The following is a 70,744-nucleotide window of genomic DNA, read 5'->3' on the forward strand; positions in this document are numbered from 1 at the left end:
CAGAAACAATCTCAGTACGTGCCCCAGACTAGTGGGACTAATTTACAGACCTGAAAGCTATCCTGACAGATCCGTGTATCGTTCATTACTAAGTTTAAAAGGTGTTGAGAGGGAGGGGGGAGAAGATGACAAGAAGCGTTGTCTGCCCACCGTGAGTTTTCAAGCACACAGTGGCCAATTAACTGCATGCCATGCTTCTGGGCTTCACAGGAGTGGCAGAGATCTGCTGTACTCTCCGTGGACAGTAAACCTTTCTGTAGATTCTGTCTCACTTTACTGCCTGCTTCCTTACTGGACTTAAAAGCCAGAAGAACTCTAAAACTTCTGCTTTACAGGGTCTGAAGGGAGATAAAGAAGCTTTGCACCTCCACTGCATGCCTCAGGAAGATGCCTCCTGTCATTAATGCAGTTTGCATTTCTACACTTGCGCAGATCAGCCATTTCCTGCTCTTGCAGGTGTGTGTTTGTTTGAAAACATGTAAGTGAACTCTACTTTTTATTAACTCACAGAAACTATTAAACACGATATTTGCAAATGGCTGAAGACAATAAATATGTCCGTGAAAAAAATCTATTATGCCAGTGGTTCTCAAACTTTTGTACTGGTGACCCCTTTCACAGAGCAAGCCTCTGATTGTAGGGTGACCAGACAGCAAATGTGAAAAATTGGGACGGGAGTGGAGGGTTATAGGAGCCTATATAAGAAAAAGACCCAAAAATCAGGACTGTCCCTATAAAATCGGGACATCTGGTCACCCTAGCTGATTGCGACCCCCTTTATAAATTGAAAACACTTGTTTATATATTTAACACCATTATAAATGCTGCAGGTGAAGCAGGGTTTGGGGTGGAGGCTGGCAGCTCGCAACCCCCCCATGTAATAACCTTACAACCCCCTGAGGGGTCCCGACCCCCAGTTTGAGAACCCCTGTATTATGCTAAACTGGAGAACAAGGGAAGTCTCCTAATGGGTAAGGCAGGAATGAGGAGTGGGGACGAGGTAAATACGCAGCAGAACGTTATTATACATCACAAAACACACACTGCCAAGTTGTGTAGGCCACATCTTGAACTTGCCTTTTAAAATGCCTTCATAACCAGGAGGAAATAAGTTTATGCCACTTGTTACTTTGCTTTTCTCTTCCTTTCTTTAAATATAAGAGAAGGTCCTCAGAATTGGTTCTTTGCTAATAAGTTGGAGAGAAAATAAGGTCAAGTAGCTAGGCACGCGATGGGGGTGTGGAGACCCAGGTTCTAGTCCAGGCTCTGACACTGACCAGCTGTGGTCCTGAGGGCAAGTTGCTTCAACTCCCTCAGCCTCCATCGCCCCTACCACTCTGAAGAGCTTATAGGCTAAACAGAAGATGCAAACAAGCTGTATCTATTTAGACTGTAAGCGCTTTAGGGCAGGGTCTGTCTCTTACTGTGTGCAGTGCAGCACCAGACACAATTGAGGTTGGGATCTCTAGGCACTACCATAATACATCATAATTATTCTCACCCAAAACAATGGTTTCATACCACTTCTCAGTTAAGGTTCAGCTGCAAAGAGAGTTATCAAGACAGGACTTTTACATGATACACTACCGTACACTTTTAACCAGGAAGTGTCCTGCATCCAGCTAGTGCATCTGGTCATTAACCTAGGCCCTGATCCTGCAATGCACTGTGCCAGGGCAGACCCCGGTATGTGCATGGAGCCTGGACACTTAGGCTGCAAGCTCTTTAGACTGTATTTTTACTGGGTTTGCACAGCAGCCACCACAATGGGGCCACTATTTCCACTTGAGCCTGAGGTCTCTAGGCACTTCTGTAATATAAATAAAATATAAATACAATCATAAATTTTGGGTCTCATCCTGCAGCCACTCCACAAAGAACCTGCCCAGTGGGTCAATGGGAATTCTGCCTACGGAGTTGGCAGGGTCACATTCCAGAACCACACAGGTCAAAAAACAAAGTACACTGCAATGCAAAAAATTTTAAATGTTTGTTTGCCGGCTGATTCGCCAAGGGCCTGATCCAACAAAGCACTCATGCACATTCCTAAGTGCTTTCCTGAATCAGGCCCCAGAGTCCTTAATACACAATGGATGTGAATTAGTGACGTTCTTTCCTATTTTTTCCAGGGATAATTTTATTAAGAACATTGTTCAAGGGAAATCCATTCCTCTTCCCTCACGTGTGTGCTTGAATCAACACAGTGAATATGAAACATCACTTAAACACACATCTCCTAATTAGCTGTGTTTACCTGAGGCGCCGTGAGTGAGGGGTTGTAAATGTTGCTTACATTTTAACACCACCACTCAGCACCAATAGCTGATTGTGTGAAACAGTTAAAGTCTGAGATTAAAAGAAATGGACCCAATCTATGTGCCTGAACCACTTTAGCAGGGTTTTGTTTTGTTTTTTGGAGGGGGGGGTCGCTGAATATGTGCCCAGATACAAATATGATGGGCACAGTCAACCTGAAATCTAGGCAATTTCAAAGAATGAATTCAAAGGAGTTTCAGTTACTGCCTCACCCTGCTGCCAATGGTTATGGTTTTACAATCACTTTTTTTTTTTTTTTTTTTTAAAAAGGGGGTGGAGGGTGGAAGCGTCTCTCTTTCCCATTGCGCTATGAAAGGTTCAGACAATAGTGAAACTGACAACACAATCAAACATACAAACTAAAACAAAAATAGCTTTGTTTCTCTGAGATTACAGAAATCTTCAGTTATAAAGGTACCAAATTTTGAGAGACGTGTCATTTTCAAGTTGGTGTACCTTTAAGAAAACGAAGGGGGGGAGGGGAACCCAATCAATTACCGAGAACATCCCATATTTCAGACCCAAATTTACCTCTATCCCACACACAGTGTTATCAGATGTCTTATAACAAGTTATTTAACAGCAGAAGTAATAAATCATAAAGCTACAGCAAATGGGACTTCTGTACCATAAAAAGAAAATTTGCACAGAATTTACACCTTCCACACTAGCATTTTTCTTGTGCTAACCTTTCAGGGGGCAACAGTTTGAGATCTCTGCTAGAACTGTGCAGTTCAACAAATTTATTGGTAGGGCACCAGCATTCTTTGCTCTCTTTCCCTAGTGAACATAGTTGTGCAAACTTCTTGAAAACAAAAACCTTAATTTTAGGCAATGTTTCCATTGCTTCTCTAAAGAAAGTGACGAAAGCCCTATTACTTATATAATTTAAAACTAAACTGGCAAATCTCCAGAGAATAATCTTGCATTAGCCAGAGTGGGAGGGGTAGACAAGGCAGCCCAACTATCTTTGGTCTCCATCACCACTCCATTCACCCTGTAATGGTTTAGTTTAAGCACCTACTCTATAATAGTTAAGTTTGTGACCAGTGAGCCACCTATACCAAAACCACCATCATTCCTTATGTATAGACACTTATCCCTACACCCCAAGTCTCCGGCTTCCAGACAAACACAAAGACCAGAGGATAGACAGGGAGGAAAAAGCTGCCATGGAAGGTCTGTTAATCCAATATCAGTAAAGTTTAGGTGCCAGTTTGGCACCTGTGTGCAGCAGTGCTATATGGAACATTTATATCACCCCTTTCGCTCCACAGCTCTTCACGAGATAGCTCTACACTGACACACCATCACTGGGGAGAAGGGAGGCAACCAGCTGGGGTACAGAGGTGTGGAGCTTTTGGCAAAGAACACTGGGATAATCCTCACCCAAGAAGTCCTATGAGATCTTTAATCTCCATGCAGAGCCAGCAGATCCACACACAGCACATGCCATGATACTCAGTTTATCTACCTCAACAAAGAGTAAAGATCAGATGAGCGTCCAGACTAGGTCAGACCAAAGGTCCATCTAGCCCAGTATCCTGTCCTCCGACAGTGCCCAATGCCAAGTGCCCCAGAGGGAGTGTACAGACCAGGGAATCATCAAGTGATCCATCCCGTGTCTCCGTCCTTGAGGTTCCATGTTTTTCAAGCCTGCTGGTTAGCCACCTGATACTCCTTGAGGTTGCTGCATAAGCGGCTTGTAGTGTCATCTGGTGCAGTGGTTCCAACCTTTTTTCATTTGTAGACCCCTAAAAAATGTCAAATGGAGGGGAAGACCTTTTGGAAATCTTAGACATAGTCTGCAGACCCCATGAGTCCGGGGACCACAGGCTGAAAACCACTGATCTGGTGTATTGTCCATGTCTGACTGTAAATTCCCTGGGACCAGGACTGTGCGTCCATTTATACAGCACTGACCATACTGTCAGCATTGAAATAGTACTAATCATGCAGAGGTATTTAAAGAGACATTTTAAAAGGATGCCCCAGAATTATCAAAGAAATTGTCCAAAGTGCATCTAAGAGAACACCAAAACCCTGGAAGTTTATGTAGGTTCAAGCACCCTTGCCCCCACTTACAAACATCCTCCACTCATATCCCCCGCAAACTTACTGAAGCTTTTTGTAGCTGTTTATTGGCCTACATTCCACTGTGTTGCACCTGCTCTGCTGTATACCTGATCCCTCCTGCAGCCGGAGCGGCACAGCACCACCTTATTCTTAATGAAAAAATACAGAACTTCATTTCCTCAGAAGACAAAATAATATATCGGAGCAGACAGACTCCAGAAGCCACAATGCACAGCTGCCCCACAGCTCTTACTCCCGCTGACTTCAAAGGGAGCATTGCCTGAGCAAAGAGTGCAGTCCTGGGCTGTGATGGCTGAGTGGGTTAGGTGTTAGACTTGAACACCAATTGGGTTTTCCTACACAGGTTTGTATCACACTCAGCGTGGCTGAGACGTTAATTCTATGGTCTGTGTTATACAGGAGGTCAGGCTAGATGACCCAACCCTATCTTCTGATCTTAAAATCTATATGTGGGAACTTCCCACAGCTCCCATTAGCCCCCTCCCACAATCTAAGCTCTTGTTTGAGCCGTTGGTGTTTGGATATATTTTCATTCGGGAACATTTTTATACAGATCAGTAGGAAACGTTTTTTAAAGAAGTTTATTATCTATCTGTTGGAGTCCCAAAAGTAATAAGGAAAGTAAATTAGAGGGACAAGGTGAGTGAGGTAATATCTTTTATTGACCAACTTCTGTTGGCGAGAGAGAGACAAGCTTTCGAGCTTATACAGAGCTCTTCTTCCGGTCTGTGTCAGCTCGAAAGCTTGTCTCTCTCTCGCCAACAGAAGTTGGTCAATAAAAGATATTGCCTCCTCCATCTTGTTTCTGTAATACCCTGGGACCAACATGGCTACAACAACACTGCATACAAGAAAAGTAAATGTCATGTGGCTGCTTAAGACAGCGTTTCATACATTGTAGAAGGAGCTTAATAGATTTTAAAGAAGCAAACAACGTTTGGATCCTCAGCAACCCAAGCTCCAATCCTGCAAGCTGTTTCATGTAGGCAGATACTTGTGTCCATGCAAAGCCACACTGAATAGGGCTCCACACAGAAACGGTTGACAAATCCTAAAATGTGCTACAAGCTTTACATCCAAGTAAGAAAATGAGGTTCCTGCCCTGAAGAGTTTATAACCCATAAACCCCAATGGGTCCTACAATACACGAGTCCCAAAGAGCCATTTCTTCTGTGATGGCCACAAGTGACTAGTTAATAATAAAAATAAAAACTCAGATCTCTCTTGTGGGTTTCTCAGTAGATCCTGTCTTCCCTATCCTTACAGGCCTTATCCAGCCAAAAATAAACCTGAGTAACTTCACGCACATGAGTAATCCTATTTACTACAAAGGAACATTTGCACAAGTAAAAGGTTAGCTAGATTGAGCCCTTACAGACAATTTGTAGGCAGACAATAGGAGAGGAGATGAAGTGAGCAGCATGCGAGACACAAAGATTTGTATGTTGTAAACAAAAGTGCCTTTACTGGCTACTAATTATATCTAGGTTATTAAAAGCAAGGGAATTCAAAAAAGTCCAATTTACTATTAATGCACTTTGGTTACTTTCTACATTTCATAGAATCATAGAATATCAGGGTTGCAAGGGACCCAGGAGGTCATCTAGTCCAACCCCCTGCTCAAAGCAGGACCAATCCCCAACTAAATCATCCCAGCCAGGGCTTTGTCAAGCCTGACCTTTCTTTCAGTTCGGACAAAAAAATTATTTTCTGCTTCATATGTAGCCAGTGTAATTTTTGCTCACATATGACGTGCTGTAATGCTGGGGTTTCAAACATTTCTTTAGAATATGTTTTTATTATTATTTATTTGTATTACAGTAGCGCTAGGGGCGCCAACCAAGACACAAGCCCCACTGTGCAAGGCACTGTACAAAGACATGGGGGGGGAGGGGGAAACAGGCCATACCTCAAAGAGCTTACAAACTGCACTCAAGAGCTATCTGCATTATTATTTTAATGCGGTCTTTGATTTGGACAAAGCTTGTTTCCACAACAGTTTGGAGCAAGTTTAACTTGACAGCATTCTGCATGGTCAATTTCACTGTCGAATGAACCGTCTTTGTTTTTAGGTGACTGTAAAACCATGAACGCTGCCGGCGTGGGACATCACCAGACATCACACAGGGAGCAAGGCTGATAGCTGGCCGACACCAGCGCGACTATTTTGGATGCAAGTCTGTGCTCACGTGTGTGTGTCAGTCGTGATAACCTACTTACCTGGGCTACGTGCGGCTTCCCCCCCCCCCCCCTTCTGGAGCAGCAAACGAAGGGTCTGTTTTTCACGCCCACCATGTTTCGGGGGAGAGGATGGGGAATTGATGACTGTGTGGATGGGTGTATATAGATGCACGCACACACACACACACACACACATGTATTTCATAGCAGGGATGGGGTCTTCATACTGGTCTGTACAGCGCCTAGCACAGGGTGGGGCTGCACTGACATGACTCCTTCCCCCCCCCATGGCTTTTTAACCTCTGTTAGCCATGGAGGGGCCCCAGTCACCCATAGGGCCACGCTCAGGCTGCACACGGGGGGGGGGGGTAAGTGGCTCCATCCCCTCCGACAGGGCAGGGGACGAGGGGCCTGGAGCCCCCTCGCCCTGGCCTCCAGATCGGGCCCTGCGGCTCGGGCCGGCGCAGCCGCGCTTCGGGAATAGCCCCCTTACGGCCGCGGAGCCCCCGCTGCGCCTTAGCGACCACGCCGGCCCCCGCGCCGGCCCCTGGCAACCAGCTAGGCCGCGGCCTCCCCGGCCTTTCCCACCCGCCGCGGCCGGCCCGGGGAGCCCGCGAGGCGGGGACGGGGAGCGCTTACAGGTCGGCGCCGAGCTGCGTGAAGCCGGAGTTGAGGCAGCCGCGGGCTATGCGCCTCCAGAGCAGGTCCCGGCCGGAGAAGGCGCGCAGCCGCCGGCAGACCTGGCCCAGCCGGCCCAGGGCCTGCGCGTCCAGGTAGGAGCAGATGAGCAGCAGCAGCTCCTCGGGCAGGGCCCACAGCAGGGAGGGGCGGGCGGGCCCGCACCCCCCCTCGGCCTGGGGGGGCCGCGGGCTGCCCTTCCTCCCCATGGAGCAGCAGCCCCTGCCCCTCCTCCCCGGGAGCCGGAGCTGCTGCTGCCTGGGGGAGGCCAAGCCATGGACGGGGGCAGCCTCTCCCCAGTCACATGGGGCAGGAGCAGCTGCCTGTCACTCCCCAGGCAGACAGGGCCTGGCCAGCTCGCTAATTAACTCAGTAATTGGGCCCAGGGCTCATAACATCCTGGGTGCCCCAGGGAGGGCACCGCACCCACCCCCCGGGCAGGGCAGCCTCGCACCGCACGGTGACCCGGGCAGCCCAATCTTCGTTAATAACGGAATAACGAGCCTCCCTGGCCAACGCCGCCAGGGCACCGGGAGCGAGGGGTCGCTTCTCGCCCACCGAGGAAACGCGGCCCCACATGCCGGGGCAGGGAAGGAACCCCTCGTGTGCGTTAACAATAATTTAACAATATCCTCCGGGCCCCCAACGCCAGCGTGACAAACACATGCACGCGCACACTGGGGCAGGAAAAGAATAATGAATCATAATTAATAACTAAGTCATTAGTGCCACCCTGCAGGAGCCTGGACTGATGGGGACAAGGATCGCTCCTGAACGAATGCGGAAACACAGCCCCACACGCACTGAAGCAGGCACATATTATATTATTTATGATTAACAATTTACTAATATGATACGTTTTCATAGCAGCTTCCACCCAGTCTGGAGCGTTTTATACAGGGAAGGCTCCTAACCCAAAACAGACATGCAGCCCCACTGGGGTAAACAAATAAGCTAACAATATCATACAAGCCCATAGCACCTTCCACCTGCTCAGAGTGCTGTATACAGGGATTGCTTACCAATCATAGAACTCCAAACCTGCCCCACAGTTAAAAAGGCAAATAATTATTAATTGATGTCATATGATCACCTCAGAATATAATAGGATGACCATAAGAGAAGGCCTTTATTCAATACTTAGGTCTTGATCCAGAAAAACACTGAAGTATGTGCTTAAACTTAAGCACTCAAGTAGTTTTCTTGACTAAATTAGCTGGTCCGGATAACTTGCATCCAATAGTTTTAAAAGAGCTGGCCGAGGAGCTCTTTGGAGCATGAATGTTGCTTCTTAATAGGTCTTGAAACACTGAGAAAGTTCCAGAGGAATGGAAGAAAGCAAATATTGTGCCAAAATTTTAAAAGGGTAGACAGGATAGCCCCATTAATATAGGCCTGTCAGCCTACCTTTGATCCCAAGCAAAATAATAGAGTGACTGATACAAGACTCACTTAATAAAGAATTAAAATAAAGTAATATAATTAATGCCCAGCAACATGCATTTATGGAAAATAGAGCTTATCAAACTAACTTGATTTTTTAATGAGGTGACAAGTTTGATTGATAAAAGTAATAAGGCTGATGTAATATTCGTAGACTTCCATAAGGAATTTGACTTGGTACTCCATGACATTTTGATTAAGAAATTAGAATGATGCAAAATCAACATGCCATATTAAATGGATTAAAAACTAGCTAACTGATATGTTTCAAAATATACGTGTAAATGAGGACTCATCATAGAGCAGGTGTATTTCTAGTAGGAGCACGGAAGGGTTGATCCTTGACCCTGTGGTGTTTAAGATTCTTATCAATGACCTGCAACAAAACATAAAATCATTACTGATAAAGTTTGCAGATGACACAAAAATTGGTAGAGTGGTAAGTAACGAAGAGGACAGGTCATTGATACAGAGCGATCTGGATCTCTCTGTAAGCTGGGCACAAGCAAACAATATATGTTTCAATACAGCCAAATGTAAAGACATATCTAGGAACAAAGAATCGAGGCCATATTTACAGCATGGGAGTCTATCCTGGGAAGCAGTAACTCTGAAAAAGACTATGGGGTCCTAGTTGAAAATCAGCTGAACATGAGCTCACAGTGCAATGCTGTAGCTAAAAGGGTTAATGCGATCCTTGGATGCATAAACAGGGGGATATTGAATAGAAGTAAAGAGATTATATGACCTCTGTATTAGGCACTGGTGTGACTGCTGCTGGAACACTTGTCCAGTTCTGGTATCCACACTTCAAGAGGGATGTTGATAAATTGGAGAGGATTCAGAGAAGAGCCTTGAGAATGATTAAAGGATTGGAAAACCTGCCTTATAGTGACAGACTCACGGAGCTATATTTATTTAGCTTATCAAAGAGAAGGTTAAATAGTCTATCAATATCTACATAGGAAACAGAAATTTGCTAACAGAGAGCTCTTCTGTTTAGCAGACAAAGGTTTAACACGGGTCAAGTGGCTGGAAGTTGAAGTTAGACAAATTCAGATATAAGGCACAATGTTTTAACAATGATAGTAATTAGCCATTGGAACAATTTACCAAGGGCTGCACTAGATTCACCATCACTGTTTTAAATCAAAATTGGATGTTTTTCTAAAAGATATGCTCTAGCTATTGGACATGAAGCAGGAATTAATTCAAGAAAGGTCTATGGCCCATGCATGCAGGAGGTCAGACTAGATGATCACAATGGTCCCTTCTGGCTTTGGAATCTATGAAGTTAAACATGTATGTAAGTCCAATAAAGAGGTACAGAACTAAGAAGTATTTGGATCAGCTAAAAGGTCTATTTGCAAGCAGTAATTATGCAAAGGATCGGATATAGGACAAGCACAGTACTATGAATAAAACATTGTGGGGTTATGCACCTTAAAAATAAGTAGGGCTATCAAGCGATTAAAAAAATTAATCACGACTAATCATGTGATTAAAAAAATTAATCACAATTAATTGCACTGTTAAACAATAATAGAAAACCGTTATTTAAATATTTTCGATGTTTGCTACATTTTCAAATGTACTGATTTCAATTACAACACATTGCACTGTAAAAAGACAAAAGAAATAGTATTTTTCAATTCACCTAATACAAGTACTGTAGTGCAATCTCTTTCATGAAAGTTGAACTTACAAACGTAGAATTATGTACAAAAAAAACTGCATTCAAAAATAAAACAATGTAAAATTTTAGAGCCCGCAAGTCCATTCAGTCCTACTTCTTGGTCAGCCAATCACTCAGACAAACAAGTTTGTTTACATTTTCAGGAGATTATGCTGCCCGCTTCTTGTTTACAACGTCTCCTGAAAGTGAGAACAGGTTTTCTCATGGCACTGTTGTAGCTGGCATTGCAAGATATTTACATGCCAGATATGCTAAAGATTCATATGTTCCTTCATTTTAAACCACCATTCCAGGGGACATGTGTCCATGCTGATGACAGGTTCTGCTCCATAACAGTCCAAAGCAGTGCAGACCGACGCATGTTCATTTTCATGAACTGAGTCAGATGCCACCAGCAGAAGGTTGATTTTCTTTTTTGGTGGTTCAGGTTCTGTAATTTCCACATCGGAATGTTGCTCTTTTAAGACTTCTGAAAGCATGCTCCACACCTTGTCTCTCTGAGATTTTGGATCACTTCAGATTCTTAAACCTTGGGTCGAGTGCTGTAGCTATCTTTAGAAATCTCACATTGGTACCTTATTTGCGTTTTGTCAAATCTGCAGTGAAAGTGTTCTTAAAACGAACAACATGTGCTGGGTCATCATCCGAGCCTGCTATAACATGAACTATATGGCAGAATGCGGGTAAAACAGAGAAGGGGACATACAATTCTCCCCCAAGGAGTTCAGTCACAAATTTAGGTTTGTTTGTTTTTTAAAAAATGAGCGTCATCAGCATGGAAGTATGTCCTCTGGATTGGTAGCCGAAGCATGAAGGGGCATACGAAATTTTAGCATATCTGGCATGTAAATACCTTGCAATGCTGGCTTCAAAAGTGCCATGCAAATGCCTGTTCTCACTTTCTGGTGACATTGTAAATAAGAAGGGGGCAGCATTATCATCTGGAAATGTAAACAAACTCAGCAATTGACTGAACAAGAAGTAGGACTGAGTGAACTTTTAGGCTCTGAAGTTTTACATTGTTTTGTTTTTGAGTGCAGTTATGTAACAAAAAAAATCTACATTTGTAAATTGCACTTTCAGGACAAAGAGATTGCACTACAGTACTTATATGAGGTGAATTGAAAAATACTATTTCTTTTGTTTATCATTTTTACAGTGCAAATATTTGTAATAAAAAATAATACACACTTTAATTTCAATTACAACATAGAATACAATATATATGAAAATGTAGAAAAACATACAAAATATTTAATAAATTTCAATTGGTATTCTATTGTTTAACAGTGCGATTAAAACTGTGATTAATCACGGTTAATTTTTTTAATCATGATTCATTTTTCTGAGTTAATCGCATGTGTTAACTGCACTTAATCAACAGCTGTAAAAATAAGCTTTGTGTACTAGTATAGATTTTTACCCTTCAACATAATCGCAAAGACTAAGGGCTTGTCTACACATACAGTGCTTCAGCGTCTGGTGAAGACGCTCTATGCCGATGAGAGAGAGCTCTCCCATTGACATAATAAAACCACCTCCGTGAGAGGTGGTAGCTCTGTCGGCGGAACATAGCACTGTCCACACCAGTGCTTATGTCAGTGTAACTTACATTGCTCAGGGGGGTGATTTATTCACTCCCCTGAGTGACATAAATTATGCTGACATAAGCCATAGTATAGGCATTGCCTAAATCTTTTCAGAAAGATGATAGCACCATTCTATTATTTTAGAAAGAAAGAAACAAACAAACAAACTGAATGGTTCCAGTGCTGTAAGCATGTATTCCCAGGCATAGTTCATACTACTGTGACTTCAGTGAGACTGTCTATGTTATCTCCCCACATGACATACAACCACAAAGTATCGAAATGCTTATTACCTACAGACTGCTCACAGTAGTAGGGACTACAGGTAAGTGAGTGTTTGCAGCATCAGACCCTAAGAACCCACTGGAACTACTCTACTCTTGTGAAAAAGCAAGCATGTAAAAATGTTTGGAGGATCAGGACATAAGGAAGCACTTGGGGATCTTGCCTGTTACTAATAAACATACATCTATCATTATCACTTTCGTTTTATTGTTTATATTGCACTCACCTGAGGCCCCATTGTGCTAGGCACTGAATAAACATATAGCAAATTACATTTCCCGCCTCAAAAAGCTAACAAGCTAAGGCCCCAATCCTGTCATGGGCAATGACTGCACAGAGCCTCATTGAAGTTAGCAGGGCTCTGGGCTGGCACAACCAGAGCAGGGCCTAAATGAGCAGTTATAATCTGAAAGCTTCTAAGGTAATGGTAAAAGTCAGTCAACTGCAGCATGTAAGAAATACCATGTCAATACCTGCCCATCATTTGCTTGCTATCTCCTTTCCACGGGCTTTTATTCATCTCTGTACTGCCCTCCAATATACCTTTCCAGCTAAAGACACAGTCAAGTGGACAGGGTTTGGTTTTGTTTTTCTTTTCACCCAACGCTTTTGTATATTTCTGAAACTTAAGCCACCGCATATACTACTACAGTACTTATCTGTAACACCATCGCTTTGAGGGATTAAAGTAGGTTACTTGTTACACACTTAGATCAAGCGTTATCTGAGTAGAGAGTCTACTCCGTTAGGGATGGCGGAATCTGTTTTTGATCTTGAGTTGTTTTGATTTTCTTTGAGAGCGGTAACATGTTATTTTAACTTCTGAATAAGGTGTGCTACCTGACTGAGTCTCTTCTCTTCTTTGGCAGAAAGGATTAGAAACCTCCACCGAACTTGCAGTCTATTAAAGCTGAGTGCTCTCCATTGAGCAGCAAGGAACTGAATTGTTTTCAGATTACATGTGTGTGTGTGTCTTTCCCACATCAAAGACTTCGATGGAAGCTGTTCACACTATTGTCAGGAATGCAGGGATTGGCACAAAGGTGATTAGCAAAATTGCTTTTCTGCAGGAGAAGCACAAAAAATTATTGAGGGATTAAAGAGGATAAAAAGAAGGTTATGTTGAATATGAGGTAAAATCTTCTGCTGTTTTTTTTCCAAATCATGCTTCATGGATTTGGTTTAGTCTCCATAAAAATAAGGCAGAACAAATCAGAATTAAAAGCTGCTTTGTACAAAGTGCCATTAAAGGGACAAAAATCTCATATAAAACTATATACATCTCTCCCCCGATATAACATGGTAAAGCAGCGCTCCAGGGAGGCGGGGCTGCGCATTCCGGCGGATCAAAGCAAGTTCGATATAACGCGATTTCACCTATAACTCAGTAAGATTTTTTGGCTCCCAAGGACAGCGTTATATAGGGGTAGAGGTGTATATCTTTTGGTCCCTATCCTGTGAGGTACTCAACATCTTCTGCAAGAAGCTGAGAGCCCTCAGTGGGAACTGAGGGGATTTATCACATCTCACAAGCTATTATACATTTCCAGGATGGGGCCCTTTATTACTAATATATTATCAAAAGAGAAAGAATTTTACAAATCAAACTTTTCTGTCATCCTGGATGTTGTTTGGTTGCTTTTTGCGCTATACTCAGCTCATAGTGATGTTAGGCTGATGGTCAATTTCGTTTTCCACTTGCCATACCTGGACAATACTTATACATTGGCCTCAGCAGCAGAGCTGGTTGAATAGGTTTTTTTAAAAATTTAAAAACCCAAATATTTTGGTCAATGAAACCTAACAGCAAAGCTTCCGAAAGCTCTGTCTCGGCAAAGCTGCAGTGTAATAAAAGTATATCTTCAGCTACAGTCAGTAAAACTGCATCGTCTCCTTTTTTTCAGATTTGGCCTTGACAGTTCATTTATTACTAATTTATTTGAATGATTATTATTCATTAAGTGCCAAAACTGCAGGCGTTCCTTTACTTTGGATTCTGATTTTGTTATTGGTTTGTTTTGTTAATTTGCTACTTTCTTGAAGTCAATCAACTGATTTTATTTATTTATTAACCTTGTTTTTCGAAGAATTATCTGAAGAATCTATTTAGAAAAAAGTTTAAATTAACTGTTTTCGCAACAGTAACTCACTCCCCCCACCCGACCCCCCTCAGCCGCATAAGGTTGTCACTCACCAGACAGCTGTGGGATTCTGAATGATTCAATTTAAAACGCTTTTCAATTCCAAATGCTAGATTTCTACTGGTGCAGTATGATTGCCGCACACAGATTGAGAAACTCCCCAACCCTCCAGGCTTCAAAGGCTGGTCACCCTTGATCTCCAAAAGGAATGTTTTTGAGTCTTGTGTCTTCTCGGGGCTACCTACAAACATATTTTAGGGTTTTTTCTTTCTCACTTGGAGCCTGTTGGAGCCAATGATAAAACTCCCATTGGCTTCTTTGGGAGCATGCTCAGGACCCCGTTCAGTGAGATGTTGTTTCGAGGGGTCGTCACCCCACTCTTCACGTATTTCATAGGTACACTCCACAGCTTTAGTCTTCAGCAATTAGAAATTCACAGAACCAGGGTTGCTCGAGTTTCTAGGCTTGCCACTCCTCATTGTAGAAGATGGTCAGAGTCAAAGGAGCACTTCCGAGACATTCCCGTCTTGTAGACTGGACTTTTTTCACCAGAAGGCTGCAGCTCTTTTGCTGCTACTTATTTTGGTTAGTTCTGGTGTTTCTTATTATGCGGACCTAGAATCAGCAGTGCTTTGGTTTGTAGGGTGAATGTGACACCGATATCTATATAAAGCAATAGGAGCTTATTCAGTGCTGGAAACCAACATTTCGGTGCAATTCTCAATTTATCCCATGCTGATCTCTAAGGGCACTATCCTCTCCTCCAAAACTCTCCTAAAGACCAACCTCTTCCATGAAAACCATTTGAAAGGATCATTTGAGAGGCAGCTAGGGAGAACTGTGTTGTCTTGTATTTCTAAGTAAACACAAATGTCTCTAATGCATATATAAAAATAGTACAGAATGAATTGTATCCCTCCCCCTGACAATTGTTTTGTTAGGCCCCAGTCCTGCATGAGTGCCTTGAGCCATGCTAGCAGATCCAGTTGCAAGATTGTAAGAGTCTTGGAGCAGGGACAATGTCTTTCAATGTGTCTCTGCAGTGTCTAGTACAATGGGACCCCTATTCTGTTCAGGGCCCTTCGGTGTTACTGTAATGCACATAAATACTAACGAGTGCTCAATCGTTATAATAAATATATGTAGATACAAATCTAAAGTCAATGCGCTAACCTAGCCTCCAGATTTGTAATAACAATAAGCTGTAGGCACAAATAATTGCAAACATAGTTTATGGGCCAGAGGAGGGGACTCAAATCCTCACTTACATGGGATTCTTAGGATCATGCAAGTCCCACCTCTCCTTTGGAAAGACTACTTTTGGTTTATTTGTTTAGATCAGTAAAAAAAATCCCACATCCCAAAATAAAGAATGTTTTCCTTTGGCACTGCAAACATCCTTGATAGCTTTAACATCTGCTGGACAATGTATGGATGAGAGGCAGGCAGGTCACACAGTTCTGTGACAAACATGTGTGTACAGCGTGTCGGATTATAAATCCAGGAATAAAGAGCTATTAAACCCCCTTTTCCAGCCCACCTGCCACGAAAAAAGGCCTTTCACTTTGAATTGATCTATTTAAATAGAAACAAGAATTGGGAAGGAAAACGCCAACATCCCGAAGTCTCAAGTCAAAACCTCTCCATCTGATAAGGTCTGTCAGCTGCAAGCAAACTGATTCACTGTCTATCTTTCTCCAGGATGTGTGGACTACCCTGTGTGAGTATGCTTGTGGTTCAGACAAAACAAGGTTATATGGCTCAGGAATCTTTCAAGTAACATTTGTATCTGTCACTAAGTTGATCTTAAGCCCCACCTGACCCTTAGATATGTTTTCTCTTTTGCCCACGTGTTAGAGTGCTTGATGCAATATTTGGATGAGAACTCCAGCGAGATCAGCTGTGCCACCCAGCAGACCTAGAGCTCTCAGAGCTCCACCTTGAGTGCAAAAGTCTTTCTGTTCTTTGGAATGCAGAATGAGAGGAAAAAACTTTAGGCCAATTTCCCCCCTGGAACAACTCTAATGAAATCAGTCAGGTTACATCAGCAATAAATTTGGCCCTGTGCTTTTAGCTTTGCTCTGTGATTGCAATGGACTCACTGTTGATAGTTTCTCTGAATTATTTGAATTACATAAAAATACAGTTAGAAATTCAGAACAAACATCCAGTGCAGAATGCCTCATAATCCAGAGCACACGTTGCCTAATGGTTACTGCAGGAGAACGGGAGTCTAGTCTCCCAGATTCTGTTCTGAACCCTGACATTGGTGTGAGTATTGCATGACACGGGCAAGTCACATTGCCTTTCACTGTCTCACTTTCCCCATCTACAGAATATAACAAGATTTACCACTTCACAGAGTGGTTGAGAGTCTTGAGGTTGTTTTAGTACCATTGGGATGAAAGTTCTTTTAAAAGGCAAAAATAACCCAACTTTTCAATAGGGCCAAAACCCAGCCTCTGCTGGTGCACATGTGATTGCAACCAGGACTTGCCAGTACTGACACCTACGCATGTTTATTCAAATACCTGGGCATGCAAGTCATAGAATCCTAATGTGCGAGACCCATTGGTCCAATGGATTTGCCCACAGGTGTTCGCACATGTCAAGTGTGCATGCAGGTGTGTGCAAAGGCGGACTTGCATGAGCACAAGCAGAGCCAGGGTTCAAACAGCAGGGCCTTTGAGCCTTAACCTGACACTCCCCCTTTAAAATCAGAGACACTGACATCAAAGTTTGCCCCTCACCAGAAGAAACCGGCTATTTTGCACCCTTCCAAGCTATGTTTCTCATCTCCCCGCCATTCCTACTGCCTTGTCTCTCTTGCTTTTTCTGACACTATCCCTCCCGCTCCACTTCAAACCCTGGGAAAAACCTAGGAAAAGCAGCTTGCTGACTAAGGGGCCATTTCGTTGCATTGTGTTTTCCAGCTAGACCTGAACAGACTGAAATCAATTCAGCTCTCTCGCGCTCTCCCTCCCTCATGTCTTTTTTTGTTTCTCTTAGATTGTGCCCTCTGCCTTAAGAAAGCCCAGTTTAGTTACAGCCCCATAGCAATCAAGTGACCAGTAGTTTCTGTTTTTTGTAAAAACAGTGTCCTTTTCATGGGATTCAGGTTCCTCCTCACTTTGAAATGCCCATTGAGCAGGGGTAACAATCTGCAGAATCTTTGATCAATTCTTGTGTATTCATTTTAGATATTTCTAATGGTCACATCACCCGGAGAAATATGTGCTTTTGTACTAATATTAAAACATTGTATCAGCCATCCATTATATTACTGTTACTGAGACCAGATTGAACAGAAGTACCCACAAACATCTGTGTCTGATCTGTGTAGCTATATATCCTGAGAAATACGCTTATTATTGTTGAAGTCCAAGGGTTTCCATTCTAAGATCCTTTTTGCAATTCCTTCTAACTTTCTAAAGTTTTCAATATGAAATTTTTCAGTCTTGATCCCATACCACAGTTATGAATGCAATATAGAAACAAGAAGAGAATAAAATAAGGTTTTTGGACGTTTGAACAAGCATGGTTAAGCACAGTTCCCTTGGAAAACAGCTTCTAGTTCCTTCTGTTCAGGAAACTTCTGCTCTCTCCACCATGGGAACAGTCTCTCTCTCTCTGGAGCCCTCCCAGTTCGTTCCTGTGGAACACTCTCCCCCTGGGGTTGCCGTCCCCCTCCAAGCATCTTCTCCTTAGAGGCACCTTCCTCCTGGCAGTACCGAGCCCAGGCAGCCGTTTTATAGGGTGCAGTTGTCTTCTACAGAACAAGCACCTGGGGCAACCAGTTACTGCCAGGTGGGTCTTCAGAGAGCTGTCATGGGCAGGCGAGGTTCTGACTCCCCTTAATGGGACAATTGTCCTGTGACAGCACAGCAGTGCAGACTTCCAGGTGGAAGGAAAAGGCTACGGGCTTTAACTACGAAGATAATTTAGCAGCAATTTTAGATGGCTTATATATGCCAGCAATTATTTTTTCCTGTTGTTTGTATTTAATATACAGTGTATTCTGTCAACAGTTTGCTGTGTACTTTTCTTATAAATGAGTTGATGAGGCTGTACTGTGTGTATACAGAGTAGTGCAGAATACTGCAAGATGTTATCTAAGGCTGTATAATAACGGTATGAGAATATATTGTATAGAAGGAGAAATAGCATGTGATCATAGAAATCTATCCTAATGCATACACACAAGAGAGCAGAGTGCATTTCTTGATTGCAGGGCTTACCCGAACATACTTAATGAACTTTTAACACAGCATTTATGTGGAATTTCCTAGGTTGTTTTTAAAGATGGCAGAAAATAGAAAAAAACATAAAAAGAGAGCTGGGACCAAGTTTTAAACTGACCTGGGGCCAATTTTTCAAGTGCGCAGCACGTACAATTGGAGCCAGATTTCCCCAGCTGACATGCTATCATAACTGCGCTGAGCTGATCTGAAAGTCTGACCCTGACTGAGGGTGCTGAGCCCAACTGGAAATTCCAGCCCCTCTCTTCAGGCCTTCAAAGCTCTGCTAGCTTGCAAAATATTGTCCATAATGCATGTAAATGCCATAGTGTGGGACCGTTGTGCTAAACACCACGGGAATGCTCTGCCTTACGAGGTCTGTGAGGAGCTCCTTTCCTGTATGTCTTGGGAGATTGTCAGGGGAGAAGACCTCTCTCCTGCAAAACATCTAGATCATGCCCGCAGATGCTGGTGACAGAAGGTTGAAACCGGGAGACACAATCTAAGAAATAAAACATGAAAGATAAAAAGGGATTTGGGCGGGAAGGATTCATTCTCAAAGTCATAACAAGCAGATGGGCAAGAATGGCCACACCGGCACACAGAACTATGTACATAACATAAAGGCAGCAGCTAGACATTGTTAGGAAGACAGAGGAGAGAGGGATACAGTGGGAAAGCCGGGAGATGGTGTTGAGACACTTTGGGGAGGGGGGTAGGTTCGTTGGGCCAAGTGACCTTTTCCCATCCAGCAATTTCTTCTGTCCCAGTGCAGATTGACAATGGAAGCCCAATGGCAGCACAATCTGACATCCCCGTTAATACCGAAAGAGATTCAATGAGATCGTGCTGTGCTGCTGTGAAACAAACCAGACCCGGGTTTCCAACTCACCGCCTTTTCTGTTGTTGTTGTTATTGCTGTTTGTTTCCATTCACCCCCTGGATTCTCCATTTTCCCCTTTCTTGACTCTGATGGGGGCTCTTTTTGTGCACAAGAAGCCCTTCTGATCTCTTTGAAAGGCAAGCTCATGTCATTCTTCCAGATCATCATTGTATGACATGTTTTTATATCAGGCTGACAAAGGAGCTATTTGATCAGGGGGTATGGTGTGTGATTGTAAGAAATTCAGCTAGCCGGTGGCAACCATTGTTCCCCAAAGCGGCTCCCTGACCCCATTCTATTCAAGGAAAAACTCCCTTGGAGTGGCCTCTATTCATTGAGTAACACCAGTCTGCGGTCTCACTCCAGGAGCATGCTCAATTCAGAGGTATGTCACCGATATCGCCCATCAGCCAGCCTTTAACTCTTTCATCAGCATTAGGTTTCCAACACAACAGCTGTTATCATGGGGACGAGCTTGGGAGGTGTGTGTGGGGGGGGTGCATTCCAGCTCACTCTAGCTCTCCTTATCTTGGAGAAATTTAACCTTCCCTTCAAAAGTTCGTTTGGAAATTACCCGTCTGCTGCTTTGCACAGACCATGGCCTGAGTTTCACGTCCTTGATTCCTAGCTGCCCATTTTGTTATGCAAATTCTTAAATGAGTAGGCTCTGTATGGGCCTGAGCCAAAGCCCATTCGAGTCACTGGGCACCTCTCAGTTGACTTCATTGGTCTTTGAATCAGGCCCTAAGTAAACCATTAAACACCCAATTGCCCAATCCTACAACCCTGCTTTGCACAAGTAGTCCTTATTCATGTGAGTAGCCCTTGGTTGCAATGGGACTACTTGCAAGGTGAAAGCTTCCAGGACTGAGCCTCCAGTTTGGCCTTCAGAGAAGTTTCTGCCATGCTTCCTGTCTTGTTGTTAGCAGAAAAAGCTTAATGACGATGACCTGCTCCTCCATTCTAGCTGAGTGCCCCATGCATCAAGATACGACCTGATCTAAAGCCCATTGAAGTCAGTAGAAGACCCCCATTGGCTTTAGGGGGCTTTGGATCAGACCCACAATGCTCCATCTATAGCGACTACAAAGCATTGCCTTCTGACCACTGTCCTGTGGTCCATGTGAGGTGAGATAGGGGGCGGAGTCCAATTTCAACGGTCATCTATGCTTCAAAGCGAGGGGCTAGTGCAAACGGGAAAAGGGCAAAGATTTGGCATCCAGGTAATTTTTTTTGTTGAGTATTGTATACATGTTCCCAAAGGGAGGATGAAAACAACAATGCATGGAATGTTCCATGAATGCAGGTGCACAGGTGACCAATTGCTGCTTGAAGAAAGCACATGAAGTTTGATTGTATCCAGCGTGTCATGACTTTGCTACATTTTTCAATGCAGAACTCGTTCACTAAGAGCTAAATACATCCTCTGGTGGATCTCCACTCTCTCCAGCCATTGCTCGTCAGATTTCAGGGCTTCTCAGAGTCTCTAGGCAGCTGGTCATTTCAGTTACATGTAGGACCTCCTCGTGATGTATCAGATTTCATTCCTGAGCGCTTTCTGGTTTGCAATACAGTCTTAGTTTCAATATCACGGTTGGGTTTGCCCCACTTGTGAGTGGGTGGCTCAGTAACAAGGTTCCCAGCTTCTAAGGTGGCCCCAGCTTGGCTCTGGAGCCTTTGATCCTGGTTTGTCACCAGCTTGATATCAGCACATCTCTGGGGTCAGGGATTGCTAATGAGCTTGTGCTCCCTCTGCTGGTGCAGAGCACGAAATACTGGTGAGTCCCTCAGCAAACTACGGCTATTTCCTTTTTTGGTTTTCTCGTTTTCTCAGAGGCATTGGCGGAATGTTTTTAAAAATATTTATAACCCCTGTTCTCCACCAGGTGATGAATAAGAATAATACTTTGTTTGATAGCACCTTTTCATCTGAAGTTTTCAAAGGTCATTGGAAATGTATATTAATTAACCCTCATACTACCTCCCTGTGAAGTGGGTTCAGCATCATTATCCTAATCTTACAGATAGGAAACCGGAGGCACAGACATTGTAATGGATTTGCCCACAGTCACACTGCGAGCTAACGCCAGAGCATTATTCCTAAATCCTCTGCTCTGATTCCCTAGAATACTCCACTCCCATAGGTCCTCACCATTTGAAGGTTTAAATTCAATGTTGAGCCTAAGCTATGTAGCAATGTCCCTTTAAAATGCTAGTTCTCCCTCCCTGGTGTCTTTGTGAATGAGGGATATAAATCCTCAAAGAATTCAGGGGGGAGGGATAGCTCAGTGGTTTGAGCATTGGCCTGCTAAACCCAGGATTGTGAGCTCAATCCTTGAGGAGGCCACTTAGGGATCTGGGGCAAAGTCAGTACTTGGTCCTGCTAGTGAAGGCAGGGGGCTGGACTCCCTTCCAGCTCTCTGAGATAGGTATATCTCCATATATTATTTATTATGAAGAGGTCCATTTTTCTCTTCATTCAGGCATGTAATCCTCAATGAGAGTCACCCGGGTGCACAGATAAGAGATCCCAAAGAAGGCTGCTTGGGTTGGAAGTGAGTTGCCACATCACATTTTCTTCACAACCTCTCCCAGCACTCAGAGAAGTTTCTGCCACCCAAAGACCACACTAACCTATGATCAATTGACTTACGAGGAAAGATGGAAAGACCCAAACATGGACGCTGGCAAGTGCTGATTCTGGTGGGGAGAGAGCAGGTATAATTGTCAATGTGCATTTCAGATGTATAGGCCCCAAGGAAAGAGCAGAATTGATGGGGGTGTATATAACTAGAAATGATCCGATGAAACTGAGCAAAGGAAAATGTAGGCTAAATATTAGGGAACAGTTAGTGACAATAGCACAATCTACTAGAGAAGAGCTGCAAGATCTAATGCTTGAGTAGACCAGACAAAGCCCAGGAGAAGATACGTCAGGGAATAATCATGTACTGACCAGGGACTTCCTATGTCTAGTTTCTGTGATTTTTATCATGCTGCAACTTCTTCCTGACCTTTAATCCATGCATATGGAGATTGTTGTTGCACCAATGGTTTCTCAATCACCAGACCATGGTGAAGAGTAAATTAAAAGCTTTTCCTCAGCAGATTGACTGTTATTGGTCATTTCAGTGTTTCCTGCAGCAGTGAGAAATCTGGGGTTTAAACAGGGTGAGCTGGTTTCTGGGAAGGTCATACTCTTTCTCAGCAGCGTTTGGAATTCGGACCTGCACTCAAGTAGCTCGGGAAGGAGACTTCTTCCCTTCTGTGATGGGAATGTGGTTCACCTCTAATTCTGGATTCCAGCAGAGCCCAGCGTTCTGAGCCTGTAATATCAGCCCATGAAGAACATAAGAACAGCCAGTCTGGGTCAGACCAAAGGTCCATCTAGCCCAGTATCCTGTCTTCCGACAGTGGCCAATGCCAGGTGCCCCAGAGGGAATGAACAGAACAGGGAATCATCAAGTGATCCATCCCCTGTTGCCCATTCCCAACTTCTGGCAAACAGAGGCTAGGGACACCATCCCTGTCCATCCTGGCTAATAGCCATTAATGGACCTATCCTCCAGGAACTTATCTAGTTCTTATTCATAGATTCATAGATTCTAGGACTGGAAGGGACCTCGAGAGGTCATCGAGTCCAGTCCCCTGCCCGCATGGCAGGACCAAATACTGTCTAGACCATCCCTGATAGACATTTATCTAACCTACTCTTAAATATCTCCAGAGATGGAGATTCCACAACCTCCCTTGGCAATTTATTCCAGTGTTTAACCACCCTGACAGTTAGGAACTTTTTCCTAATGTCCAACCTAGACCTCCCTTGCTGCAGTTTAAACCCATTGCTTCTGGTTCTATCCTTAGAGGCTAAGGTGAACAAGTTTTCTCCCTCCTCCTTATGACACCCTTTTAGATACCTGAAAACTGCTATCATGTCCCCTCTCAGTCTTCTCTTTTCCAAACTAAACAAACCCAATTCTTTCAGCCTTCCTTCATAGGTCATGTTCTCAAGACCTTTAATCATTCTTGTTGCTCTTCTCTGGACCCTTTCCAATTTCTCCACATCTTTTTTAAAATGCGGCGCCCAGAACTGGACACAATACTCCAGCTGAGGCCTAACCAGCGCAGAGTAGAGCGGAAGAATGACTTCTCGTGTCTTGCTCACAACACACCTGTTAATACATCCCAGAATCATGTTTGCTTTTTTTGCAACAGCATCACACTGTTGACTCATATTTAGCTTGTGGTCCACTATAACCCCTAGATCCCTTTCTGCCGTACTCCTTCCTAGACAGTCTCTTCCCATTCTGTATGTGTGAAACTGATTTTTTCTTCCTAAGTGGAGCACTTTGCATTTGTCTTTGTTAAACTTCATCCTGTTTAACTCAGACCATTTCTCCAATTTGTCCAGATCATTTTGAATTATGACCCTGTCCTCCAAAGCAGTTGCAATCCCTCCCAGTTTGGTATCATCCGCAAACTTAAGCGTACTTTCTATGCCAATATCTAAGTCGTTGATGAAGATATTGAACAGAGCCGGTCCCAAAACAGACCCCTGCGGTACCCCACTCGTTATGCCCTTCCAGCAGGATTGGGAACCATTAATAACAACTCTCTGAGTTCGGTTATCCAGCCAGTTATGCACCCACCTTATAGTAGCCCCATCTAAATTGTATTTGCCTAGTTTATCGATAAGAATATCATGCGAGACCGTATCAAATGCCTTACTAAAGTCTAGGTATACCACAGTTTTGGCCTTCACAACATCCTCTGGCAAGGTGTTCTACAGGTTGACTGTGTGTTGTATGAAGAAATGCTTCCTTTTGTTTTAAACCTGCTGCCTATCAATTTCATTGGGTGACCCCTAGTTCTTGTGTTATGAGAAAGAGTAAATAACACTTCCTGATTTAGTATCAGAGGGGTAGCCGTGTTAGTCTGAATCTGTAAAAAGTAACAGAGGGTCCTGTGGCACCTTTAAGACTAACAGAAGTATTGGGTAAGCTTTCATGGGTAAGAACCTCACTTCTTCCCGAAAGCTTATGCTCCCAATACTTCTGTTAGTCTTAAAGGTGCCACAGGACCCTCTGTTGCTTTTTACTTCCTGATTTACTTTCTCCACACCAGTCATGATTTTATAGCCCTCTATCATATCCCCCCTTAGTCGTCTCTTTTGCAAGCTTCTTCCCTGCCAGCTCCAAGCTTGTAGACCAGTGGTCTCCAAACTTTTTTGATCGTGCACCCCATCAGTAAATAAAATTTGAGCACGCACCCCCTGCCGCACCGGCTCTACCATTTTTGCCGAAGGGGAAAAAAAAAAAGAGCTGCTTGGACTCCAGCCATACTGAAGCAAAACAAAAAAAAAACCCTCCTCTTGCCGCGCACCCCCAAGGATCCTCTTGCGCACCCACTGGGGTGCGCGCACCCCGCTTTGGAGACCACTGTTGTAGACTAAGGCTGAGCTATATTAAAGAGTCCCGCTCTAGCTAGTCCTTTTGAATAACGTGTTCAGTTAGGATCCACACCAATTGACTTCAGTGGGCTGGGCCCTCAGTTCTTTGATATTAGCCAACAGGTTTTACTGTTGCAATGTGACAGTTCCTGAAGACTGACTCCTCCAGAATAAACTAGTGCAAGCAGAGGTTTTCACAGTAAAAGACAAGTAATAATGATAACGCCTTAGAGTTATTTAGCATCTCCCAGCTTGAAGGGCCCCAGAGCTCCTTACAGACCCTGGGACAGATTCTGATCTCAATCACACCCGTAAAATGAACGAGGAGTACTTGTGGCACCTTAGAGACAAGACTGATACAGACTAACATGGCTACCACTCTGAAACCAATCACACCAGTGTAACCCAGAGTAACTCCTCTCTAGTCAGCAAAGCAACTCTGTATTTATACCAGAATAGCTGAGTTTGGAGCTGTTCAGAGATCCACCATCTCTGAGATGGAATGGGTTGGCAGGCAACAGCAGGCAGTCAGCGCTACCCAACAGAATAACCCTGGAATAGCTGGCCCATGTCAAGGCGTTTTGGCTTCACCAGTCATTTGCCTGAGTAAGACTCCTCTGAAGAGTCAACAGCAAAGGCTGCAAGTTTGTCACCTCTGGAAACCTGAGGTGTCAGGAGATTTTAAATCCCCCATGTGCTTCCCTGTGAATTTTTAGTGCTAGGTTTTCTCTCTCTCCCCAGGACCGCTCATTCTAAGTGGAATGTGCTCTACCAAAGACCCTTATGGTCAGACCTTTCCCCTCCCAGCCCAAGTAAGCTGCAACAGCAGGTAAGGAATCTTTCGGCTGCTTATCTGATTCCAACTAGAACCCAGTGAAGTCGTGGTTTGACCATTGCTAGCTCTGTCACCTTCCCTGATTGCCTGTGTTTGCTCACCTGTCATCAGAACGGGAGACTTCTGGGATCCTTTCACATCAACCATTACCATGGCACATGCAAAAGAAATGCAGTGGTGCCAAATATCGCAATTTCATTGCGAGTTCAATGATAGCTGGTGTTTTTCTGAAAACTCCAGCTCCTGGAGTCATGTGATTAGCTGAAAATCCCAGGTGGTTTTTTTTTTTTAGTAAGTTTCTCACCTTCATAGTTGCTGAGAAAAGCTTATAAATGTGAAAACTGAAGAGTTAAAAAACAGAAATCAAATCAAATAATCCCAGGATTTATTACAGTATTTCTAAAATCTCATGATTTTTGAGCCAACCTGTGATTTTGGGGTGGCGGGGGAGGCTGACTCATGACTCTTGAATGCTAGGGTTGGTAATACTGTAAATGGTATATTAATTCCACTATACCTGCTGCTGGTGTTCGAGAACCCAAGGCATCCCATGTTCCTACCGTGACCACGAAGGAGCCATCTACGTTGGTTCGCCTTCAGGCTTCGGATGGTAAAACACTCTGTTCTTACCGTTGGCTGAGAGGAACTTGGCTGGAACACAAGAGGCCGCTTTTCCAGCTCCAGTCATCAAGCACCAGTAATCCCTCTGTGCTGGTGTCAAGTGCAAGGTGAAATCGTGAGTCTGTTGGGGGAGAGAGGTGGTGAATTTGTCAGCGCCCAGTCATGATCTGTCTGAGTGGGAGTGAAGTGAGGACACATCTCTGTGCTCCATGACGCAAGGCCTCATGGTGTGTCAGCTACTCGCTTCCTCCAGGGGCTGCCCATTTTGGGCCTACTCAGTGCTTCTCCGCCTCAGGCAGTAGGGGTTACCATGAAAGGGATTCTGTTCTTTAACGTTTCTATCCTGGTGGCAGCAAAAGGCTGGAATCAGGTCAGTCCACATTGCGCCGGGTGCTGTACAAACATAAACTAAACAACAGGCACTGCCTCAGAAAGCGTCCCCTCTCTCCCCGCCCTCTCCACGGCATGCCCAGTCCCTGCGACTCAGCATGGCGGGGAGGTAGTTGGAAGATACCAATGCAGTCAGACTGCTATCCTTATACTGCTACAACTTCCTGTGGGGACACTTAGTCAGGAATAAAAGGGCCTTTTTTTTAGCTTAACCTGCCAGAAAAAGAGTATTCACATGGGGAGTTACAGTGGCGTAACTACAGCAGTTTAAATTCACATCTTCCCTTATACTGATAGAACTGTCCCGTGTGAGCAGGCCCTGTCATTCCCCCCACACACACACACACTCTTTGACTGTGTCACACCTAAGAGCAGTGGGCAACTGACAAGCGGCACAAAGACAGTGAATGGGGGAACAGGGAAGAGCATCTCAAATGGCTTTCAAATGCTCTCCCTGGCCAGCCCATAGAATTGGGAGCACTCCGGAGAAGCCATGTCCATCCGTCTTGAGTTGGCACCACACGTGGGCTTGGAGGATGCAGAAATAAGGATGGCATTGTGGTAAGGGCACTGGAATGGGACTCAAGAGATCTGGGTTCACATTCCCAGCCCTTCCAAGACTCCCTGGGTGACCTAGGGCAAGTCAATTAATCATTCTGTGCCTCGGTTTCCCCCTATGGAAAATGGGGGGTAATACTACTTTCTTTTTCCACATATGTCCATTTAGACTGTGAGCTCATGCCGTGCACAGCAGAGTCCTGGTTATTTCTGCAATACAACTAATAAGGACTAGTAATCATGCGAAGGATCCAGGAAAATACTCTGGAAAGTTTGTATCTGTTTCTCCTGCAGAACTCCCTGCTAAGGGTTTTGTTCAGTTGTCATGGCTGCTGAAAGCCAGGCACCTAATGAGGGAACGTTTTAAATGTCTTAAAAAAAAAAAACCTCAAACCAACAGCAAAATCAACCTGGTCTGTTTATAACTGACCTTTTCCATTCTGCCCGACGGAGTCTGAGCAGACCAATACCATCCAGCTAGGAGCCAACTGCAGCAGGCAAAAAAGTACCACTCACCCCTCCTGCGTGGATGCGTTTGGCTGACAGCTGGAAAAGGAAAGAGCGACATCGAAATTGTGCTGGGCATTATCACATCTTCGTATCTAATGCAAGTAGCTAAATTCCTGAGCGGGATAGACAGCAGATTTGCTCCTAGGACTGGGAGTCCATCGAGCCGGGTTCTAATTCTTGGCTCGTCTGGTGACCTTGGCTAAGTCACTTCCCCTTGGTGTGCTTCAGTTTCCCAATCTATAAAATGGGGTGAATAATACTGACCTACCTACCGCTGTCACATGGGGATGGGGAAGCTTAATGTTTGGAGATCCTTGGATGGAAGAGGACAGGGTTATTTTTATTAGATACAAATAATAAACACCCCTTACTTATTTATACTGCATGCAGGGAATGTCTAATTTGCCTAATTATATGCAGAGAAGGTGTGCTGGGCTGGACTGCTACAAGGCTATTACTGCCCTGAGTCTGAGAGGACCACATCACCCACGAGAGGGTGTTAAAAAAACAAGGGCACTGCACAATCGTCTTGTCAATAAAAAGATAGAGCTAGTGCTCGAAGTGACCTGGGCCTAAGTCACTTGGGCATTTTGAACGTTTTCCCCTAGTCCCTTACCCACGGCTATGCCCCCATGTGGGTGGTCACTGAGCATTCCTGGGCATGTATTTCACAAGGTCAAGACTATTCTGCCTCTAGACCGTGTGTCCTCTGTATTTACAAAGTCTTCCCAAACAGATGGCTGTCTTCCTCCTCCCTGGACATGCTACAGCTTGAATCGGCGACTTTGATCATAAGAAAAACATCCACGCAAAGCCCTTGAAGTAGCAGCAACGCTGTGTTAGCCCCAACCAGCCAGTCTGCAGTGCACAATGCAGCCCCAGACACGACAGCCACTGAGGTGTGTGGGAGGGTGAGGGGGGCCGGCCAACAAGTTTGAACAAAATTAAGAACTGACCATAAGCCTCAAACTAAACTCCACCTGATCCCCAAACCCTGAACCTTGTCTGAGATTTGACGAACATTTCATTAGGCTTAAATAACTCTTTGTTTTCATTTCTGCTGATGCTTCTGCACTGCCTTGTTCCAGACAAGCCCCGAAGTGGAAATACCACGATACCAGCATCAAACCTGTTGTCGCTGCGTTTCCAGGCCTGTGGGGAGTGATGGAATCTCACGAGAGAACCTCTTCTCGGAAGAGTTCCCAGCCAGCCTTGCAGATCCAAGTGGGGCAGATATTTTTGGAGAAGCAGCGGAACTTCTGGACGCTCACCCGAATTGGACAAACTAAACCTTGCAGGTTCTCCTGCCGTGAGTGAAAGCCCCGGGTCGGAGCTATCTCCATCCACCTCACTGGAATGCAGTGATGTCCCACTGGTACAAAGAAAGGACCATACTGGCGGGTGCAGAATGCGTAGTCCTCCTGCAGTGCCTGATACCCAATACAGTGACAGGGCCCAAACAGTGGCTAATGATTTAGTGGAAGAGTAAAAACCTTCCCTAGCACCCAGTTGCTTTGTGCTTTACATGGGTGGGTGGGTGGGGGTGAGCTTCTTGACCTCTCAGGGTCCTACTATGATGTTAGTGCATGAAAGCCAAGCTACCGTGTTTATTTTTAGCTAGTTGCCTTCACAAAGTCCTGGCTGATGAGATTTTACAGCACAGGTTGGCTCCTCCAGCCCAGCCACAATTGCTGAGGAATCAATCGTTACCAGCACGTAACTGTTAGATGGTTAACAGCCTGAACTGAAGCCAAACTGGTTGTTAATTGCGATAACAACTGATTTCAAGGGGCTGTTTCCCTGCAACCAACACGCTCAGCAATTTACTTTGACTTGATATTAGCAGGCAATAAGGAAAATCAAGAGAAGTTCACAAGCCATTAGCAAAGGGCCATCTCTCCCGGCTGGACATCAGTTTCTCATTCTGCAGAATGCGGACTGCAGCCACCAGCTTGCTGGACCACATAGCACACCAGTGAATCTGGATCTCTAGGTCACACCTTATGTATTGCACAGAACCATCCACGACCAGGCAGTAGAGATGGTCTTATCCAGCTAACGGGGTCAGCCAGACTCCTTTGGCCAAATATCGCCTTGTGTAATTCCACAGAGCTCACCAGGGATGAATGTGGCCCAGTGCGTGAACACATCCTGCAAGTCACCACAGCCAAGACTCAAGGGTCCCATAGGCAGAGGTCCTGCCAGAGGAGCCAAAGAGGGTCTTTCCCCTCACCAAGCTGGAGAATCTGTGCTGAGTTGCTCTTTGGCAGACCTTGCTCTTTGCAGAACTCCCGGATGGCCTCAGAGTTGCAGTGATCTGTGGCTACCACAGATCTCTTGGGCCCTGGTGGGTATCACTCCTGATCAGTCCAGCACATGACAAAGGCACTCACAAAACAACCCTCCCGCTTCCCAGGGACGGAGACGATTCCATTGCTGTAAAGCCTTTGAGTTTTGTTTCTAAGGAGCTGTCTAAACGCAGCTCTACACTGGTTCTGTTAACCCGCAGCAAAACCTTTCTGGGCACACGCTTCTTTCAGCTGCAGAGCAGCGTCGGCCTGCTCTGCACACAAAACCGCCCCACTTTAACCAACGGGGTGATTTTCAACTGGTGCGACTTCATGCGTGGACACTCGTCAGTTCCTGGAAACCTGGCTGATATCAGGTTAGCACGTGCGCCTAGCACACGGCGATAGCTGCCATCCCATAGTATCTGAGCAACTGAAGCTACTCCCATTTTACAGACGGGGAACTAAGACACAAAGAGACTAAGGCTAGGTCTACACTACCCGCCTGAATCGGCGGGTAGAAATCGATCTCTCGGGGATCGAATTATCACGTCTCGTCGGGACGCGACAATCGATCCCCAAATCAACGCTCTTACTCCACCAGCGGAGGTGGGAGTAAGCGCCGTCGACGGGGAGCTGCGGAGGTCGATTTTGCCGCCATCCTCACAGCGGGGTAAGTCGGCTCCAATACGTCGAATTCAGCTACGCTATTCGCGTAGCTGAATTTGCGTATCTTAAATCGACCTCCCCCCCCCGTAGTGAAGACCTGCCCCAAGTGATTTGCCCCAGGTCACACAGGGAAGCCGTGGTGTTGTGTTGAGTTGAGTCCCATGATAACACCCTAACCACTGGACCATCCTTCCTTCTCCACCTGTCACGAACTGATCCAATCTGAGTCACCAGGCGTGTGTCAATCCGGGGGTGCAACAGTTTAACGAGATCAGCTTTTAAAGAGGCTTGGAAAGATTCCGTTTTTATGCGTGAATGTTGTTAAACGTTGATTTCACTCTCTCACCCACCGACCAAAAATATTTCCAGTGCTAATCATCCAAACGCACAGGGAGGCACAGTAAGAACAATGCTGCTTCGGGAAGCATTGAAGCCTGATTTAAGGCTAGTCACGTTGTACGTTTTGCCACGTGATGTTGACAGTTTGTGGTTGAACGGTTATGAAGCTTTCACTTTTTGGATCTCAGTGGCTACTGTCATTAATTATCATCGCCCACCCCCCCAATCGCCTGGCACCCCTCCTCATGTCCCGCCACAGTGGAAAGTTACATACAGAGCCATGGTTTTAAAATGTTCGAAAATAAACCTCAATATTATCCACCAAAATTATTTAAAAATAAAATCAAACTCTGCCAAGCCTAGTTTTAAATTAAACCAGCGCAACTTGTGTGGGTAGGACCAGGCCTTCTTCAACCGCTTCCTAACCAGCTTGAGTTAAAGTAATGCTGCCTGCCTGGAGTGGAAAGCAGCGCTCCCGCACAGCCTGTTGTACCAGTTTAACTAAATCAATGTAAAAGCCCCCTTCAGTTACGTCAGCTCAGCCCGCGTGTTGACAAGCCTTAAAACTCAGGGTCATGGGGGCTCCCAGCTGAATTGGTTATAGGTTTTAATTAGAAAAAAGCCTTTTCATGACAAAGATTTAGGCTGCACCCTGAAAAGCGGATGTAGAAATGGCAGGATGGCATCTTGGCTTGCCGTCTCTCGGGGTCTTTCGGCTCAAACATGTTTTACAGGAAAAATATGTGGTGTTTCCTAACTGCCACCCCTGGACCCTGAGTTATGATCCTTGTGAGTACTGCTACTGAATGGCTATGAAATGTACATCCAGCTAGTCTGTGCTACCACACCCTATCAGCCTGCTTTCTATCCTTCAGCCACTTGTTCCGGCTGGTCTTTTACAAAGCAAGCTCTTCTGGGAGAGAGGGGCAAAAATCATAGCGATGGTATTATTCCATTACCAGCTGGAAATGGTAGAATTGTCAATAATAAAGCAGAAAAGTCAGAAGTGTTCAATAAACATTTCTGTTCTATGTTTGGCAAAAAGTCCGATGATGTAGGCATGGTTTATGACGATGGTGAAACTCTTTTAATTTCAACACTAACTCGGGAGGATGTTAAACATCAGCTACTGAGGTCAGACTTTTTAAATCAGCAAGTCCAGAAAATTTGCATCCAAGAGTTTTAAAAGACCCGGCCAAGGAGCTCTCTGGACCAATAATTTTGATTTTTCATGAAGTCTTCAAACACTGAGGAAGTTCCAGAGGACTGGAAGAAACCAAATGTTGTGCCAACATTTAAGAGGAGTAAATGGAATGACCTGGGTAATTATTGACCTGTCAGCCTGACTTCGATCCTAGGCAAAATAATGGAACAGCTGATACAGAACTTGATTAATAAATAATTAAATCAGGGTAATATAATTTCATAAACATGGATTTATTGAAACTAGAACTCATCAAACTACAAATATATATTTTTGATGCGTTTACAAGTTTGATAAAAGTAAGTGGATTGATGTAACGTACTTAGACGTTTGTAAGGCATTCACCGAGGTACCGTGTGACAGTTTGATTAAGAAACTAGCATTATACAAATACGACATGGCACACGTTAAATGGGTTAAAAACTGGCTAACTGACAAGTTTTCCCATGTAATCATAAGCAGGGAACCATCATCCCCCCTGGCTTTATAATCTCGGGCTACTCCCCAGCACAGCGCCAAGGGGTGTCTGTCTGCACTGCCGTGTTCGCTCGGGCTCTTACTCAGGTGTTGCCAGGGTTACCACATGGCCAGTTTTTCTACCACCTTCCCCATTGTGAGTTGCCAGTGAAAATGTGCCAGGGTCTCTTCCCCTGGCAAGCTGCCGTCCCACAATCTTGTAAGTCCCGGCTGCAGGTCCCACGGCTGGGAGCGCCGCCGGCGTGGTGCTCAGGTCCTGCTCTGCGGGCCAGGCCCTCAAAGTGCCAAGACGGTGGCAGCCCGAGACCCGCCAGCAGGGAGGGGACCAGGGTGGTTGAGGCAGGGGCCTCCTGGGAGGGGTGATTCTGGAGGTTCATGGGCTGGGGGGCAGGCAGGATGGGAGGGGTGGCACCTGAGAAGGGTCAGGCAGTGAGGGCAGGGGACAGTGACCGTTTTTCTGCATCCTCATCCCACACAAACCCTCTCACCTGAATTTGGTGCTTTCACCCCATGCTAGGTGGCCTGGCTGGGGATGGCTTAGAGTCTGGATTTCACTTTCCCTCGGGCTGGTAACCCTCCTGCTTTGCAGTGCAGACACAGGCAAAAATCGTACAAGTGCTACTAGTCCTCCAAGGCCTTCCCACCCTCCCCCTGTGCCCAGGACCGACAAGTGCTCCCACAATTCACTGGGGAAGAATCAGAGAGCGGCTCAGCTCACTGCAGCACCAGACCCTGGGCTGTGCCCCCAGAAGTGCCAGCGACACACCCGGGAGCGCAGTACCGGTGAGGACGCAGTCCCTCGGACAGGGCTGGGCCGTGGGCTGCTCGCACCCAGATAGGTTAACCCGGGGCTTAGACCTGGGTGCTGATCACTGGAGTTAACTCCACAGGGACGACTCCCCTGCGGACTCTGGGTCCCAGCACATGACACCAGGCTCGGGGTAGAGCTGCATCTCCACAGGTTACCCCGGTGCCTGGGAGATGGGGGCAGCTGCTGAAGAACCATGAGGTCAAAGACGATGCAGAGGCTCCCCCGTGTTCCCCAGAACAGGCCCTTTCCCACCCCTAGTTTAAGTGTATTTGGGGAGGGATCCCCCTTAGATCTGGTGACCTATTGCTCCCCCTCCCCTTCACCCCCCAGGGGGAGTGCAGGCTGTGTGTATCTGGGAGAGGTGCAAGATGGATATTGTAAGTGAGATGCAGGGTCATTAATTAGCTGCGAGTAGGTGTTTTGAATATGCAAAGTGCTACAGAAGTGCTAAGTGTTATTATTATGGCCAGGAAAGTGGCTGTGAAAATGCCAGCTTATTCCACATCCCGGCACCCCGTGCCTTCCGCTGGCCCCAGCGACGGGTCACCAGGGTTGGGCAAACCCCGGCAGCCTCAGCGCAAAGCCAGCCAGTTCGGAAATTCACCTCCGGCTTGAATATCGTATGGGGCAGGCTGGACTGCGGGGCGGGGGCTGTGGGGCTGTGAATAAAGGACGGTGGGGACAGGGGGGGGAAAAGAAATGTGATGGAGGAAAGAGAAAAAATGAAGCCGAGAGATGAACAAACCCATAAGGGAGAGAAAGGGTCCAGTGGAGAATTAGATACAGACTGTACAGGGCCCAGCACTCCAAGAACTGGTAAGGGGGGGCAGTTAATCTGGAACCAGGGAACAGGCTGCCTTCCCCTTCCCCACTTAAACACTGTGGGTCTCTCTCTCTCTCACACACACACACAAGAATCACTCACGAAAAAAATCACGTTTCAAAGTTTGCTGACAACACTACATGACCTAAGCCAGGTACATCCAAAGCGGCCGGCGAAGGTCTAGCCTGTGTCTACACTGGCACTTCCTGCGGGGTAACTGATGTCGCGCAGGGGTGTGAAAAAGCCCCCTCCTGAGCGATGTCAATCACACCGAGCTCAGTGCCGGTGTGGACGCGCCGTCCCGCCAACAGAACTACTGCTGCTGGCAGCTCTGGGCAGATGACATTCCAGGTTGATACGCGCAGGGAATCGCACACCGGAGAATGTAATCCCAACGCTACGGACCAAGTGCTGGGGTCTAACTGAGCTGTTCCCGGCCATCGTGGAGAGTCCTGCCAAAGCCCAGCGCGCCCCCCCCTTGTGGGCGCCACTCTCCCTCCCCCAGCCCCAGAGCACAGGCCAGCCCCCATTAGTCCCAGAAGAGCCCCCCACAGCATAGCACCGGGAAGCAGGAAGGGGCCTAGGGCTGGAGCGTGGACGGGGCCATGCCAGGCTGTTGGGGAGTCTCAGCCTTCCCCGGCCTTCGATACCGGCCGCCCATGCCACTATCGAAATCCACGGTACGTCCACACCTTGAGTAGTGGGTGTAGTTCTGGTCACCCCATCTCAAAACAGATACACTGGAATTGGAAAAGGTACCGAGAAGGGCAACAAAAAGGATGAGGGGTGTGGAACGACTGCCATATGAGGGGAGATTGGAAAGACTGGGACTGTTCTGCTTGGCAAAGAGACGACTAATGGGGGATATGACAGAAAATCATGACTGGTTTGGAGAAAGTGAATCGGGAAGTGTTATTTACTCCATCTCATAACACAAGAACCAGGGATCACCCAATGACATTAATAGGCAGGAGGTTTAAAACAAACACAAGGAAGTCCTTCTTCACACAAAACACACAGTTAACCTGTGGAACTCATTGCCAGGGGATGTTATGAAGGTCAAAAATATAACTGGGTTCAAAAACAAACAAAATAAGTTGATGGAGGACAGGTCCATCAATGACTCTTAGCCAAGATGGTGAGGGCCACAACCCCATGCTCTGAGTGTCCCTAACTAAGCCTCTGTTTGCCAGAAGCTGGGAATGGGCGACAGGGGATGGGTCACTTGATGATTCCCTGTTCTGTTCATTCACTCTGGGGCACCTGGCATTGGCCACTGTCGGCAGACAGGACACTGGGCTAGATGGACCTTTGGTCTGACCCAATCTGGCCGTTCTTATGTTCTTAATTACAGGGAACAAGAAACATTTCATAAACTCAGACTCATTTGTGAGCCCCTCCTGAAAATAGCTTCATGAGGTTCCCTGAATCCCAGACCTCTCCCCAGATTTACTCCCACCAGCCCCGTCGGAGCGGGAACCGCCCTGGGAGGGTGAGCTGGGTTCTCTTCGGACACGCGGGTCACCCATCGGCGTGCTTGTCAAGGCGGCTCAGACTGCAGGATCTCCGGGACCTGCAGGGGTGTCAGAGGCACAAAGCAGCCAGCTGGGGTGTCCCCCGGGGGGAATGTGTTGCCCCTGCAGGTTGAGTTTGGGAGTTTGATCCTGCTGCGCGCTGAGCGCCTCCAGCCCCTGCTGCCTTGCAAACCAGGCCAGTTTGATCTAGAATAACAGAGAGCGAATCAATATGGGACACCCCTGCTGAGATGTTCTGAGTCCCTTTTCTGGCTATAAACCCCCTTTAAAAGGAGGGGGGTAGAAAGTGCAGCGGGTGCGATCAGCAAACCCCGGAGAGGAATTGCTCTCCAACAAACGAAATGTGTGTAATTAATGGGCTAGGGGGCTGGACAGGTCTTAGATGAAAGCGTTTCCTGGACTTGTCCTTCATTTGCATGGCATCAGAAGCTGTTCAGAAGGTGTGACTTTTCCCACAGGGAGCCCTCAGCGCCTTGGCACAATAAAGCCAGGAGTTCTTAACCCGAATTAATTAAAGGAGGGGGAGGGGGAATGGCAAGAGAGATGCTTGAAAGCTGAGCCCGATGCAATAAACAAAACGCTCCGGCCTCTCCTTCCTGAGCCGAGATGGCCCAGCCAGGCCCCCGTCTTCGGGGTGCAGGGCCATGGAGCCAGGCCCCCATCTTCGGGGTGCAGGGCCATGGAGCCAGGCCCCTGTCTTGGGGGCGCAGGGCCATGGAGCCAGCCCCGTTCGCCGGGGGCCGTGGCCGAAGCACAAGCATTTTCCGAGTCAGCTGCTTGGCAGAGACCAGCGAGAAGTTGGGTAACAATCCGAGACAGGCCTCAAGTTGCAGCGCTGGGACTGGGTCACAACATCCCCCCGAGACTGGGGCCAGTCACCAAGTCTGGGTCCCAAGCTCTGGGGAGTTCAGAAAGGAGACTCTGCCATGGGCTCATGAAACCCTGGAGAAAACGGGCGCAACAGCCCACTGAAGATACAGGGCGTGGCAGCCACTCAGGCCAGGGCCGGCTAAGGAGAAGAGCCATTCGGGGTGAAAGCTACGAGCTCTCCTGGGGATCAGGGACATGGTGGGACTCCAAGCAGGCCTTTGTCACATGGGAGCTTTGCAGCCAAGTTTTCAGGTGTAGAATACACTAAGGGTGAATGATGACAGCCCTGCCGCAGGGAGCACCTTGCAAACAGCCATTAATTAGGCCTCACAAACGACATCTGCATGTGGCATGACCACAGCATGGAGCCAAGCAGGAGGATTTCTCAGGGGGGGTCTCAGCATCCAGCCAGGACCCATCGGGTGCGGCTCGCCCAGGGACGGCTCCCTTCACTGAACGGCTACAAGCTCCCGGTGCACACCTTGCTGAAGTGTCCATGGGTGGGACACCTGCTTAAACCAGGGGTGAATTTGTCTGGTGAAGTCTGATTGGCCGGCTCAGTGAAATGCCATCACTCACCCGGCTCATCCTATCTAGCTCGGTTCCGATGTAGCCCTGTCACCGTAGTATCGGAGCACCAAGGACCAACCCGGCAACAAATCTCTCCTGTGGAGCGTCCCGCCCTGAGCAGGAGACACCTGCTCGCTCGCTGCAGCAGGGGGCACGGCTCAGCGCTCACGGTGCGTTCCCCGGCAGTACCCAGCCTGGGGACCAAATTCAGTGATGACTCCTGGCCACGTGCCACCTCCAGCCCGTTGTGCACATGCTAAGCAGCAGCGCAACCACCTCCCAGGGGTGCCAGGGGACGGGTCTGCAGCTGCATCTCGTCCCAGCCCAGCCCCTGGCGTTCTCAGAGGTTTTGTCGGGGGAAGGGGCGGCACACAGTGGCTGCTGTAGGACGGCAATTTCCCACCAGGCTGCTTCAGAAGGTACTAACCCGATCACAGGGAGGGGCCGCTCGTCCCCTCCAGCCCATCAGCAACGCCGTTCACACAGTCCCTCCCCTTCGCTCTCTCGCTGCCCATTGCTTAATCATCACACGCGGCCTTCAACCATCTGCACCTTGCCTCACGTGCCTCCCTGGGACCATCCCCATTTCACAGATGGGGAAACCGAGGCACGGGGAGGGGAAGAGATTTGCCCAAGGTCACCCAGTGAGGCAGTGTCAGAGCAGGGTTTAGCTCTCAGAAACACCTGTCTTGTAGCCTGGAGCTCACACTATTAGGGCACAACTGTAATGGAGGTGAACATTACCCTGGTGTAGACACACCCTCTGGCTACGCTGCCTCTTGTGTTCCTCTGCTTTCTGTCACACATAGCGTTCTAGTCCCACTTCGGCCACTGCCTTGCTGTGGCGCTTAAATCACTTCCCCCGTGCCTCAGTTTCCCCACCTGGAAGGGAACGATAATCCCCCCAGGCTTCATTAATGTTTGCAAACGCTGTGGTTAGCAAGCCCTAGCAAGGCGCAGAGGGGGCTCATGCGGTGTCCTCGCTAAAACGGCTGAGCGAACTATTCTCTCGGGGACAAGGACCCCAGGTGTCTTCTCCCTGGTGGGGGGAGGTAGCACTCACCCCTCTGGCTTGGCGCCCGGGGTCGGCGTCTCTTGGGCCAGGCACTGCCGTTGCCCTGAGCCCTCCCAGCAACGACGTCCCCTCATGTGCTGCGGCATCGATGTGCGGGGCGCCCACTTCGGAGTGCCTGGAAGCCAGGTGGCCCTAGAAGAAATTCCCTGTTAAATGCACCGTAGAAAAACCCACCCAGAACCAGAGTGCGTCAAACAGCTCCCCCCAGCCCCCAGCGGTGCGCGAGCCCAGGAACTTCAGTGCTCAAAGCAGGACCGGCTCCTGCATGAACCAATCTTCAAAGGGCCCAATGCTTTCTAACCCCCAGACCCCAATGTCTCAGCCCTCCGCTGGCCCATGGGCTTCACGGCCTCTGGTTAATTATTATCTGTAAGTATATTTGAGACACTTCAGTGCTGTATCCTTGAGACCAGAAGTGGGAAATCTCATTAGTTTCCTTTGCCAGCGCAGCTCTGCTTTGATCAGCCGGGAGGATTTTCCCCCGATCCCTCCCTTTGAAACCGGAGGGCATAGAGACCAGCGGGTAGTAACCAGGAGCTGGCGTCTCCTCTGCGCTGCACTTCACGCCCGTGCACAGCGGGGGCACAATGCTACCAGCTCAGCCCCACTTTGCACCGGTGCAAGGGACTCCACAAGAGTCCACCAAAGAGGTAAGCCTTCGGCGCCTTCCTCTCAGGAGCCTGGCTCCCCCAGCCAGTGCCCCCGAAGTCAGTGAATGAAGACGCATGAGGAAGGGCCCTGAGCTGCTTACTAGTCGGTGCAGGTTGGGCTTTTTCAATCTGGGCCTGGGTTTTCACGGCTAGTGACGCCCCGCTCTGTGCCTCAGCTTCCCCATCTGCAAAATGGGCTCAACGGGGGACGGGACGTGGATTCATTCGTTAATTTATTCTGGCAGTCAGTAGTAGAGGGCTCCTTCCTTTACCCGAGGAAGGCAGAACAACATTCAGGGGCTGGAAGTGGAAGCTGGATCCATTCGAACTAGACAGGAAGTAAGTGCAGAATCTGGGGGAGGGGTGTTGGGCTCATTAACCACGGGAACGACTTACCTAGAGCTGTGGCGGGTTCTCCATCGCCTGGCGTCAGGCTCGGGTGTCTTTTAACCCAGCCACTCCAGCTCCACCCGACGGTACAATCAGGCCGCAGGGAGAGGCCTGTGCTCTGCAGGAGGTCAGCTGTGATGATCCGAACGGTCCTGGCTGGGCTCAGAGGCGATCCGGGACTAGCCTGCGTGCGGCAGATGCCGAGTGCTGAGTTCTGCAAAGCGAGGCCTGGCCTGGGGCAGGCTCCCAGCTTAGAGCCAAAGACGCCCCAGAGAAACACCCAAGCAGCCCGGTCTCCGTCAGCTCCCCATTTCCCAGCAGGTGTTTGCTGCGGGCGGGAGTCCGGGGGCGGCTAACAGGCGACCCGGGCCAGGAAGGGTGAGGCTACAGGGTGACCCAGGTGAGGATGTCAGCAGTGCAGCTGGAGGTGCTGGGCCGATCCCAGGAGCGGGGGGCGAGGTTCTGTGGCCGGTCAGACCAGCCGCGCATGTCGCTCCCATCTGGTCTTTGCGTCTATGAGTCTATGGCTCCAAACACCCCCCTCCTTGGCTCTTGTCGGCCCCCTCCTCGGCCACTGCAGCAGAGGAACGAACGAGCCAAGGGACGCCGGCTCCTGACTCAGCCCTGCGGAGCCCTTCTCAGGCAGGGCTGAGGGTCATTAGCAGCTGGGGGATGCCTGTGTAGCACCCTGCTGAGGGGACCCCACGAGGAGGCCTCCGGGGTCGTCCAGCCAGACTCCTCTCACCCCACCGCCCTGCACAGGGCACCGGCCCCTCCTCTAAACTCTCTGTCAAACTAAGAAGGTGGGAAGAACCCGCTGGGCATGAGTCTGGAGAGCAAAGTGCCGCCTGGTCGAGTGGCTAAGGGGGTCTTTGCCCATCCTGAGGCCCAGCAGGCCGGACGCCAGGCATGGATTTCACCCACCAAACCACCTCCTGGCTGCCATTGGAACCAGCAGGTTCTACCGTGGAGAGCCTGGCCCAGGACCTCAGTGAGCTGGGGCGGCCTCGTCCCAGGTCCTGGCCGACAAGCCCTCACTGCCTTAGCTAGCCCCCATTCTGCCCCCCGCCCCCTCCAGCAAACACACCATAAATCAAGTGGGCCACTGAGTATGAAAGGGCAGTCCCCCATAAAGGCAGTCACACACACACCCCCGAAACCAGGTGGGGGTGGGAAGCCGGCAGCTATTCTGTATATACCTGAATTCGTTGGTCCCCAAAGCCAGGAAGCCAACACCACCTCCCACCAGACCAAATCTCCTCCTCTGCCCCAAACCAACTGTGATCTCGGCCGGGACTCGGCCTGCTCCGAAAGCGAAAAAGGCCCTTTTCTCCCCACAAGCTCTCGAGTCCTTGCTGACCTCAATACGGGGCTCGCTTACTTAGGTGACTTGATCTCAGTGGAAAAGTATCTTCACGGGGAGAAAACACCATGTGCTAAAGGGCTCTTTAATCTAGCAGAGCCAAGCACAGCAAGGATCAGTGGCTGGAAGCTAACGCCAGACAAATTCCAATTAGAAACGAGGTGCAGATCCTGAACAGGGACGGTGATTAACCACTGAAACAACCTGTCAAGGGAAGCGGTTTGTTCTCCCTCTCTTGAACCTTCTAATCAAGACTGGCTGCCTCTCTGGAAGACGCCTTAGCCAGGCTGAAATTCTACCCCTGTGCTATACAGGAGGTCAAATTATGATCAGCTGGTTCCTTCTGGCCTTAAAATCTACGACTCTAAGTGGGAGCTGAACTCTTCGGAAAATCTGCTCCCGATAGTGTATGCTGAGCCCTGGGGACTCCAGCCCTAAAAGGCTCAACACAGCTGCAAATCACTAAAACCTCCTGGTCCTACAAGTTCCAAACAGGTTCCTCATTTCCAGGCCTCACTCTGTCCCTCTCTAAAAAAATTCCTCCCCGTACCCCGCCCTTGAGCCCGGAAAGCAGACAAGCCCGTTCGTACTAATACAAATTTTAATGCACATATTAAATAAATATTTCAATCATTTCATATTAAATTTGTACACAACAACAAAAAATCCTCAAGGAAATAAAAACAAACAATCAAAAAGATCGGCTGAGAAGCCACCCGGGTTCTGGCTTTGATAGAGTGTCTCTGTTCTTTCTCCCCAGTCACAATCTCTTTTAACCCTTAGGTGAGTCCTCCTCCTGGGGCTTGGTTCAGAGCCAGGATGGCTGGAAATTTTTCCATCAATATTTTCCCCCCAAAGGAAAACTGGGCATTTGACAAAATGAAATTTGTCATTAAAAATGGCAGCTTTCCTCAAACCAGTTCCATCTTTGTGTTGGAGGACTGGAACCTGACAAATTTGGCCTGAGAATGGAACATTTTTTAAAAAATTCAGCCAAAAACTGCTGAACATTTTTTGGTTTTTGGAATTTCTGTTTTAGCCAAAAAAAATGTTTAGTTTTCAGTGAAGAGTCACAATAGTTCATGGGGACAAAACCGCCGTTATCCAACCCTCCCCAGTTCAGTCACTGCCCCCTGCCCTCCATCGCAGCTTTAGAAAATTCCCAGGTTCCTTTTGTTAACAGAGGGGCCATCTCCAGTCAGGATTTTGCCTGGGGGCATCTCTATCCCCCCATCCACTCCAGCCTACTGTGGAAAGATGGGGAGCTGGGAAAGAAGCAGTGTTGTGGGATCAGAACAGTATCAAACCACCCCTTGTCCAGCTAAAGATATAGATATATTGATTGTGGAAAGCCGTAGGCAACCCAGTTACCACCAGAAACCCAACAGGCCTCTGAGTAGAGCTGGGGAAAGAACCCAGGAGTCCTGGTTCCTAGTCTTCAAATCCCTCCCCCACCTCTTTTATTTCCCATCTTTTTTTCTTTTCAAATAAGCATCCATTGCTTTATTTGAAGTAGTACTTTGGTCCCGGATTGGGGTGGGGTTTTGTTGTTGTTGTTGTTTGTTTGTTTGTTTGAAAACGATTTTTTTGCCCCCTTTCCCCTAGAGCTACAGAAATAAAACACAACCCCAAACCGACTAGAACGAGTCTAAGTGACGGGGCTTTCCCCATTCACGAGTCTTTGAACATTTCATTGCTTTTGTAAAGTTGGAATACAAAAATAGAGCCTCTTTCTTTTCTTTTCTTTTTTTTTTGTAAAAAACAAAACAAAACAAAATTATAAACAACTCGATCGGGTCGGTTTTTTTGTCCTCCTTTTTTTTCTCTTTTTTAATAACCGTATAAAAAAAGTCTCTAGTCACAGTCCAGCACATGTCTACGCAGAGGAAAAGGGGCGGGGCTTGGGAGGCAGGGGGCGGGGCAAGTCAGGGGCCCTGCCGAGGGCTGGAGTTTCGAGTCCTTTTACTTCTCCGGTTGAACGGGTAATTGAGGAACTCAAAGCGCCTGTGGGGCTCGGTGGTCTGGTGGCCCTTGGGGAGCCTTTTCATGAAGTGCACCTCGCGCTGGTGCTGCCGCGTCTTGGAGCCCTTGCGGGGCCGGCCCTTGCGGGTGAAGGCCATGTACCAGCCCTCGTACTTGGCGTTCTGCAGCGCCGTGTAGTTGTTCTCCAGGACGATCTCCGTGAAGACGCAGTCTTTGCCTTTGCCGTTGCTCTGGGGGGGGGACACAAAGATACATTCAGCCATGGTTGGACTTCACTGTGGCCAGCCCCACCACTCACAAAGATGGAGCCAGGCCCCCAAAATCATGAGACTGGCTTCAAAAAAAGAGAGCTTTCAAAAGAATAGATGCGGGAGTCTCCTTCTGCACCTGGAGGGGTCACCTTCCCAAGCTTGTCTCGTCTCCACCACCGCCGGGGAGAGAGACACTATAAATGAAAGCTGGATTCTCCCAGGATCCCCCGTCCCTGGGAGGTGGGCTTTCAGCAAAGCAGCCAGCATCCCAAACTCACCGGATTTGGCAGCGCTGCGGTTTGTGCTGCCGTGGAGCCAAAGGACATGGCCCCCGGCTCTCTGCAGGAGAGGCTGGTATTTCCTGCTCCCGGCTAGGCCAGACACATCCCAGGACACTGGGAGCCAGGGTCTTAGTTCTGCCACTGTCGTCATTTCCCCTCCCTCACTGGTTCCTACATCCCTCTGCTCTGGGAAGCAGAAGGAACAATAGCACGTAACGCTGTCCTGACGTCTTTATTTCAGGTTCCCGACGCGCGTCACCAATCTGAACTGATGTCATTGGAATTTGGGGTGCAAAGAAGCATTTTTATACCCGTCTCACCAAGTGAGAACCTGAGGCACCAAGAGATGAGCTGACTTGCCCAAACCACCAGTGGCAGAGATGGAATTAGAACCCACGAGTCCTGTCTCCTTGTCTCCTGCTAGACGGCGCTCTCGCCCTGAGGAAACAGCAGGACAGAATCTGCGCTCTGGCCAGTCCTGCCAGGAAACCCCAGAAATCTCAGCGGGAAACTTGCTCACGTGAGATTTCCAAGCACTTGAGGGTCCGTTCGGTGTTGGCCAAGCATCCGCGCCTGCGCTCTGCTCTCTTCCAGGACCCCTTGGAGACACCCCCCTCCCCATCGCTCAGGTCTGTATTTTAATGCTGTAACTCAGGGGCAGTCAATTGGGTTTTGTCAAGATTAGGGTGACCAGATGTCCCGATTTTATAGGGACAGTCCCGATTTTTGGGTCTTTTTCTTATATAGGCTCCTATTACCCCCACCCCCCTATCCCCTGTCCCAGTTTTTCACACTTGCTGTCTGGTCACCCTAGTCAAGATCCAAATTTCTTGGTCAAGTTATAGTCAAGGTCCAGACTCCAGAGAAAATAATAAAAAAAAATAATAATGATAACGATAACAAGTACAAGATTTTGAGGTCTGTTCAAAAGCTGGCGGTCCGGATTTGGCTGGCGGTCCGGATTTGGCTGGCGGTCCGCCTCTTCGCTACCTCTGCTCTAATTGGGGCTTTAGTCCTCTATCCTCTCCTTTGATTGGCTCAAATAGTATCACATGACTACTTAATTTGCAACCGAGAAGGGCGGGCGCGTGCTGAGGAGGAGCGCATGGCGCACTTCCCAGTCCCCAGGTGGCCGCAGTCACGGTTAGGAGGAAGGTCTCACTTCTGCTATTTAAAACACACTCAGGATGCTGCACTGCAGATGGGACAACCCTGGCCCCAGGCTAGGACGGTTCCTCTGGCCCTGCTGGAACGCCTAGTGCCTGAGGCCGCAGGCCAGGGCATGGTAGCACATTTCCAGTGATCAGGGAACAGTCCCTCTCGCTCTGAAATGCTCCCAGGGGCTGAGCATCTGGGCTCCCCCTGACTGCAGCTGTAGGCTGGGTGCTCAGCGCCTGGGAAAGCTCACGCCCATGTGACACACCCATATACACATGTCCCGGTAGGCCTCCTCCAGCCCCCATCGTGTGCATCGCCTGGAGCATGGAAGGAGACAGGGCTGAACCCGAAGAGCTCCGAACACTGCATCCCAATCCCAGATTTGTTGGGTTCCGGCTCCGGACACGAACCCCTCGAACCTGGAGGGGAGTTTGGCTACCAATCCAGACCTTGACCCAACTGCCCTGATAGTACAAACATTTACACACATGCTCCGTTATACCCACACGAACAGCCCCATGGGGTAGGAGCTGTCCTCACTTGTCTGTACAGCTCCTAGCACAGTGGGGTCCTGATCCTGGAGAGGGCTCTGTAGGCGCTGGTGCAACAGTCATACTCAATCACAAGGGGCTGTGGTATTTTCCATATCCCTCCCGGCGTGAGCCTTAGGCTGTGTCTACACTGGCAATTGAGTGACAAAATGTTTCTTGTTCACAGGTGCTAACCGCCCCCCTGACCTGAAAGACAAAAGTTTTGCCGCAGCAAGTGGCAGTGTGAACAGTGCGTTGTTGACAGGAGCGCTCTCCTGCCGACAACGTGAACACCCCTTGCTGGGGGTGGAAGTGTTTGCCGACAAAGAGCGGCTACACTGCCTGACTTTTAGCCGCACGGCTGTCACTGAAAGCTGTGTAGTGCAGACAGAGCCTTGGTGACCGCAGGCCAGCTGGGCAGGCAGAGGGAGAGAAAGAGACTGGGACTGATAGACGGGTAAAGCACTAGAGATGAGCTGGAGTCTCTAGCCCTCCTGGCTGGGATGAACCAGGCTCCTGAGATACAGAACTGAATGTGATCTGGGGCAGCCCTGTCGTAAACCAGCGACCAGTCCAGATCTCCCGCGCTGGAGCTGCTCGGATGCTGAAGCCCCGATTAAAAGGGCTGCAAATCTGAGGCTGGAAAGCAGCAAAAGAGGTGGTAGAAAGAGGGGGAAAGCCTGGCCCAAGTGAAGTCCGGGGGAGTTTTGCCCACAAGTTTATACTGCTGGAGTGCGGACTGAGTAAAAGGGGAGTAAGGAGCCAGCATCTGGCCTGACAACAGCAGCGCCTGGCATTTCTGGAGCAGCTCTTGGTCAATGCGTGAGGACATGTGGGGGTCGCTCCATCAACTGCAGAAGGGAAACTGGCTCTGGGGTGAAGCACGGAGCCTGCACAGCCGCGCACAGCAACACTGCCTGACGAGTTAGCACCGGAAACACAGAGTGCGGGGCCTGGGCAGCACCAGAGGGTGACGGAGCTCTCGGAAGGCAGAGGGTCAGTTCCCAAGCTGGACACCAGCGTTAATTGTCTGGCTCCTGAGACGAACGCCCTGGGATCTCCAGCGAGCAGGAGTGGCCAGTCTGAGCCTTTGTAGCAAGGGGCAGGCAGCATCACGTATGCAGCTCAAACCCGAGGTGGAGCCCCCTTTCCAACCCTCCGCCTTGGGTTCTCACTAGCCCACGGATAGCAAGGACTGTACCATGGGCCCCCAGATCTTTAAAATGGGTGCACACGGTATGCAGAGACCACAGGTCCCAGCATGCATTGCAGCCCAGCTCTCAGATCATCCATGCTGGGACCAGGAGTCTCCCCGGGCTGCACCAGTTGCAGTCTGCTCCATCTGTCGCCAGTCCCCTGGGCTCCCTGGGGGCTGGGCACTGTTTGAGCACCCGGAGCACTAGCCGTGTTAGACGACGTTTGGCTCCTTTCTGGGGCCCCGCACCCGGATCCGAGCCCCTGCGCTGTGACGCCTACGGCAGCTGCATGTGAGCAGTGAGATCAGGCACCCAAGCAGATGGCAGGACCCAAACAGCGCAGGGAGCGCATAATCCCTCGCAGCCAGATCACACATGCAACATCCGGAAAGAACTGGCCGGGGGAGGCGGGGAAGAGAAGCCGGTGGGCAGGGCAGGCAGTTAATGTCCGGCAGCAGAGCCAGGCGAGCTCGGAGTCAGGGAGGAGGGGGAAGGGGACAGGGCAAGGTGGAGAGAGAAACCAGATTTAAGCAGGTTGCACTAACCCTTCCTGCTGCTGCTCCAGACCGGGAGCTGGGGCAGGATGGACGGGGCTGGGGACGTGGGCCAGGAGGCGCCGTTTGACGTGTGCGCTCCATTCATGCATGCAGCTGATGAGCCTGTGGCCAGCCAAGCCCCCGGCAGAGTCAGCGTGCGAGCGAGACATATGGCGCACGCCTGCCGAGCTAAGCCAGGCACGCGCAAAGATCAGCCAAGCTGCCACGCTCCCCGGCTAGCTGACGTCAGCAACTGGACTCTAGAACAGGACACCACCCCCTCCTGGCTGAGAGGAGGAACTGCCCCGATAGCGCTAGGCCCAGCGGAACCTCCTCCCACAAGAATTTCTTCCTGCCAGGCCCCGTTTCTCCAGCGCTGGGATGCCTGCGTGCGCAGAACGCCCCAGGGACAGAGCACCGCAAGCAGGAGCCGGCGCAGGAATTCCTCACGCGCCAGCTCCCCGGCTGGTGCCAATCAGAGCCTGCGGATTGCAAGGGCACGCCCCGATTTGCACCAGCCGCTGGGTTCCTTGTGTCTAAACTAGGCTCTTAAACCAGGGCCCGCCCGAAGAGCTGTGAAATAAACGTGCGTGGAGCTATGGAGAGAGGGAAGAGGAGATAAAGGGCCCACAGGGATGAGAGCCAAAGAACTGCCAATCTATGTACATGCAAGTGGGGGCAGCGGCAGAACGGGGGGACGGGGAGAGGGGGCTGGTTCAGCTGGCAATGGAGGGGTCTGGGGGCGAGAGTGCAGGAAGCAGCTACCGCCGCAGGTCTGTGCATTGCCTGATCTCCCCGATCACCCCCAGACGAGCGCCAGGGAAGGAGAGTAACACAAAACCTTCCAGCCGATCCTGGCCTGAAAGTGGAGTTTACCCTCCCGCCGCCCCACAGAGCAGCTCCCCCGTGAGGAAGGAAGCGTTGGGAGTTCAGGGGGGCGCGTACAGGAAGGGCCAGCCCCCCGAAGCAGCTGAACGCTGCGGGTGCTGGTCCCAGAACCGCAGAGCAGCCCGGCTGTGGAATTTGCCCCAGGCCGCCCAGCTTGCCAGCCCCATCGCCTCCTTGATCCCCGCAGCCACGTTCCCCCCTTCCCCTGCCTCTTCCCCGGGGGGCGCTGGGTCCCCAGGCCTGCCCCCCGCCCTTACCTTGCCAATCAGCTTCCCCTTCTTGTTCATGCAGATGTAGAACCCGGTCTCGGCCCCTTTGATGCGCACGCGGCTCCCGAAGGTGTCCGTCTCCACGATGAGCTTGGCTGGCGGGAAGGAGAGAGGCCAGGTCATAGCGACAGACTCCAGCAGGCACCCCCCACTCCGCTCCCCACCTGGTGGGCCAACGGCCCCCACACCGCCGGTACCCGCACCTGACTCTGAGCACACCAGGACCACAGTCGGCTTCCTGTTACGCCCGGGCTAGATCCGCAATCAAGCCGCACCAGACTCAGCACAGAGCGCCGGCCCAGCTAGCCGGGCGTCCCGCCTCTGGCCAACACTAGATGCTTCAGAGGACGTTGCACAAGCCCCAGAATGCACCTCTTGCTGGGCCAGGCTATGGTGAAGGGCGCTTATTGGGCAGAGAGGTGCCTCACTGTCAATCTCACAGGAAGGGCACTGCCTGGGACTAAGGAGACCACAGATTCCCTGGGTGACCATGGTCCAATCACTTAGTGGCTCCATGCCTCGGTTTCCCCTCTGTGAGAAGGGGATGACGGCACTTCCCTGCCTCACAGGGAGACTGGGAAGATCAATAAGATCATGATGCTGGGATAATAAGAGCACAGGGGCTGCGTCAGTACCCCAGGGATCTAGACTTTAGTTGGGAGCTGCAATCCATATAGATGGAGAGAGAGCAAAGTCACCCTGGACGCTAACTCGACACCGAAAGGACAGGCAGGGAGGCAGATCTGGGAACTGAATCCAAGCCAAGGGGAAGGAAGGGGGAGCTGCTTAACTCTCCTTGCATCTCCTCCCCCTGCGGTTCAGGCCCTCGCTCCGTCGCTCACCGCCCCAAGCCCAAGCGGGCAGAGGGGGGCCTCTCTGTGCGGTGACTTTGTGGCTGGCAGGGGAGACGCCGACGGGCACGGTCACCCTGCTAATGTGTTTCACCTTTGCGGGAGTTGAGGGGGCGTATTGATTCGGGCTCCATGTTTTAATGGAGCCATCGATCGGCGGCCGAAGGAGAGATGCAAATCGCCGATCGATGGGGCGCCTATAAATAGACCTGTCACCACCTCCTCCCTGGGCGTGTGCCGCCCGGAGCAGGGAGCTCCCCCCAGGACTTTAGTCATGTTGATGCTGCCAGCAGAGAAAGCCTCTTGCAGAGGGAGCTCGGGAAAGCCCAGCAGGGACCTGCTCTTAGATATCCACTGGCCTGATCAGATCCCACCCTCCTGCAAATGGGGAGTAAGTCTCTCCCGGTCAATGACGCGGCCCCGGGGTGAATGGGAGGAGTTAAGCCCTATAACTACAGGATGCAATTGACATGAAACAGGACCAGATCTACACTCCTGAATCAGCTAAGCAGCCCCCCCCCCCATCACAGCCTATGGCTGAGGCTGGCAGGATCGGGCCCTCGTGATACTGTAGCAATCTGGGGAGCTGGTGATTAGAGCTTCCCACAAGGGCTGTTGCTGAAACTTGCACTTCATGGCCTTGAGGATTGGAGCGCCCACAAGGGCCTCTGAGATCACTGAGCGAGAGCTGGGTATCAGGCCACCTCCGCACGCCCGTGACGAGCGAACGGGCAGGCTTGGATTGGCACGGCACATGCGGCCCAGTCGCCGTGATCGGTCATTGTCAGTTCAGCACAATGGATTTCCCGCCACACCTTCAAACCAAGGCTCTCAAAGCACCTTGCAAATATTGCTTCGTTGAGCTAGATTAATTAGTTGAATCAGCAACAATCACCCCCATCTTACAATGCACAGAGGGACGTAATGACGTGCCCAAGTCATTGGTGCGTCCAGGAGTAGAATCCAGGAACCCCCTGGCTCCAATCACTGGAAGATCCTTTCTCCCAGTCCACAGGACTCTGCCCTTTTGCAGACACCTCCTGTGGCAAGAACTGCTCTCTCTTGTTTTGGCCTTGTGTTGCTTGCAGGCCAACAGCTCCTGCATTCTGCCCCAGAGGCAGCTGCACTTCAGGGGCGAACGGAGCGATGGAATGGTTCTGGTAGTGCGTTGGGATCCTTGGGGATGCAGGCGCTGGATTGATGCGAGGGGCTGGGGCTTTTTAGAGAGGATCCGAAACTACCTTTGAAAACCAAAGGGAAGAATTGCACAAAGAGCAGCCAGACTGGGACCAATCTGGGACAGCGACTGCCTTCCTTGTGATTAATCTGTACAGCGCCTTGCACAGGGCATGACTGGAGTCCCTGGCACTACCAGAAGGCCACCACTGCCCCTGACGTCGCTGAAGCAAGGGCCCTGCCCTCAGAATCGTATGCTATTCAGTCACAACAGGACAAGTCAGAGTCAGAGCTGCCAGCCTGGCACACCAGCTCACCCTGCAGCCCGGCGCGCCGGCTCACCCTGCAGCTGCTGTTAAGAAAGCCCTTTGAAAACCATCCCCAGGAGCCAGACCCCCCTAAAAGAGAGAGGGGCTTCGACACACAGGGAAGCCTCAGCCAGGGGGCCAACTCCTCCGTTCCTGCAGGTCAGCTAGACAGATGGGAAGGCTCCAGCGAAGCAAGGTCCACTGAACGAGCAGGAACCCTTGTCCGAGACCCCCAGCCTCACGATGCCAGCACAGCCTCCCACCCCCAAACGGTCCGGGCAGAGCCTGACCCCCTGCTGTGGATCTGGCATTCAAAGCCCATTGGTACCAAACCCGCTTGGACTGGGTCTCTCCCCCATGGGCAGGCTGAACGTTGAATTGATGAGCTGGAAAGAAGGACATGCCTATCCTCTGCCCCTCGCCCCCGTCACACCTCCTCTCCTGGGCCCGGCACCTCCCAAAACACCAAAATATCTCCAAAAGCACAACTTGAGCCGAACAGAGTCCCTGCGACAGGGACCCCTTCGTGATCTGCCTCTGGAGGGGGCCAGGGGAGCGGAATTGATCGGAGAGGCAGTAAAAGGTTTAAAGAGCATTGATTTTCTTTCCCTTTGCTGATCGATTGACAGATCGGGGTGGGGTGGGGGGGTGGAGGAAAGCCTGAGGAAGAGCGGCACAAACCCACAGCTTTAAAGATGCACATCTCTTTCCTCTCCGCCTCCTCCCCTGATTTATAGCCCTGTTGGTCGCTTTTGCTTCCCCGCACCAGCCTGGCCAGGGAACCGCTCCGATGCCGGGCAGCTGCTCACGCCGAGGGCCCTGTAAGTACTCGGCTCCAGAGAGCAGCTCGATAGAAACAATGGGGGCGCAAAAGAAAAGACAAGTCCCAGCCTGTCCCAGGGACATGCAGCTCCCAGGGCTGCACGCTGGATTCGGGCAACCTGCGCCCTTCCAGAACCAAATCCCCCAGCCCCCAAAGGTGCAGCCTGGATTAAATCGTACAGAAATCAGAGCACTTCGGGATCGTTCCTGGGGGATCCAGCACCATTTCCGAGTCACTTGGCCTGCGCACATTGTAATCCGGATTAAAGCAGCTCGGGGTTGGTTTTTGTCAAAGACACAGCTCAGGAAGGATGAGGAGGGCTTTATCATCCAGCCCACTTTGCCCATAATTAAAAAGTCAGTCAAATATTGACAATTAAGACAAATAACCGAGAACAGTGCACGACATTACGTCGGCAGTAAAAACGTCACAGCGGGGAAAGCGGTCAGTTGCAGAAATAAATCAACCCTTTTATTCCCATCCAAAAAATATAATCCAAATGCTTTCAGTTTTTAATTTTTGTTAAAGGGGATTTTTAAATAACAGTTGTTGGGGTTGATTTTTTTTTTAAAAAAAGCTTAACATATTCAACTCTATTCTTTCACTTAAGTGACAGATTTATCCCAGTAAAATTATGTTTCATGCTAAAACTTTGAAGGGAAAGTGGCTACGTAAATGCTGAAAAAATGCAGCGAGACACACTTGATCCCCTAACTGGACTGCGAAGAGGAGAAAGTATTCAGGAAATGTTAAAAAAGGTGAAAGTCAGAAGAGTTTTAATAGCTCTTCCAGACATGGGGGTCTCTCTAGAGATTCATATAGAACAATCCTGAACCTCTATTTTAACATTTACAGACTTGCAACTCTTTTAAAACTTTACATCTGAAAAACTGCTTCTACTTTTTCTGTTTTAGATCATTCTTCATTTTTTTTCTTAGCTCTTCAAATGCTTAACCTTTTTTATTACTTTTTAATAGAGGTTTTCATGCTGCCACTAGCCCTCCCTCTTGCTGGCTTTGTTTAACTTGGTCATTATTTAGATTTGCAATAGCTGCTCTTCTTTTTTAAAATACATATATATATATATATATATATAAAACAAGAAGAGATTTTTTTCATTTCCTGGGAAATAATCTAATACCCTTTCAACCTGGGGCTGCTTTATGCCAGGGATATGTCATTTGAAAGGTTAATATAGAGCAAGATGTGGAATCCACACTTAGCTCTAACTATTAAAGTTCATCATAAAATGTTCAGCCAAACCAAAATATATCTATTTTCCGCTAATCTCTCTGAGCAAGAAAGGGAAATTGCAGCTAATACCAAAGAAAAACAGTAATGATTCGAATGTGTAGCACCTATAAATACATACACAAACAACAGACGTGAGCGTCTCCTGCCACTGAATTCGCCAGGAGCGGGAGCCAGTCTGTCCCCTCATAGCTGCGTTCCACATATACGCAGAGACTGCCAAAGGCCCGCAACAATTTAGAGCGTCCACAGCTTTGCTAAGACCCCTGACCTCCGGTATGTGTTTGACCATTTGATTGTGTAATTAACGCACATGATCAAAGTATTTAGACTTTCACACGTCTTGGGGCTGCTCTGTCACACCCTTTCCCCTTTGAGAGTGAAAGCTGCAGGGCCTGGTGTCTTTCCATGGGTGCCCTGTCAAAGGCCCCATCTGGAATACCCTTGCAAGTGGCCGAGGGAATCTGTCCCTAGACTGATCTCCAATTCCAGAGCCTCCTCGCTTTTGTCGCTGGAGCTACACTGAAGTCCTCTTCACCTCCCTCCCTCCCTCCCTGCACCTTAGCTCCGGGCTAGCCCGGGTTGGTGTGGAAGTCTGGGGCACAGAGTATATTTCAGGGAAATACCACTCCCATTCTGGGGTTAATTCTAATTTGCCACCCCTTCCAACAAATCAGTAACTCATTTATGTTTCTTTGAAGGGAATATTTGCAGCCATCTCCGTCCTGGAGCCTAGCCTGCCACTGGCTGCAGCAGCTATCAGACAGCAGGCCCTCAACGCACCCGGGGTCAGGTGTAAAAAACAACAACCCCAAAGCTCCTATTCCCTCCTTAGATACGGTGTCGCTTGGAACACACCCTGACAATTGGATCACGTCAGAGCTAAGTCTTATTATAAGCATTGATCCCCATGTTCTCCCTTTGCAGGACCCCACGACCCAAACGATTTTAATGATTCCTGGCTAACGAACAGGACGGGAACCATCAGTTACTCCGCTGCACCGGTAACGCTCCCCCATCACCGTCTGTTCCCCCACCCCCGTATGCGCCCCGTCCTGTGCCCTTACCATGAGCATCCCCGTCCTCGGCCATGGCATTGATTTTCTTGTTGTCCAGGACTTGCACGTGCTTCCCGCTGGTCCGGCTGTACAGCTGGTAGGTGCGGACGAGCCGTCGGCTGAGCTGATCCGTCACCAGGCTCTGCTCCCTCACATGCTGTGTAAAATTAGGTGGGGACTGAACAGTTACCTTTAGGAAATTAAAAAATATACAACACACCATTATAATCTCTGCTCCTCCGAGGGGCTAATGGGCTGCGTGACGGTCGCTGGCCTCCAGCAGGGGTTTACGAGGCAGCTAGTTTATATGGTGCAAAGCCAGGATCGCTATGGGTTGTAACACTCATACAGTGCTTTCCAAATGCAAAGTGCTGCACAAACATCAATCAGGGGCGAGAAGGAAATCACTGACTCCAGGGGTGTGCAGGTGATTATACCCAGGGCGGATTCGGACCTTAGTTATCTCCGTTTTAGAACCAGTGCCATTCCATTGACTTCAGAGGAGTTACTTCGGATTTATACGGGTACAAGCTGGATCAGACTCCAGGCTGGTGCATACTGAGGAGCAAACTCCTCTCTCATTTACAGTGCCTACCGTCAAGCCACTGATTATAAGGGAGTTACTCCAGATTTACCTCCCAAGTGACAGCAGGATCTGTACCACTACATTATACATTGTCCATACATTTCCGTGGGAAGAGATTGGTTCTCGCATTATGTAACCACGGTCCTAAGGTGTCACCTAGCCGTGTGCAAGTATGTACAGACAGTATCATTCCCATTCGTTTTTAACAACTGCTTTTCTCTCTGGCCCTTTGATCTTCATTTTTCTGCTCTTTCAAACCACCCTCTTCTGATTTTTGAGTCCTCGTTCAATGAAAACCCATTGATCAAGGCAGAGCCCGGAACTGCTCCAAGGGAACCGTGCCTGAGACCAAAATAACCGATGGCATAGAAGGCACAAATGATCCCCCAACTGGACTCAGCCCTGTGTAGCAGCCAGGCAGTTTGCAATCAATTTTCCCTCTAATATTTATGAACGGCTCCAGCGAGGGGTTTCCCACCAGCAGCCCCCTCCCCCCAACATTCTGATTAAACGGAAACCCGTTAGCACCAGATCAGTTACTGACCCAGTTCTCTACAGAACCAACTGTGCCACTGGGGGGGCTTTTGTTCCCGGTGAACGATTTGGGGAGCACCAAATCTGCTTTTCCTCTGCCAGTCAATCTCTGCTCGGAATTCCCTGGCTCTGGGCTCAAATCCCTCTTTTAAGTCTGGAAGGTTTCGCTTGCCCCTGACATTTATAAAGACGTATTCTGAGCAAATGTTGAGGAGATCGCTCTTTTCAGCATCACCCGAGCCCCCCGCCCCACCTCCATGTCAAACATGAAGGATTCCTCCCTGCTATCAGAACAGCCACTGCTTCCCCAAAGCTGAGTTTATATAGATATCTCCCCCTGACAATTTAATCTCGCTCGCTCGCTCTCTTTGTCCGTGTATTTCCTATGGATGTTTTTTGGATAATATCTCTGGGTTCTCTTGCCAACTCTGATGAGGGTACCATGTGGAGAAGAGGATTGCCTGCCATACGGCTATTTGGTCTCCATCTGATACTCCAAAATATTGTAACTATGTTTTAACACAACTCCTTCTCGCTGGGTTGGCTCCGTTCCCTTTGCTTTCCACCCCCTTTGTGCCGGAATCGTTATTTTTCCAAGCTTCCAAAATTGTCGATCAATGTCCTTTTTAAACAAAACCTCCCACCTGTAATCTCTCGATTGCTCCCACCCTGGGTTTGAAATCAGAGGGATCGCAATTCCCCGAGGTGGGTTTTGCACAGCATCTAGCTGTGTTGAGGATGGGCTGTTGAATATATTCACAACACGATTCGAAGCTTTAGCAACCAGAAAGAGTGATGCTAAAGACTGACATTATGGGCTGGGCCAAACCAGATTTTTTTTTTAAAGTGAAGGCGTGTGTATAAAAAAAGACCCAATAGTGAAAAACCCACAATGCTACTTGCAATTAAAATAACCACGCCACTTACAAGTTGTGCTCTCTAATTTCAAGCCATCAACTTATATTTCCTGCTTTGTATTTTGGGTCTTCTTCTCGTTTCATTTCTTAAATCTGCAGCCTGCAATAACCTTTTCTCCTTCAACCTACTACAGATGGATTATTTCCCCTGGATCTTGGTGTAAAATAACTCTCCTTTCTGCCTCATGTCGGATGGGTCAAGAGTTACCACCAGTTTCCCCCTTCTTCCAAAAACTCCCCTTCGATTATTATTATATTTTTGTTAAAAAGCAGATTTGACTCTGGAACAATTAAACAACAAGATTGTTTTTACTGGTTGGCTTCAAACAAAGAAAAAATAAAAGAAGATACTTACCTGAGCTTGTAAGGAGAGAACAAACAAGTGCAATAACCTAGAATGAGGGGGGGAAAGAAAAGGGAAGGGGGGAAAAAAGAGGTGTGAAGTGATTGCTTTGAAATGGAGCCGAAATAAATGTGGAAAATAAAGGGAGGGGGGGTTGCACCAAGGCTGGGGGAGGGAAAGGGACAAACTCAGCCGAGATTACTTACAAATAGCTAAATACTGAGGAGGAGGGCTCCATCCTGGGACTGAGTGGTTAGACAGAGCTGTAACTTTGTCAGAGGTGGGCGGCTGGTGCTGGGGGGGAGAAGGGGAGGCTTAAAGGGCTTTTCCAGCACGGTCCTTTCCTTGATGTTGTTGCAAAAAAAATATTAAAGATTCAGTGGGGCCGAGGGGCGCGTCCCCCCCAAACCAGCTGGCCGCAAGCAGAGAAGGCAGAGGCGGCTACTCAGTGCAGGGGTCCCCGACTGGCTCGCCCGCCCATCCCCCTGCAGGTCCGATCACGGAGGGGGGGACTAGAAAGGTGGGAGGGGGACGGGCGAAATCTTCCAGTGCGAGCGCAGGACCTGAGCAGCGAGTGGGGAGCCCGCGGTGCGTCCCAGCGAGGAGGGGGGACGTTGGGGTGCAGGTGGAGGGTGAATCGAGGGGGCTCCCCCGTCTTAGGGCAGGATCCTGAGAAATCCTTGAAAGTGACCGGCGCTGCGGCGGGGCTGGTCTCGGGGCGTGCCCTGTCCGTGCGCCCGGGCGGACCCCCTCTCCGCCGGCTGGTGGGAGGCTCCCCGGCCTTTCCGCGGGGCTCGCTCTGCTGCCACCCGCGACAGAGGCGGCTTTGGGTGGGGGGCAGCCAGCCACGGGGGGCTGGAGGGAGGCGAAGCGAGACCCGGCTTTAAAAGGGCCAGGCGAGGGGCGCAGGCTGGCGAGGGGCGCAGGGGCCCCGGGGCATGGCTGGCAGAGATCCGAGCGCACGGGCCCCGGGAGCGCAGGGGAAGGCGCCCGGAGACGGGTCGGCGGCTCGGGCTGGGCGCTGCGTGTCCCGCTCTCCGCACGGGCTGGGGGAGTCCTGCGGGCAGGCTGGTGGCGGAGGCTCCCCGGGTGATGGCCCCGTGTGGGGACGGACGGTGGCGTGTGGCTCGCTCCTCTCCCGGCGCAAAGTGTGGGAGTGAAGCTGGTCCCTCCTCTCGGCTGCCGCTCTCCAATGTCAGACCCCCTTCCCCTCTGGCCTGAGAACCAGCCCCTCGCCGCCCGGCCTGTGCAGCGCAGGGCACCCCACTCTGTCGCCGAGGGGCCGGCAGCGGAAACCGGCCGGCTGCCAGGGCAGGAGGCAGATAAAGGGAGGGGGCGCGGGGAGGGCGGGGGGTTGTAGGGTGTCAGAGGGTGCCGGGAAAATGGGCTTGTGGGTTAGAGCCACAGCAAGGGGGGGGGGGTTGTGTGCAGGGGTTGTGAGCTGCACACGTGTGTGTCAAGGAGCAGAGGTGTGCTTGGGTTGTGGCTGAGCCAACACAAGTCATCAGTGGGTGCAGTACAGACCTACACACTACAGCGGTGGGTACAGCGGGGGTACAGGGGAAAGCACAGCCCTACACACTACAGCGGTGGGTACAGCGGGGGTACAGGGGAAAGCACAGCCCTACACACTACAGCGGTGGGTACAGCGGGGGTACAGTACCCTACAGGGGAAAGCACAGCCCTACACACTACAGCGGTGGGTACAGCGGGGGTACAGTACCCTACAGGGGAAAGCACAGACCTACACACTACAGCAGTGGTACAGTACCGACCTACACCCCGCAACAGAGAAATGCCAAGATCCATTTAAAAAAAAGGCCTTGGAAAAAATAAACCCCAAGCGAGATGGGGGGAAATCCTGGACAGAAACAAAAGGAGCTGGGGGCTGCTGTTATCAAGGAAGGCTAAGGGCTGAATATATGCTGCATATGGTGCCACCTGTGGACCTCCAGTGCCCGCGGTGGTGCTGCCCAGTGAGAACCAGGCTGAGTAGGTCCATGTGTCTGGACTGAGGATATGGGAGGGGGCTAAGAAGCGGGGGCCAAAGAGAAGGAAAGCAATGTAACAACGCACACAGCTGTTGCAGAAGGAAGAAAACATTCATTTCTAACACAGAGAGAAAGGGCCAGACACCCAGGGCATTACTGATGTGCCCGGACATGCCCCTGTGCCCATCACATGGGGCCCCTCAGAGCCTCACCCCCTCTCTTCCATGGGATGGGGGCCAGGTTCTCTTTGTGCTTTGAGGTTCCTGAAGCAGAAACTTTCCTCTTTGAAACCCGAGAAAGCCTTTTGGGGATCAGGGGCTGAAAGTCTAGAGGTAACCCAGACCCTGTCCTCACCCCTTCCCCCCAAATCCTAGCCTGGCTGCAAACGCCTTCCCCATTCGGCAGCGCTACCAACCAAGGCTCTTGTCCAGCAAAGCACTTAAAGTACCTGCTTAAAGTTAAGTACCTGCTTAAGTGCTTTCCTGAAGAGGGCTGGTTTCCTCAATGATGGCCTATCAGCTTGGCCAGAGATACAGACACTGAGTGTGTCTCCGAATGCATGCACAGACACACAGATCTGTATCATCCCCATCAACCTGCGGCCTGCGGGGCTTGTGGTTATGCTGTTCTGGGCCAGCGACAGTGTTTGGTCCATTCCCCTAGCAATTGTTAGAAGGGTCCAGCCTGCCGATAGAGCAGCCAGAGCTGGGTGTGCTGTGTCTTTGTGGATTGGGGCAGACGGCGGGAGGCCGAAGTGTGAGACATTAAAAGGATTACAGTGGAAAACAAGAGTTTTGGGGGCAGAAAACTGTCAACAAATATATAAGCTGCAGGGCCCGTGGCCTTCACGCTTAATGGCACATTCTTTGCCACGCTCCCCCAACACACACAAATACACACACGCGGCACCAATGCCCAAGAACCCCGAACGACAAGCGGTGCCAGTCTTGGGATCGGGGGCCAGCAGCAGCAAATGAAGCCCCTGGAGACCCCCCGGCCGCCTCCCCGACATGCTATTTACCCTCTGCCGCTATCTCAAGCCCAAACACAACAAACAGAGAGGGGGGTCGAGAGGGATCCCAGCTCTGGGAGAATTCAGAGAGCGGCACACCTTGTGCTCTGGGGTAATTCTATCCCCGCTGCCTGCTGATAAGGCCAGTGCAGCAGCGCCACAAACTGCCAGAGCATGCAGAAAGTGTGCGTGCGTGTGTGTGTGTGTGTGTGTGTGTTGTGTGTGTGATGACTCACCTTCAAATACAGCCTGGTGCTGGCTGGTAAAGGGAAGCGCTGGGCACTTTTTCTTGTAATGACCTCTGACCTGCCTACCATTCCAGTAGACGAGGGATGGGTTAAACCCGACCTAACGCAGAGCAGGATGGGCATTTCAAAAAACAAAAATCTTGTCACCCAAACCAAAACACTCCACCACACACACAGCTCGCCCCCTGGGGCGAGAATGACTCACGCGTGACAGATGTCAGTCACGGTGCCTAATGCACGATGGGTAGGCGCTCGGAGGGAATAGAACAGACCTGTGGAAGCAGCAAGGCACCAGAACAGTAACGTCACGTGAAAAGATTGGAGAGATGGGTGGATTAATCGGACAGTCCAGCCTGCACTAATACGCTGCTTCTAACTGCTGTATGTTGTACTAGTTACAACTAATCTACTGCGAACGCTTGTCACTGGCCAGAGGGTGCTGGAGTTTGTGTTAAATCAGCCAAGAGCAGTCAGACTAAAGCGTTTGCTTTCAGCCAGGAAGCCTACAAGGTTAATTACAGTTTCTACCATTCAAACATGCTGAGTCAACCTGCTACAGTGCATGTTTAAAAGCCAGCCAAGGAAGATGCCAGTGATCTGTTTAAAGAAGAACTTTTCCTTGTCTATTGCAAAAGGAGGTGGGGCTGTTTAAACTTTACCTCTCCTCCCTCAAGCTTCCAGCATGCTTATTTAGATACACAAACACACACATCACATGAAGATGATGCTCCCTACCTGATCCTGCAGGCGGGCCCACGCACCTGGCTGTGCATGAGATGAAGCAAAATAGAATCACTGAAAAAAAAACCAAATAAAACAAAGGCAGAAGTCCTGAAAGCAGGCAATTCGAGGATGTGTTTGTGTGTTGGAGAGGCCAGGTGAGCTGCGACGTTGCAGGTCAGATGGAAAAGCCATCAGGAAATCTGCGTCCTCAGACCCTCCGTAGCACCCGAGGAAGGTTGTACAACAGCTGCATTGGGTCCCTACAAACAACATCCATTGGGATCCTAGACCCAACCAACCTGCCCTCCTGCCACTGAAAACAAGCACCTAACAACTGACCTGCCAGGGCATGTATGTTTCCTAGTAAAGAGACCCCAGCACTACACACCCACCCCGCCACCCTTGGGAGCCGGAGACCAGGACAGAGCCAGAGAAGGGTGGGGAAGGGAATAGACACTCTGTGAAATGACAGTGCAGGCAGAGATGGGAATCCCATTTGAAGAGGGGAAAGGGTGTTAGCTCAACACACAGTGAGTGGCCTGATTTGGCCAACCCATGCCCTGCACGGATTGGATAGGTTCTCTCTGGTAAATCTAACAGACTTTGCCCCCCTCTGAATCTGGACTGCTGTATGCACCCTGATCCCAGAATCCCAGCTTCCCAGAGTCACTCATTACGTGGAAATGTTTCTCCAGTGAGAGGGGGCCAAAACTATTTCTCTAGATCTCAACGTCCCCGACCCAACTCGCTTTCATTCTCGACAAGGCCCCAGGGCAGTGGTTCTCAACTTATGTACCATTGTGGGCCGCATCCAATACGACCTGTATGGCCCAGAGGATGTCACATGGGCCGCAGCTGTGTGCTGATTGGGCTGCAAGTGGCCCACGGGCTGCAGGTTGAGAACCACTGCTCCATGGTAACCTTGAGTAATACCCAGGGAGCCTTTTCTAGGACACTTGGGTCCCAACTGAGCAGCTGTCCATGTGAGCGTCAGGTACTGCCCCAGCATCGAGATCCCCTAGATAATAGGAGGGAGCAGAGAGCATTCCAGCCAGCAGGAGGAGAAGGAGGAGATGGCTGCAGGAAAGGAGGCATGTTCGGTGCAGGGGACCCATGTAATGGGCGTTTAAAGAAAACACCAGGTGGCAAAATCGATCCTCTGTGTTACACTGAAAAACTCTAGGCCGCTCACCTGTCATGAGCGCATCCAAGCAGGGCTCTTTCCACCAAGGGAGAGGATGGGGAGGGCACGCTGCTGTCTTTTCACTCTGCGTGTGTGTGTCCTTTTGCCCATCACAGATTAGGTTACTGGGATCTTCACACCTGTCGAGTAAGGGACAAAGGGCATGAGAGGGAGAGAGAATTGTGACTCTGATAATGACGCGCTGCCCCAAACGCTGCCGGTTTGCTTGATGGGGCAGAGAAATTACCTGGCCAAAAATGTTTATCCCCTTGCTGCCTGCTCCTTCCCCCCCCCCCACCCTGCAGTGAGTGACAGCTGCTAATTCACGGGCTGCCCCCTCCCTCCCCCCTTCTCGCCCTGCTCTCTCTCCTCCTCTGCCTCCTTTATCTTATCAAAGCCCGTAATTACAATTGCTATTTTGTTTCCTCAAATCAGCAATCAGTGCTATCGGGCAGCGCTGGAAAGCCAGCTCCTGTCAGCCTGAAGCCTGAGTGACAGAGTGAAGGAGCTTCCCCACACCCCGCCACACCGTACATTCTCTCTGCCACACACAACACAACACATCGGCCACCCCCACGCACCCCACACCCATTCCACCAGCCACTCTCCCACACCATGCATTCTCTCTGCCACACACAACACAACACAACCCCCACGCACCCCACAACCATTCCACCAGCCACTCTCCCACACCATACATTCTGTCTGCCACACACAACACAACACAACCCCCACGCGCCCCACAACCATTCCACCAGCCACTCTCCCACACCATACATTCTCTCTGCCACACACAACACAACACAACCCCCACGCGCCCCACAACCATTCCACCAGCCACTCTCCCACACCAGATATTCTCTCTCCCACACACCCCCTCCCCTCTACGGACACACACCTACATTCATCACACCCCTCTCCCTGCCCTAACACAAATGCACATCCCTCCTTCTTCTCATACCACAATGTCTCTCCTCCCGTGGGGAATCTCAAGAGGGGAGACCTGCTAAAACTGGACTAGAGAGCATGTGGAATTTAGCTCCTAGGCCAATGCTTCCCCGAAACCGTCACCTCAGCTAAAGTGACCTCTAGGAAGAGGGAGGAGACAGGAGGCTGCCCTAAAAAGCTCTGGGAGAAGGAATGTGACGGGTTAAAGGATCCTTGGTTAACTTCATCACAAAGTGCAAATGCCCCCGGTCACTTTGCTGTGAAACTGACACAGCGGCTGGCCACCAGCCCAGGTCGTGCAGTATTTGCTCCGTTTACCAGTCAGTAAGAGCCATTTCCAATGGCTGGATCTGCAAATTTCCACCTGGTCTAATCCGGACAAGCTCTTTTTCCCTGTCACACCCCAGCAGCGTGGAGCTCACGAGGCTGTAGCCAGGCAGAATGGACTTCAGCTCCCTCTCCCATCGCTGGGGTGGCGCAGGCTGGCTAGAGAGAGCAAACACATGGCTGCATCAGTGAAGTTATTTTTAAAGTGGGTCCCCCGCTTGCTTTTCACATTAGGAATCCAGGTCTTGTCTAATCCTCTGTTACCCAGAAGATTCTATGGACAACTGAAGAACTGGCAGGACTGACAGTGAAATCTGATCTGCTGAGTGGGGAAGGGATTTTTACCCACACTCTTAGCAAATGCTTTGCTTGTGCTAAAACCTATAACTCAAAGCTAGGAGACACACTTGGGAGAAAATCTTTCTCTGGTTAAAGGCCGAGAAAACTCCCCAGACCATCTCTCTGGGTCACCCGAGGAGACCTCCAGCAAAGACAGGGGTGACAAGATTAGATTTTCCTGCTATTCTGAAGTAAGATAAGCCCCCCTCCTTTAAAAAACAAAATCAAACACGGGGTACAAACCCCATCTCCCTTCTCCCAAGCCTGCCCGCATTGAAGTCAATGGCCAAACTTCCTTTGCCTTCAACAGAAGCCAAATCAGGCCCCGTGTTCATATCCTGCTATAAGGGAATGGGAAACTCTGCCCAGCCCTTCATTGTGTCTTGGTAGCATCCCCACGGCACAGACAGAGCAGCAGCGTTCGAACCCCCACCCCCGCCCTGCGTAGATCAGATCCCAGAGCAGACACACAGCCGGTGGCGGAGAGATGGGAGCAGGCTGCACTGACCAGGGGAGATTTATGACAGGCGGTGCGGGGTCAGGGTCAGCAGCGAGCTAACAGGCTAGGCAAGCAGGACTCAGCCAGCTCCGGGTGCCCCCGCTCTTGACATGCAGGTTGAAGTGCCACTCACAGCTGTAAAATAGTTTCAATGGGGGATAAGCCAGAGGCAGCCGCACTCTCCCAACCGCCCAGCATGACGCCAGAGCTGCATTTATCCCGCACGGGGGGTCCAGCTCCCACCGTCGCTAATAGGCACAGAAAACTGCCACCACAGCTTGCCTGCTGTTTATCACTGAGAAGATGAGAGCAGTGTGGTTTAGGGGGTAGAGCTAGGTACCAGGACACCTGGGTTCTATTCCTAACCCTGCTGGGTGACCGGGGCAAGTCACTTTCCCCTCTCTGTGCCTCAGTTTTCCCATCTGTGAAATGGGGCTGACACTTACGCTCATTTGGAGATCTACGGAAGCCTGAGAGGTTTGATTGTTTCTTAAAGGGCTTCCCCTCACATACATTCGGAAGTTTGGTCTCATCTCCCCTAGAAGGCTCTATGGGTGGCTGGAGAACTGGTCGGTTTATTGTCTCATTATTTCCTTGGACTCCCCCTCCACCCCGTCTGTATCCATTTGTCATATCTTGTCTCACACTTGCGAGCTCTTTCTGTCCTGTGTTTGTGCAGCACCTAGCGCACTGGGGCCCTGGTCTGGGACTGGGTCTCCTAGTTGCTGTGGTAATACAATTAACAATCCCCGCAGGCATCCCTCGGAATCAGGAGACGCACAACTTGGCCTTTTTCTAAAGCAAGAAACCAACCCATTGGGGATTTCTTTATCCGCCTGAAAGAAACCCGCAAAGGCCCCTCTGCAGGCCGCCTTTAGCGAACCGGGAGAGTCAAAACACTCAGCCCCTGGAGCGCAGCTCGTTTCACAGCTCCTCAGCTGCTGTAAAAGGGGCGTCACGGAGGTCGGGGGGGGCTGACGCGCCGGCCACCGCAGCCTAAGGGCAAAATTCTGCTCTCCAAGACCTCAATGCACTCACTGGGAACTTCCCCTTTACAGCTATGAAGGCAGGAGAGACCATTGTGGCCCCTAGTCCGACCTTCTGCGTAGCACAGGTCAGAGCTCAACCCAGCGAGTCCCACCTCCCTAGGAACGGGCTGTCCCCACCCCCTGTGAAAAACATGGGCCTTATTTCTAGTCTGGCCTTTCATCTTCCACTCCCTGGACCCCGTTCTGCCTCTGCTAGGTTAAAGAGCCCTGGGCTATCAGCATTCTCCTTCCCACGTAGGTACTCCTGGTCCAGGATCGAGTCACCTCTCGCTGTCCGACTGGTTCCTGATCTCCTGGCTCAGGGGGCCTATCCTCGTGGGCAGGCCGCAGAGATCAGAGCCACCCCATGTTCCAAAGCTGGTGTGGGCTGGATGGGCACAACTGGGGATCAAGGATTCCCCCCATCCCACTCCATAGTACCCCCTTTTGGGGGATGTCTACACTGCAGGAGGAGGTGTGATTGCAGCATGTGTAGACATGCCTGAGCTGTCTTTGACCTAGCAGTGAGACCATGGCAGCACGGACGTCGATCTGGCTAGCGACCCAAGTAAGCACCCAGGGAGCCGGGCGGGCGCATTCAGCCTGTGCTGAAGTCCGGGGCTGCCAACCTTCACGGTAGCTCCATTCCAGCAAGTGGGGTGTGGCTCCGTGTGCTGCAATCCCGCTGCAGTGAGGGAGGAGCCAGTCCTGCCCCCTGCCGGGGATAGGGATAGGGCAGCACAAAGCCCAGAGCTCACAGCCCTGTCCCCTGAGAGAGGAAGGGCCGGCAGGTGAGGCCACTGGGTCAGAACAGGTGCTGCCAAGACGCCTGGCAGACCCAGGGCCGCACTTAGAATCTCTTTCCAGGCAGTGCCACAAACCAGTCCCTCTGGCCCCGGCTGGGCCGGGATCCCAGGGGGTTCTCCCTGTCCCACACCTTCCTGCTTCAGGGCCTCCTGCAGGAGTCTGCCGCACTCCACTCACTGAGCACGGCCTCCTATGGCTTCCTGCAGGAGGCCTTTTCCCCAGCAGCGTCCACAGCCTCCCCGCCCAGCGGACTCTGGCAGCCTTTGCCAGGGGACTCCCCGCTGCACCCACTCCCTGTTCCTCTTGTGGAACAGTGGCCCCAGGACCGCGCTTTCCCCCAGTGCCTGGCCCCAGGACTGACTTCTGCCCCCCCTCATCCCCGCGCCCCACCGGTCCCAGAACCGACCGGCACCTGGCCCCAGGACCGACCGCCCCAGCACCTGGCCCATTGTTCCAGGGCCCACTCCAGGAGTTAGCTCCACTCCTCACGGCTCTGCTCACCAGCCACAACCCAGCTGGGCTGCTCTCCTTCCCAGCCAGCTCCTAGCTGCAGGGCTTCCTCCCTCGTTAAGCCCTACACCCAGCGAGGCTAATCCCACAGGGCTGGCTAGCCCCAGGCCGCCTGGCCCTGACAGGCGCGCACAGCTAGCACCCATCTGCTGAGCGGGCGCGCACACACGCAGTCACAGGGTGCGTCCCGTGCCAATAGACCCCCTCATTGTGACTGCCCCGGGCACGGCCGGCCCCGGGCACATGCTGTCATATTCACACTAGTGTTGCAGTAGTGCTGAGAGCCCAGCCGTGCCAGGGGCTGTACCCCCAGGGTAGGAGACACCTGAGCACCCTCAGGTCCCAGTGCCCTTGGGTTGGCGCCTCCTTGTGCCCTCAGCTCCTGGCATCTGCAGGCCAGTGAGGGTCTCACCGACTCCGATCCACCCTGGGGTTCTGGCGTCTCTGGAGCCCACCTCCAACCACTTCACAGAGCGTGGAACACGTCCGCCTGCTGTGAGTCACCTAGACACCAATGCCAGTGGCGCGAGGAGCCAGCGCCCCAGCCTACATCCGACAAGCCGGGTGGCTGCAGCATCTCCAGCGTCGCGCTCGGGGTTCCTGGGTCATCGTGAGCCATCACAACCATCAGAGTGTGCCCAAGACCCCACAGCCGCTGTCCAGTTAGTCTGGTGTCCCGTGGAGCCACCGTGTCTCTGCTAGACTCACGGCTCATCTCCTGCCGGTGCCAATTCCACCCTACCCAGGTGTTTGCTGTAACCAAGCAGCGATTGCTGAGGTAGCGATGTGGCAGCCCAAGATTTAGACCCCACAAGGGATTCCCTGCTCTGCTCAGCGGGCAGCTGCCACACAGAGGTGTGTGACGCCAGCCCTTCCACAACCTGAGACTATCCCCAGAAACACCGTCTATGCATAGGAACATGTAATCGCCCATGTACACATTGCAGTGTAGACACAAACACAGTCTCCTCCACATGCGGAATCTCCCATGTGGGTGCACACACATGGTGATCTGAGCTTATGCAGGCGAGAAAATTCCCCTGCATGTATAGTAATGTCTGCGTAGCGCTTTGAAGATGGTACAAATGATTTGGGCCCCGAGTGAATGACAGACAGACACACACACAATTTTAAATCCGTTCTAAGGGGCTCATGAAACACCCAGAGAAACTCCCCAGGTCAGCGAAGGTCCTAAGGTCAGGGACTTTTCCCCTTCAGGCAGAACATCCTCAAGAAGCTCCACTTTACCGCCCCTTAGGTTTAGGGTGATCTCCTTGAAAAAGCATCTTCAAAGTAAATGCTAAGAGCAACCTCTTGGCAACGAGACAGATGTTTCCCCTGCCAGTTCTGCCGGTCTCCACAAGGTGGCATCAGTAATATTAGGTAGGCATGGAGAAGAATCCCACAAGAGAGCTCGGTGGCCAGCTGTTTGTCCCAAGGATGTGCAGGTGCGGAGTGGGGTTCCCAAGATGGGGATCGTTTCCCTTCCCAGTGCTCCCGACTCGGCCCCAGCGCCCTGGTGCAGGATCCGGGAGCTGCTGCGTGCTGCACCAAATTCCTCCTCCTAGCAGTCCCGCGGCAGGCGCCATCCTTGGGGGAATGCAGGCCATTTGCCATGCCGGCGCCATGTGCTTTCGGAAGCCAGGGAATCTGATCCTCGTGGAAGTGAGGAGCTGAGAGCATCAGCAATGGGGTCAACTCTGTCCCCAGATGCAACGGAGTCCAGGGGAGCCGCAGGCAGCATCTGGGGGCGGGATCCGGCCCAGCACAAGTAGGTGCTCTGCAAGCAAACAGCTGAGTTGATCCCCCCTCAGTCCCAGCCTGCAGCCTCCTGTCCCACTATTCCAGCCCTAGGCTCCCTCCCAGCTCTGCTGCATGCCCCTAAGTCCTGCCCTGCAGCCCCTCTGCACCCCAGCCACGTGCCTCCCACCCCTCAGTGCCAGGGCAAGAGGGAAAGCCGGGGCCCGGTTGGGAGCTGCAGCGTTTCCCTGCAAAAGGGACCCACGGGGCAGAGGAATGGCGCTAGCAGCCTAGAGAGTGCTGGCAGGGCCTGCGCGAAGGGCCACAAGTGGAAACTGGAAACGCACGGGCAGAGATTGCTGCTCGGGAAGGGTCCTGCAGCAAATCGCTCGGCGAGATCCGCAGGAGGGGGAATGCGGAGTAGAGCCCCTCGCAGCCGGGACCAGCCTAGCACGCCCCCTACAGGCTCAGCCAAAGAGGCTCCTTCCAGCCGAGAGCAGCCCGCTGCCGCTCCTCCCAGCTCAGCCACTGAGAGGCAATTCCCAGCAGGGCCCAGCCCCCAGCTCAGTGAGGAGGAGGTGACTGCCAGCCAAACCACCCACGTTCCTCCCAATTCCCAGCCAAGACCAGCTCGGCGCGACTCCTGCTATCAGCTCACCTCTTGGATCAGCTTCTGACGGAGCCCAGAGTCTAGCAGCAGCAACGCCCAGGTTGCACACACAGAGGGTGAGTCCACACTCGTGTCTGGCCATCAGCGGGTGGATCCTGCCACATTGCAGGGTTCTACTGTGACTGCTCCACTGACCACCACGCGGAGGAGTGGAGAGGTACCCTCAGCCAGTGCAGCCTGCCCGGTCCATTCAGCAAGCAGGTGCCTTGGACCTGGGCCATCTCACACCCTAAATTCAGACAGCCAACCTGAGCAGAAAGCTCTCTGCCCCCACTTCGTAAGCCACCTTTTAGGTAAATGGGGAGATCTCGATGTTTCAGGAGGATGGAACGATTGTCTGAGTTACAGAAAGGCCATGGGCCTCGGATGAGGTGGGCTCATTTGAACAACGTATGTTCTAATATGGTGTTGACACAGACGTCAGGGAGGCATTTGGCTTAGTGCGGCAGGACATTAGCACTATGCAAAGTCATTGCAGCCCATGTTAAATGGATTAAAAACTGGCTAACTGATAGATCTCAAAACCAAATTGTAAGTCAGTATCATTATCCAATGGGGGTGTTTTAGGGGGATCCCAGTGGGGATCTGTTCTTGTTCCAATGTTACTCACTATCTTTATCAATCACCTGGAAGAAAATGGTAGAATTTTCAGATGACACAAAAATTGGCAGAGTGGTAAAGAATGACAGACAGTTATATAGACTAGCCGGGATCTCTGGGTAAGACGGTCTCATCTGAACATGAGTTTTAACCCAGCCAAATGCAAGGTCAGACATCTAGGAACGAAGAATGTAGGCCACAGTTACAGGACGGGGGACTGTATCCTGGAATGCAAGGACAGTGAAAACGACTTAGGGGTCATGGTAGAAACCAACTGAACATGAGCCCCCAGCGTGACACTATAGCTAAGAGAGCAACGCGATCCTGGGATGTGGAAAGCAGAAAAATATCAAGTAGCGACAGGGAGGTGGCGTTACCCCTGTATCCGGCATTAATGAACCCATTACTGGATCCTGTGTCCTGCTCTGATGGCCACACGTCAAGAAAAGACGTTGACAAATTGGAAAAGATTCAGAAAAAAGCTACAGGAACATTCTGAGAACTGGGAAAACTGCCTCATTGTGAGAGACAGGAAGCTCAATGTATTTGATTTATCCAAGAGAAGGTTTAGAGGTGGACACTGTGATCAACTCATGTCCCTACATGGGGAGGAGATTTCTGCTAGCAGACAGCTCTTTAATCTAGCAGAGGAAGGTCTCACGCAGGGGTTCTCAATCTTCATTGCACCGCGAGCCCCTTCTGACAACAAAAATGACTTCACGACCTCAGGGGGGGGGGGCCCAAAGCCTGAGCCCACCCAAGTCTCACTGCTGGCGGGGGGCAAGCCCGAGCCCCAGTGCTCCGTGCAGGGAGGCAGTAACCTGAGTCCTGCCACCCAGGGCTGAAGCCCTCGGGCTTTGGTGTCGGCCCTGGGTAGTGGAGCTCAGTCTTCAGCCTTGAGCCTCAGCAAGTCTAAGCCAGCCCTGGCAACCCCATTCAAAGGGGGGTCCCACAGTTTGAGAACCGCTGGTCTAACGTGATCCACCGGCTGGAAGTTGAAGCTAGACAAATTCAGACCGGAAATAAGGCGTCCATTTTTAAGTGACAGTAATTAATCATTGGAAGAACTTACCAAGGGTTGTGGTGGATTCTCCATCGCTGGCCGTTTTTATATCAAGATGGGATGTTCTTCTAAACACTCTGCTCTGGCTCAGACAGGAATGAATTCAGGGCTGTCCAATGCCCCGGGTTCCGTAGCTGCTGAGACTAGGTGATCACAACAGCCCCTTCGAATCTATCAACTCAAAACATTCTGTAGGAACATGTTGATTTCAACAACATTTTTGCCGGAAACAATGTGGCAATGAATCATTTGAACTTTCCCCTTTTGTTTCAACAAGGCAAAGACGTTTCATTTTGAGTTGAGAACCTTGATTCATTTCATTTAGAAGTTTGCACTAGATTAAAATCGTAATTTTAATTGTTTATTGGGGCTCAAATCATGCTTTGACATTATTGCAATGAAACGGTTTTACCCGATTGAAACAAAACAAGTCAATGTTTCGGGATTGTATATTTTTGGAACCTCCGAGCCATGAGAAATTTCAGTATTTTCATTACCATTCGGAACAAAAACAAAAGACAAAATGTTGGAATTTCCCAACGAACAGAAATTCTGTTTTCTGACCAGCTTTCCCACCTCTTCCCACATAGCCTGGTGCCTAAAGCAGGGGTTCCCTACCTGCTGTGCACAGGTGGAGCCCACCTAGCTCCTGAGAACACGGGAAGGGCGTCTCAGTGTGGAAAAGGCTGAGATCCCCTCGCTTAGAGCCCTAACTGAGATCAGGTCTCCAGTGTGCAAGGTGCTGTACACACTCAGTCAGAGAAAGTCTCTACTCTGAAGCACTCACAATCCAAACAGATAAAAGACGCATTGTCACCCCCAGGGCATAGATGGACCCCCTTTGCCACTTGAGCTAAAGGAGACTCTCCACTAGCTGTTACCAACGTAGGGCCTATGACACAGAGTTGAGCAGTTCACATGCTAACCAGGAGAGGGCAGTGGTGCCTCACACGGTACCCACGTATCGCAAGAGGCGATAATACGCTACTCACCCTCAGGACAACGAAAGCTCCCGGGCTCCAAGGCCCTTCCGATTCCGTGGAGTGGCTCCTTGCGTAATGGCCTTTCCCCCAGAGAGAATCGCTGTGCCTTGGCGAGATGGAGATGGCAGCTCTTCCGCCCCGAGGGCGCTGGGACACTTTC

At 50.1% G+C, this 70,744-nt stretch overlaps 2 protein-coding genes and 2 long non-coding RNA genes across 7 annotated transcripts in view; 1 reads left to right on the plus strand and 3 right to left on the minus strand.

Moving 5' to 3' along the window:
• The window catches only part of FBXW4 (F-box and WD repeat domain containing 4), an 88,591-nt gene extending 81,016 nt beyond the window's left edge, over positions 1–7,575 (minus strand). Inside the window, exon 1 of one of the 2 annotated variants that reach the window (XM_034776229.1) lies at positions 7,234–7,575. In XM_034776229.1, the coding sequence (XP_034632120.1) occupies positions 7,234–7,481 (248 nt within the window). In that variant the 5' untranslated portion in view covers positions 7,482–7,575. The remainder of the gene's footprint in view (positions 1–7,233) is intronic. The other variant, XM_034776230.1, reaches the window with a different exon arrangement.
• A 5,169-nt stretch (positions 7,576–12,744) lies between these two features.
• Positions 12,745–26,246, plus strand: LOC117881107. Of its 2 annotated transcripts, XR_004646691.1 has the most exons (4): positions 12,754–13,328; positions 16,014–16,146; positions 22,031–22,265; positions 25,738–26,246. It is a non-coding gene; the product is annotated as an uncharacterized LOC117881107 (long non-coding RNA). The 2 variants fall into 2 exon arrangements; XR_004646690.1 differs by lacking the exon at positions 25,738–26,246 and having other exon boundaries at positions 12,745–13,328; positions 22,031–22,713.
• A 15,330-nt stretch (positions 26,247–41,576) lies between these two features.
• On the minus strand, positions 41,577–57,235 carry FGF8 (fibroblast growth factor 8). Of its 2 annotated transcripts, none has more exons than XM_034777555.1 (5): positions 56,120–57,235; positions 55,926–55,962; positions 53,543–53,690; positions 48,055–48,161; positions 41,577–43,187 (listed from the first exon to the last, which is right to left on the minus strand). In XM_034777555.1, the coding sequence occupies exons 1-5, from the start codon at positions 56,149–56,151 to the stop codon at positions 42,900–42,902; spliced, it is 612 nt and encodes a 203-aa protein (XP_034633446.1). In that variant the 5' UTR covers positions 56,152–57,235; the 3' UTR covers positions 41,577–42,899. The 2 variants fall into 2 exon arrangements, with proteins under 2 accessions (XP_034633446.1, XP_034633445.1); XM_034777554.1 differs by having other exon boundaries at positions 41,578–43,187; positions 53,543–53,723; positions 56,120–57,228.
• Positions 57,236–59,134: 1,899 nt separating this feature from the next.
• LOC117880545 lies at positions 59,135–62,664 on the minus strand. Its single transcript, XR_004646553.1, has 3 exons — positions 62,337–62,664; positions 61,080–61,210; positions 59,135–59,959 (listed from the first exon to the last, which is right to left on the minus strand). It is a non-coding gene; the product is annotated as an uncharacterized LOC117880545 (long non-coding RNA).
• Positions 62,665–70,744: the final 8,080 nt, after the last annotated feature.

Source organism: Trachemys scripta, chromosome 7 (assembly GCF_013100865.1).
Source record: "Trachemys scripta elegans isolate TJP31775 chromosome 7, CAS_Tse_1.0, whole genome shotgun sequence".
Taxonomy (NCBI): domain Eukaryota; kingdom Metazoa; phylum Chordata; order Testudines; family Emydidae; genus Trachemys; species Trachemys scripta.

Excerpts from the sequence above, each read along its gene's own strand:
- FGF8 (XM_034777554.1), bottom strand. The coding sequence starts at position 56,151 with ATGGAGCCCTCCTCCTCAGTATTTAGCTATTT. Across the intron at positions 48,162-53,542 it reads CGAGGACGGGGATGCTCATG|CCAAGCTCATCGTGGAGACG; the intron begins GTAAGGGCACAG and ends CCTTCCCGCCAG. Across the intron at positions 43,188-48,054 it reads AGGGGAAGCTGATTGGCAAG|AGCAACGGCAAAGGCAAAGA; the intron begins GTAAGGGCGGGG and ends TCCCCCCCCCAG.